This window comes from Patiria miniata, unplaced genomic scaffold (genome assembly GCF_015706575.1).
Source record: "Patiria miniata isolate m_02_andy unplaced genomic scaffold, ASM1570657v1 HiC_scaffold_5, whole genome shotgun sequence".
Taxonomy (NCBI): Eukaryota; Metazoa; Echinodermata; class Asteroidea; order Valvatida; family Asterinidae; genus Patiria; species Patiria miniata.
In genome coordinates this window covers 18532478-18604566 of record NW_024037072.1, presented here as the reverse complement: position 1 = coordinate 18604566, position 72089 = coordinate 18532478, and the positions used below count along the sequence as shown (strand labels likewise).

General features: G+C 39.9%; 3 protein-coding genes across 4 annotated transcripts in view; 1 reads left to right on the top strand and 2 right to left on the bottom strand.

Annotated features, from left to right (window-relative positions):
* The window catches only part of LOC119740958 (protein mono-ADP-ribosyltransferase PARP6-like), a 38115-nt gene extending 8895 nt beyond the window's left edge, over positions 1–29220 (top strand). The window contains exons 6-22 of one of the 2 annotated variants that reach the window (XM_038216478.1): positions 3262–3368; positions 4058–4118; positions 6658–6745; positions 7942–8011; positions 9212–9316; positions 14092–14229; positions 14856–15000; positions 15973–16122; positions 16829–17047; positions 17973–18109; positions 19916–19964; positions 21042–21154; positions 22554–22626; positions 24284–24430; positions 25811–25877; positions 26485–26569; positions 28221–29220. In XM_038216478.1, coding sequence (XP_038072406.1) covers positions 3262–3368; positions 4058–4118; positions 6658–6745; positions 7942–8011; positions 9212–9316; positions 14092–14229; positions 14856–15000; positions 15973–16122; positions 16829–17047; positions 17973–18109; positions 19916–19964; positions 21042–21154; positions 22554–22626; positions 24284–24430; positions 25811–25877; positions 26485–26569; positions 28221–28320 — 1854 coding nt within the window. In that variant the 3' untranslated portion in view covers positions 28321–29220. The remainder of the gene's footprint in view (positions 1–3261; positions 3369–4057; positions 4119–6657; positions 6746–7941; positions 8012–9211; positions 9317–14091; positions 14230–14855; positions 15001–15972; positions 16123–16828; positions 17048–17972; positions 18110–19915; positions 19965–21041; positions 21155–22553; positions 22627–24283; positions 24431–25810; positions 25878–26484; positions 26570–28220) is intronic. The other variant, XM_038216479.1, reaches the window with a different exon arrangement.
* Positions 29221–35914: 6694 nt separating this feature from the next.
* On the bottom strand, positions 35915–52197 carry LOC119741002 (U3 small nucleolar ribonucleoprotein protein MPP10-like). Its single transcript, XM_038216557.1, has 10 exons — positions 52033–52197; positions 48568–49267; positions 46687–46850; positions 44680–44833; positions 42654–42795; positions 42131–42336; positions 41287–41397; positions 40694–40801; positions 39184–39417; positions 35915–37966 (listed from the first exon to the last, which is right to left on the bottom strand). Exons 1-10 carry the CDS (start codon positions 52107–52109, stop codon positions 37823–37825), a joined length of 2040 nt encoding a protein of 679 aa, XP_038072485.1. The 5' UTR covers positions 52110–52197; the 3' UTR covers positions 35915–37822.
* Positions 52198–53241: 1044 nt separating this feature from the next.
* LOC119740362 (elongation factor 2-like) lies at positions 53242–70053 on the bottom strand. Its single transcript, XM_038215632.1, has 14 exons — positions 69757–70053; positions 66469–66683; positions 66107–66288; positions 65140–65348; positions 64255–64488; positions 62407–62659; positions 61295–61490; positions 60515–60653; positions 59221–59448; positions 58004–58147; positions 57149–57358; positions 56578–56760; positions 55624–55756; positions 53242–54509 (listed from the first exon to the last, which is right to left on the bottom strand). The coding sequence occupies exons 1-14, from the start codon at positions 69757–69759 to the stop codon at positions 54316–54318; spliced, it is 2523 nt and encodes an 840-aa protein (XP_038071560.1). The 5' UTR covers positions 69760–70053; the 3' UTR covers positions 53242–54315.
* Between the last annotated feature and the right edge of the window lie 2036 nt (positions 70054–72089).

The window sequence follows — 72089 nt, the reverse complement described above, 5'->3', positions numbered from 1 at the left end:
CACTATTAATTGGTGTGCGGCCGTGTCAGTCAGGATATACCCATACGTGTATGTGTAGAACAGATATGGGGCACTCTAATGATTAACTCTAGGTAAAAATAAAGAAAGTTAAAAAAAAACCGTGTGCACGTTATTACCTTTAGTTACTCATTAAATTGCTACAGATCTATTTTGGTGAAGCTTTATTAAAGATTCATTATATATTTGCTCCTTGTGCCTTTTATTTTTCATTGGAAGCAACAAATTTGCTCAAAATCTTAAGAAGGGTGGTGTATAAAGCCCGGTTCATACGCAGCGCGAAAGCGAACACGAATTTGTGACGTCATGGCAAGAATTCGCAAAAGTTGAATACAATTCGACTCGGGCGAGTTTCGCAGCGAATGTTTCATGACGTCAAATTCGCTTCGCATGAAGTATGAACTGGGCTTAACAACTAACCTGTTGAACTTTAAAGGTCGGTGGCTACTATAAATGAGAAAAGAGAAAAAATATATCTTGCACAGTTTTGGGAGCCTCTTAAGTTTGCCCGCCGGCACACTTTTTTTTAAATCAAAGTGATTATTTTGCATTTGGGCAATGCAATTTCGGCGGAATAATTGCACAGGGTACATGTATTTGGTACCTTCCCTATCTTCACTTTGGAAAAGGTTTTTTCCCTATTAAATCGGTAGGTGGGTTTCCGGGTCCTTCAATGTACATGTCTCTAAGCTTGTTTACATTTGAACAAGAAATTATAAACTACAATTGTTTTGGTTGGGTTGTGTTTGTTTGGTTGCTTTGGTTGTTTGCGATATATTTATGCGTTTTTTTGGTGTTTTTTATATTGTTGCTCATTACAAACTAATTTCGTCCTCCGGTAGTTGTGATACCAAATTTTGGAATGTCATCTTGTCAAACGTTACTTGATCATTTATAATTTATCTAATGTTCAAGAGTAAAACAACTGTTTGTCCTGTGCAACTAAGGATACATGTACTGTCAGTACTGTGTATACATGTCGTGTGTGTGTTTAGCCGTGCAATTACAACCATGACAAAATTTTCCAGTGGAGTGGGCTGTCAGTTTAATGACTATTATTTCCTTGGGGATATGCAGGAAAGTAAACCTAATTGCTTCGTAGAATTTGAACCTGTCACACGGTGTACGTGCATCCCTGGAGAATTTTGTGTTATAACCTTGCATAGTGCATGCAAAACACAATGGGACACAGTTTTCTAGTTCAATTCAACATACATTTATTTTGTACTCTTTAATAAACCAATAAATAGTGCGATAATAATTATAAAGTACCGGTACAATAAAGTAATATTAACCATCCTACTGTTTAAACAGTCACAGACAGTCAAAAAGTCCATCCACTTTCTCCACTATGCCTTTGACACAGGCTAGTCACCAACAGTCAGATCATATTCCAAGCGAGCACTCTGACTAGTCAAATTTGGTCAACAGACAAAAGCGGGAAACTGTTGGCACAGCTGGCTTATCAGTCACCTACAGTCAAAGCACAGCTGTAACAAGTTACATTTAAGTCACAGCCAGTCAATCCTGCTTTATGTAGGCTGGGAGCCCTTAACTGTTGAAAACAGTCACTTGATTGATTTTGACTGAAAGGACAACTTAGCACAGAATGTATGTTTGCATAGGAGGGTAGGAAAAGTGTACGTAATTAATACAAGTAACAAAATGTACTTTGAAGCAAATTTATGAAATAAAAGTTAATAAATAAGGAAAATTAAAAGAAAGAGTAATATTGGTGAGTTCACATACTGAGGCTTGCGAGTGGAACAGTCTGGACAATTAAACAGTGTACACACAACAACAAAAAGAAAATAGACAGACAGACAGACATAAGACAAACAAATCCAACTTAGAAAAAAGTCATATCATAAACCAAGCTGATGCAAGATGAAAAAAATGACGGGACAAAGATAACAATGAAGATAAAGGGAAAACAAAATATTGAATATTGAAGAAAAGAAAAAAAGGAGTAAAGGAGGAAAGGCAATTGAAAGCAACAACAATCCTTCCCATTTGGAAACCAAAAACTGTACATGAAGTTTATTTCCATCTGAAAGTCAGAAAGGAAGTGAGCGAAAAAGAAAGTTACATGTAAAACATAAACATCATTGATTACTTAACACTTGTTTTTTTGGTTGTTGAAGATGTGTATTCATAAGTATCATGTACTGTCGGGTCATGCAACCTGAGGTCAACCAAGCAGACATACAATGTACATAGTGAAAGCGATTGCTGGTTCAACCTTTGATGATTTATGAAGACAGTTTTGTTGGAGTTCTTTGAACTCATCTTCTATGTAATACAATACGTAGTTCAGCTACTGGATTTTTCCTCAGAATTATATATGGAGTGCAGAAAAATGGGAGAGGGTTTAAGTGGAATTGTAATGTGTGTTTTAGATGTCTTTTTTTAGATGTTTTTTTTTTATATTTCATTTGTAATCCTGTATGTATTGTACATTTTTTGTTCGTACTGTGCATGTCCCATTGTTTGAGTACCATACAGATGGAAAATAATACACAAACATACTACATGTTGTGTTTCCAACATCTTTCACTTTGGTTCAATTTTGACATGTACATGTACATGTACTCACATACTAAGCTCTTACAATTTCTATAACTTCATTATGATACTTGTAGTGTTTATAAAATCCTCATTGCACTGGCATACATGTACATGTACATGTACCGGTAGATGTATCTCAGGATCAACGTGTACGTGTACATATGTACATGTACATGTGTATCAGTTATTCGTGGTGATATGTACACTGTACAATGTACCGGTATACATATACACGTACCTGCAAATATGTGAAATGTTTCCATTTCCATGCAAGAATCAAGAATTAAAAAAAAAATTATTGCCTAGGGGGCATACAATAAGTAAGTTTTTCATATTTTTTCGAATTATATGCCACTTTTGAAGTTTATTCATAGGATTAACATTAATCGTCAGGCCTCAGGAACATTACATGTAAATCATTAAATTTACACATAGAGTACGTTTCATGTATTTAAAATTTTACACATTTAATGGTTCTCTGATGACCTTCAAATTTATTTCACTTACATATGTGAAGCTACAATGTTAACAACGTGTAGGTCATTTTATGTAATGTTTTGGGTTTTTGTGTGTTTTTTTAGGGGGAAGGGACTTCATTTTGTTTTAAATCTGTGTACCGGTACAGTGTAGGCCCCCTATGCCTGGTTATTAACATTAACAAACTGCTTTCTACAGTATTACTGTGATGAGGAAGATGGGCAAGACAGCAGTACTCATCCATTGTTGATGCACGACATGGAACAAGTCAGGAAACACTTTGGACCAAATGCAATCAATGGCAGGTAAGCAATCGGATTGGTGCACAGAAATGGACAAATGTGATTAGACTGTGACACCTTGTTGCATGTAGTCTGATTGGTCAGTGATTGGTGGATTACGTTTGAGCAATCTGATTGGTTGGTGTACCTAATATTTGTGAGCAATGTTGGGCATGTGATTGGTTGATGGAAACTTTGACATCTGATTGGTTGATGGAAACCTTGACATTTGATTGGTTGATGGAAACTTTGACATGTGATTGGTTGATGGAAACTATGACAGATCTGATTGGTTGATGGAGCTTTGCAGTCTGCATGGTCTGATTGGTTAATGGATACCTTGCCGTCCGATTGATTAATACTGTGCAGTCTGATTGGTTGATGAAAACCTTTCAGTCTGATTTGGCAATCGAAAATGTGATTATAATTGGTCAATAAAACCATTGCACTTGGTACAGTTAGATTGGCTAATCTTTGCATTCTGATTGGTTAATCAAAACGAGCCAGCAGTGCGATCAGATGATGGAGCCTGAAAATAAGTGGTGCCTATAGACTGCCTTATAAATATATGTGACCTAAATACGTGACTTGCTTTCTTTACATTATGATTAAAAATTGACTTTCATTCTTTTTCTTCATAACGGCAAGATATTTTGTTTAGATTGGCCTTTTTTTTTCTTTCTAACTTTTTCTGTCCACATTGCTGTCCGTAGGGTATTCACAGAGCTCAGAGATATAGATGTGGAGTTGAACATCGATGTGTCCTTCCTTGAGGTACCTATGTTCTAAAGCTGTTTATTTGTAAACTGTAGTCTTCGCCAGGATATTTAACAAAAAACATGTTGTATTCATAAAATGCTGAGACAGTTTACCTATTCCTATTGGACGAGATTGGGTGGTTTTAAACTGTTGTTTAAATACCACTCAGTGTTTAAACAGCTATGTTTAAAATGGGTCTCAAGCACCTGTGCCACATGTGTGCAGTACGTGCCGTACGCTGTGCTGGCTGCGTGCACCTTGGAAAAAGCTGACCATGGAGTAAAATGGTCCGCCAATAATGGCCCAAGCCGAAGCCTAACAGGTTTTTAACTCGCATTACAAATGTTCCTTCACACTATATATTATCCCCTTTAGTAAACAAGTGTACGTCCATGCATGCACCTACAGGTATCATGGAGTTTCATTACTGAAAAAAATATTAATATTAGGCCAAAAAAAAAAAAAATCGGGTCTCTGGTCAGACCCAAGTTCCAGAATTGATGCGGCGACGCGGTTGTTTTTTTTGGTGGCTTTTTTTTTTCAAGCTTGTATTGTACAGACGAGGTGGGTACTATTTTGCTTTTTTGGTGTCCTCATTATACATCGGTGTCCTCCATAATTTGCCTTGGTGCCCTTATATCATTTGCCTTGGTGCAATTTACCCATTCCTTGGTGCTCCTTGGTACAGTTGTAGCTGTTGTAGCTTCCGTGTTAATTTGTAAAAAAAAAAAGGTTGACGCGCATGATTAAAATCGACGCGCGCGCTGACCAGAGACCGAGTATTTATTTTTTTTGGCCTTAAAGTATACCACTACATGTATCTATGTATACAGCAATATTATACTTTTTCAATTACATGTACCGGTACAGTGTACATGTACATGTACATGTAATAACGATAGAGGATAATTGTGTTGATTTACTTGCACTTTACAAACACATGAAACTGATACATGTGCAATTTAGTTATTAAATTTAGCATTACATGTACTGGCACCTATACAATCTATTAAAAAGTGTGTTCAGCATTTCCTTGAAATTGTGGGATATCTATTTCCTGCTTTTCGACCAGTGAGCAGAATACTCACAATGTGTGGATTACTCATTGTGAATGCAATGCGTTGTACCAGACAGAAATACAGAGTATTTGTGTTTGCACAGTTGCATTGTTGACTAGACATGTATTGAATACACAGTTCTCAAGCCAAGGTGACAACATGGCCATGTCCAGTACAGTGACAATTTAAACCAAGGCCGTTTTAACATTGTGAATATGCACTGAAGGAAACACATTGAAATTCATCATCACAGAGTCATTAAATCAATTCTCTTTCATGAATAAGGCATGTTTTCCTTGAACTGGCCTCAATGCAAAGGATACCAGTGTTCATATTAAGTAGGTGATTTCAACAACTCTTCTGTGAAAGTTTGTTCCCATGGGCATAATATCTAAGCCTTCTCAGAAAGTATAAACTTGGCATGGAGATTTAAAGTATACAAATACATGTACATGTACATGTACATGTACATGTACATGTACATGCACACGTACATGTGATATGCAAGTGATCTCTTTTAATTATGGTACAGGATTGAATCTGTCTTTGCAAATGTTTGCTTACCGCTGTACTAATTGTCTTGCTCTATCCTGTTAATTTTAAATTTGTTGCATTGAATCCCCCCCCCCCCTCTTCAGATGGCAAAATACCAGTAAAATAACTTCTTTGTGTAAATTCAATCAATTTCTGTCATAAAACTAGAGCAAGTTTATGTGTGCAGTACATGTACATATGTTTATACAGCAGTCAATCTATTTTTGGATATTTCTCTTGCTATGATTTACCACTTTTTGAAAAGTATTTTACTTGCTTATACATGTACCTACAGGTAGCAAACCCTAACCCACTAGATTTTTTAAACTATTCTGGGAGCTTGAACAGTGATTGTTAGCCTAGCCGCTTACAAAATACTTTTAATAAATGAAGCTTGGTGCTCCCTGAAAGTTCAATGGGCCTTATTCACGAGTTGGCCATTTTTGTCGAGTTCCCTGAATGTATTTCATTAATTGTTAAACTGTTGAATGGGATGGCACCAGACTATTTATGCAGGCACTATGCAGCCTTATTTTACTGTCATTTTTTTTTAATCTGGCTTTCAACTTTATGAAATATTTAATTAGAAATTTTAGATTATTCATTGAAGCAGACTGGAATTAATTAGAAATTAACTTGCTTTCATTTCTCTTCGCAATTTCCAAAAGATTAAGATTTTACCTCATTTTCAATTCAATATGGCTGACTCATGAATAACGCCCATTTCAAAGAGTGTGCCACTGGGTTTTTTTTGCACAACAGGGGATTTAAGAGGTTTAAGGAAATCTCACAGACATGACAGAAAATGTAATCTGTCTGTGAACCTGTATCACTTAGCAGTACCCAGTAAAAGTGAAGACAATTTTTTTTTTCTTTCTTAATTTGACTTGTGAGGTTTTTCTAATTTTCATAGCTACATGCATCATAAAAATGAAGGCAATTTTTGACTATTTATTTGTTAGGATGAAATCAGCAAGGCGTGGTGCATCAGCCGGTGTGAGCCAATCGTTGTCCGACTTCACTGTTCACTCAACAAGTACTTAGATGCAAGTAAGTTTATCAACAGGGCATATACATGTACATGTATGACATTCTTTAAAGGCAATGTACATGTACAACATTTGCTTTTGCTGCAATTTTCAGAAATAAATGGATTTGGAGGATTAGTATGTTATAGCAAATATTGTTAAACTGACTTGTTTCACGTTTTAGGCTTGTTTATGCTGAAAAAACCAAGAAAACCAATCAATTTCTTGTAGTCTGGTTCCCCGACCCCACTTAAGATGAAACTAACGTAAAGACTTTGGGGAATTGTAAGGTCAAAGAATCACTCTAGCAGGTTTGTATTCCTTCACAGGTGTGTAATCTATTGCAAAGAAAATGCGGAATAACTAAATATGAAAAAATCATAGGAGCAGTTTTTGAGAAAAAGCCAGTTTTTTCCAACGCTGGTCGGCTGACCAGCGTTGGAAAAATACAGTTTTTCTTGAAAATGTCAGCACACCAGGAGCCACAATTTTACAGGATGCTTTAGACTGTCAATCCCTAACAAGTCAGTAAGGTATTTCGTGATAATTTGATCATTTCGTTTTTTGATGTTTGCAAATGTTGTATCTTCCCTTTAACTGCTGAAATAACCTCAGTAACGCCAGTCGCCATGCTCGTACAGAATCCTTTTCAGTTCTGTTTGGGGTCAATTCAGTTTCGTTTTCTATTTTCCGTTCAATTCCTATTGTGAATTGCATTCAGGCAATGAGGAAGTTGAATAAAAGAAATCTGCCATTAAAATTACTTTAAAAATTAACAGAAAGTAGGTAATGACATTGAATACTTGTATGTACATCTACAACAGTTGGATGCAGCACCAATTTGTTGAGCTTTTTTGGGGGGGGGGGGGGGTGGGGGTGGGGGAGGCAAGGTAAAGAGACAATGGCACAATGAGGATTTGTCAAAATTTAGAAGGGCTGACTGGCCAGCCCAAGTTTAAAAAAAAAAAAAATGGGGGTGGGGATCTCATTTGATGCTATGGGATGCTCTTTGCTCTTTTTTTATTGTTTTTCTTTTTATATTTCACGAGTACGTAAACGGAAAGGGTAAGAGTAGACTACAACATGAAATAAATTTCTGATTTATTTATTTAAATTTAGCACCGTTTTTTTAGGGGGGTATTGTCCCTTACACATGTAGCAGCCCCATGAGCTGCAAGTGTACATCTACATGTCAACTTTCCATTTTTGTCTTTTCAGACGTCCCTAAAGTTGAAGTATTTCAGCCCTCTAAGAGTGGCCACTCCGGTATATGTAGTCAACTCAGAAAGTGAGTAACATAAGGATGAATCAGTGCCTTTTAAAAAAAAAAGTCTAGGTGACCTACACAAAAAAAACCTTGTTAGGCATTTCTGGGTACAAAGTGTTGTCCTCGAAAAATTGAGCTATGTGCTCAGTGCGCAAACCAGAGATAGCGCTTATTTACTACATTTGAGAGCCTCGTGGATGGGACACACCATGTGCGCACACTGGTTCACGCGCGTATAGCGCTAAGTATGTATGTGCACAAAGCGTAGCGTCTCCACGTGAGCGTCAGGCGTCATCGACAGTGTGTTTTAATGTCAATCCATGTGGTCTCCCCCAATTCTGAGGGGTTACTTTTGCACGGAGCCCGTTAGAGTGCTAGTCTTTTTTAGTTCATGTATGTGACACTAGTCTGACAGTTACAGCTTTGGCTCATAATTGGAATGATTTATTTGTTTCTGCAAGAACGGACAGGCAAGGCAAGACAATGTTTTCTCTTGAATTGGAAGACGTGGATTTTCTTGTTACATGTACACAGAACTTTGAAATATGGATATTTAACAATTAATTTTGTCAATCTCTGGAGTCTGGACAACTTGTACAGGTCTGTAGGTGTGGGTGGGCCATCAAGGCGTTATGGGGAAGTTTTTTATTGTTAAGGAAATTAGGACCGAGGTATGGGGACTTTCTGCTGTCCCCATAGCATCTTCGGTCCCCATAATACCATGGGACAACACGTGTGTAGTCCCAACAGTTGTGTGTTTCAACTACAGTTTTACTGTGAATTCTTATCACTGAGGGTGTCGTATGTATACTCATACTCCATATGATTGAACACTACAACTATTGGTAGCACACAATCTGAATATTGCCATCACTAGCCTAGGCCAAGTTCGCTCAAGGACTATAGTTAACCACAGTTCGACTAACGCTTGCCCGAACTCTGTCTAGTCGACGGTGGTTGACTACGCTAGTCGACTATTTGGAACCAACCTACTGGAGCTGGTTGCATCGCTGGTAACCAATAGCCGCACGCATTCATAACGCTAGCAGGAAGCCAGGATCCAGAAGTTTTGCGATAACATTTTGACCAGCGTTCGACTAGAGACGTTCGCACGTTGCTATTACTGCGCAGGCGTAAGGTACGTCACAAATCAACCACTAGTCGACTAATGGTCCTTGTCCAAACTTGGCCATAATTGTCGGCATGTCTGTTCATGTACAGGATTGCGGAGACTGTGCTACTACAGCAATGGAAGAACCTAAGCAATGACTATGTGCAATCACAGCTCAAGAAAGCAACACCATCACCCAATAGATCGCCAGCTAGGTAGGTGTACAATCATCATCAATCTCGTGAAAGGGGCACTAGGTCCTGAAATCCCTGAAAATTTCATGTTTTGCATTGTTTACTTAGCCTATTTCAAACATGTGGTTGAAAGGAAACCAACCTAATGTCTTACTGTTCCCGAGAAAAGAAAAAAAACCACGGTTGTTTACATCGTACACGACGGAGTACGAATACGTTTTTCGTGTCATTCTCATGCAGTGTACGATATACACGTTGTGTGTCTCGGGAACAGCGGTGACCAATCACCAATGCAAAAAAATATGGTTTTCTTCAACGTCCGCTAAAGGCAAACACTTTACGAATGAAATCATAACTAGCATCAAAACAGCTCGAATATATGGGGTCGCAAAAGTGGACCCCGAAATTCGTTTTCGCACGCATAATGCAGGAATAACACAAAAACGCCCAGTTTTTAAAGGATAGTTGTGTGGATGTTTATTTCCTACTTTTAGATGTTCTTTCCGATTAACATCATCTCGTTCAAAGCGCGTTTTGTAGCCCAATTGGGTTGTTCCAGGACCCAGTGTCCCTTTAAATCTCCACGGACAGGGTGCATGCACGTTGCACTAACTACTGACTTAGTAGCCTTGGTCAAGGCGTTGGACATTAGTGTCTGATGATCAATAGTCGGCCGCTAACATAAACAGTAGCGGCGTGCTGTGCGCTCGCACCATGATGATCACATGAACTGTGCGAAACGCAAACGGCGACACAATGCGGCTAGGCTGCAATATGAAAACCCAGTTGGTGCTGATCGGTACAACCGTGCGCCTTGGCTTATGTTTTTCTTTATTTTCAATTGTGATGAATATCACTGCTAATATTTTGCTATGATGAATTCGCTGTGGTTCCTAATAATGTAAAGTTTGAAGCAGGTTTCTACCTTTTTGGACAGTTCCATGCATTTGTTAGACAGTATGTCGTAATCAGGCACTTCTGGAAAAGATGTCAAATTTTGAGTTATTGCAATACTAATAAAATAGAGCCCTTGACCTTTCAAACCCGCTTTGTTTTGAAATTGAATATTCCAAAGTTAAGTTATTAAATTTGAAATCAGACTGTCCGAAATGTCACGCTAATTTTACTTCATTTCAGAATAAAATCTTGAATAAAGTGTCATTTTGTGACATGTCATGCCTCTCTAAAAGTATTTTTAAAAATACTCTGTCGATGAAATTTCAGTTTGAAACTTTTACCGAACAGTTTAAACATTAGTAACATCACAAATTTAAAAAAAAAAAACTCAAAATTGCTGAAAATCACCCCCATGTCATTTTGCAGCTGTTTCTCCATTCGTTGCCCTGCCCAATCCTGGCTGGATTTGACAAACCACATCACATTTAGTGGCCCCTATCCTGAACACAAGATGGTCCCAATTTGATGCAGCGACTAAACAGAAAATACCCGGTATTGCGAAGGAAAGTTTGGTGCTAAGCATTCCAGACACTATACACGAACATCGCATGACATTTGACTGGTTACCTATTTTGCTAGACAGATATTTTCTGTGCTCCGCAAATTTCAGTGCTCAGCTCCACTGAGACTCTTTGGTTTGTGCAAAAGCATGAGATACGTTTTTCACAAACTGTTTTTTTTTTCCAGCTCTTTGTTTATAAAATGACTAACAATTTGAACTACTACTCTTATTAACTTCGTTTATTTTCTTGCCGGTAGATGTTTACTTTGACTTAAATTAAAAAGCTCTTCAAGTTAGCCAGATTTCAAGTCTTTGTTTCTATTAATTTTATGCAACTAACTTTTCATCCTGTACATGTATTTGCAGATCTTCAACCCATTCACTGGTTTCCCATTTTTTTCCTGGAGATATTAGTACAGATTCATCCTGTTTGTCCACAAGAAATGATTATGCTTATTTGATTATGCACATCAGTGTTTTAGTGACGACCTCGTACTCTTAAGTCTGAAACCATGTGTCTAAGAACCAATACCCAAGGTCTGATATCAGGGCCAACGACAAGAAACCTATGAAGAAGCCAATACCCAAACTGAGACCTCAGACATATTTAGCAGTCATCTCATTAAAGGCAGAGTGGACCCTTTGTAATTTGTACATTTTCTTCATTTGAAGAAAATCGTAAGAAGAAAATCTCAAGAAGGAAAGTTCTTCCAAAAGTTATCTCAGATATTCATCGAGATGACTCCTTACAAAGAAGCATCCAGGGTAACGAAAACAGAAATTTACACGCGCAATGGATCACATTTACACATGGGGCAGAAAACTACACAGTGTAAATGCTTATTTATTGCTTCAAACTATTAAAATGTTGCAGAACAACGTATTAAACAAGACTATCTTCCTTACTGAAAATGGTAATTTCAGCCTCAGGTTTGTTAGTAAATTTGCTATGATTGACTTTTTAACTTACCAGTAGTTCGGGAGTAACTTTGAAAAAAACTAAAAAGACAAACAGAGCACATTGTAAATTCTGCATGATTATTATTATTAAACAAACAGAAACTTAAGGTTAAGGTTGGGTTCTAGCACTTTTATTTTTTTTTAAATACCAGGCTGGCCAAAAGTTAACTGCAATAATTCTTTTCCGTGCCATTTTACCCCAGCTATTAGGAAAGCCAACACACCTATACGAATATATCACCATAAAAAATATATTGCATCTACATGTAGTTGTGTGAATGCCATCATAACAATGATCTATGATCGGTCAAGTCCAACTGAATCAGGCAATGACAGTGCATAAGACACAGGCCAGTGAACATGAAAAGTGTTTCAGAATTTGGCCTTGCTGTGTATGCGCAAACCATGACGATTAACCATTGAACCGGTAATAATAAAATCAAGTTTGCAAAATACCGTCTGTTGAAATACATGTACCATACTTGTGCTGTCTGATGCAAAATTTCAGGATCCTACACATGTACATGTACCACTCTTTATACATACCAGTACATGAAACAATCATCTGAATACCACGAATGTACAACATTTGTATACAATCATCACAGTAAATGGTAGAGGCTAATAATTGTTAACAGCATGCTATAATGTGGGTCATGACGTGTTTAACACCCGTGCTATGCGCCGGAGGGGGTTAAAAACAGCATACCCCACATCACAGCAGTCAACAATTGTTTTGTTATATCGTGCCAATAGGTCAAAACAATAAATGGTTGTAACTTACACAATTGAAAGTTCAGTTGGTGGAGCAAGATATAATAAACGTGTATATCTTTGATAAGCATACCAGCACAAATTTTATCAATTTAATCCATTAGCATCTGTACTACATTGTATTACATTGTGTTTAATCACTGAAGAATCAATGTTACCATAGTAATTGAGCATTCTGGGTGCTACAGGGAGTGAATGAAATAGGCAGGATATTTTGGGTGCCACAGTGACTGAAAGGTTATTATTATTATTATTAATCATTTCTGGTAATGAAACCAAGGATTCCTCAAAAGCGCCCTTGGCACTGTAGCTCGCAAGCCTGAAGAAACCTGTGGAGAGAAGACAATGAGAAGAAGTTACAGTTTTAGAGGCGGGAGGAAAAGCCCAGAAGAATATTCTGGGGAAAACCCACGGAATCAGGTAGGGACTGAAAACCCAATCCACATATTGGCCCGGGCGGGATTCGAACCCGGGTCACAGCGGTGGAAGGCGAGGAAAGTACCGCTACGCCAACCTGACTCCCCAATGCCAATTGAGGAAATCTAATTTAAAGTTGTTTAAAGACAATGTTTGCAATATCGGAGAAATCATATCCTGCTTGTACATGTATATACGACCTCCTCATTCAGTTGTTAATGCTCTTGACATGCTTGAACTTTGTTAGCATTTCTTAACAGTGACCTATTAACAATAGCGTGCAAACTACCGGTCCATGTACATGTGCATACATATGGCAATGTGAGTGTTATGCATATAGAATGTATACATGTAAGCCGGGGAGCAAAACAATATGCACACCTACATGTAATTCATTTGATTCAAAATGGCTATTCACTGGAAGTCATTTCATGCATCTGGTCTGCAAATTGTGCCCGATTGTCATTGGAATTATGTTGTAATCCTATACAATAGCACTGCCCAGCTTGCAAGTGATAGTCGGTCAGTCAGTCCTAGTTAGATGCAAAGAGGACACTAGTTGGCCCTCTGGGACCAGCAAAAAATATATTATGAGGTTTAACTATTTATATATGGTATTAAAGGACTGAATGCATGTCTTGTATACTGGGTGAGTAAAAAAAAAACGAAACCCAAATGTCGCAACTATTGTTTTATTGAAGTTCTGCATGTAGCACTTTCAAAATCTAGGATATAAAAGCCCAATTCATAAGCTTTCTTTTAGTACAAGAATCATTCAAATCACTCATGTACTCTTCAAGTTACGGAATTTTAAACACAACCACCGTTTTAAAGTTCTGTCCACGGATCACAAAAAAAAGGTGTATGTTCTTTCCACAAAACGAAAACAATTCACACACATCCCTGTGCGATTTGTTTTCGTTTAGCTGAAAGAACACGGAACTTTTTTTGTGATCCGTGGACAGTACTTTAAAATGGTGGTTGTGTTTAAAATTCCATAACTTGAAAAGTACATGAGTGATTTGAATGATTCTTGTACTAAAAGAAAGCTTATGAATTGGGCTTTCACGTCCTAGATTTTGAAAGTGCTACATGCAGAACTTCACTAAAACAATGGTCCCAATATTTGGGTTTCGTTTCTTTTTTACTCACCCTGTATATTCCCCCTTACTTATATGCATTATAGGCAATGCTCAGTAGAAGACCATTCCCTGGCTAAGCTTGTAGACTTAGGATTTGGGATTGAAGATGCACGCAGTGCACTAAAAATGTCCCAGGGACACTTGGAGGATGCTGCTAATCTGCTTGCCATCCAGCCAGAACTGTGAGTGCGATGAAAACCTACGTGTACCCGTACCCGTGTTTGTCCTGTGCAAGAATGTTGTCACTTTGTCCTTCCCTAAGTTCCCTTGAAATGTTTTTGTCCTTGGCCCATTTGACTACCCACCTTGTTAATAAGCGAGGCTTCTACTTCAAAATGCCACACTGTGGACTTAGTGCACAAACAGTAGATGATGCTTTCAAGAGCTTGAGCACATGGTCCAGGGTTCGAGTCCTACTTTAGCAAGCCTATGAAGTAACTTGTATCTCTCAAAAAAGTAGTTAGAAAAATAATTTTTGGTTTCATTGCATCCACCGTTAACTTTCCTCTGCTAAAAATGAATTGGAAAATAAAATTCAACATGCTAATGAGTTTAGAAAAAAATTGCCGGGCTTGGATGTTGTTGTTTTGTTTGTTTTATTTAATTTTAGTCCTATATTTGTTTATTAATTTTGTGGCTGAGCCTATTTCAGTTATCAACTATAATTTTTCAGTTGTGAGATTTAAGAATTGCTGTGCTAACAAATTTGTTGTTTAGATTAATCACAATCTTCTCAATCGTGAATATGGCTGTACTGTGGAATTATCAACATGATAATTTTATTAGTATTTTTTTGTAATTTTGTTAGCGGAAGCAGTGCATCTACGGATCAGGGCAGTCAGAAGAAACTGAGCAAACGGCTGTTCCCGTGGCAGAGGAGTTCATCAGTCAACGGCCAGGCAGTTACTCCCCCTGGAACGGAGGAGCTTCACCTGATTCCAGCGGCTACGCAAGTAAGTCTATGTTAAAGTCTTCAAAAAATGTAAAACTCTGTCAAAAAGTTCACTTGGCATTCGCTTACATTTTAGGTATGAACTGGCCGTGTGATTGCATCTGAATTTTTTGTGTCCCCAGCAGACATTGTTTTTAGACACCCAATTTGGACCCAGCCTACTACATGTAATAATAGTTCCTGGAAAAAAACCATGTAATCACTCAGGGGAAGGGAACATGGATGCACACCCTCTCCCTTGAGGCCAGTGCTCCAATGTGCCCCCTCTCAAATTTGGGGAAGGTAATAGCTTATCCCTTTTAAAAACGAGGTCCCTAAATACCACCTTGCAATACACACAGACCCCAGTTACGCCTCTGCATCTTGCCACATGAAGTTGTTACCAAGACTCAAGGCAGCATGAGGCCAGTCTATGTAATAGACCCTGGCCCTGACGAATCCGGCCGTGGTCTACTACACGTAAACAGATAGTGATTAATTATGCAACTAGACTGCGTTTGACCTCGAGAAACTGACCAATCAGCAGGTGCCTTCTATACGCGGGTTATTCGAGCTCCCCGCGTGCGTAAACATCACGCCCACGCTGAGTAGCATTTTTGTACAGGTTGCTGTATTACAAAAACACGGCATCGAAATTGACCAATCACAATCTTAGTCCAGATTTCGGAATGAAACGACGTCAGGCATGCTTAGATACATGTATATCAAACGTTAGACAGGAGACTGGGCTCCGTGGATAACGGGTGATTCTCAGACTAGCATTGAGCTACTGCAGTCAAGAATATTGATTGGATCTGTGATGTACCTTTCACTTTTTTATAATTGTACACAAGCTGTGCAAATCCTCATGATGCTACACAGTCCCAGCACCCAAGTTTATACACTTTTGCATTACGCTGTCTTGTCAGGCCACTGTGGTGCAATGAGTGGCTATTTTTAATAACAACTTATGTCCTAATGACTTGGTTTTCAGAATGGCAAGAATGCGAAGATGATACCGAGCCTAGATCACGGCTTCCTAGTCCAGCTCTATATCTACCTGAGGAATCGTATCCCAACACTCAGTGAATTCTGTGTCGTGTGTGATGAGCAGCACATCTTTCAGAATGGGGCTATGCTAAAGGTAGGACGTACATGTATAACAAATGCAAGGGGCTGACCAAAGGGAGAATAAACAGGCTACTGTCTTGTCTGAAAACCACAATTGTACGAGCCATTACTGAGCATTACTGAGCACCACACACTCACATGAGTTCTGCGTGGCAGGAGCATGGTGTTTTGAACAGGCCTATGAGAAACTGAACTAAATGTATGTAAATTGCCTCAATGAGCACTTGAACAAAGACATTGGCAAACTGTGGAACCACCAACATAGGGCTGGATAGCTCAGTTGGTAGAGCACTGGAACGGTATTTCAGGGATTGCAGATTCAAATCCTGCTCTAGTAAATTTCTTTGTCCAACTTTTTAAATATAAAATACAGTACCCCTAGTTACGTAGTTTCCCTTTTTCGTGTATTTTACAATTATTTATAAAAACAAGCCATATCCTCTCCGAGTGATCCCCGTTTATTTACTTTATGGCTTCTGACTAGAACTCATGAACAAAGATATTGACAAACTGGGGAACCGCCAACACAGGGCTGGATAGCTCAGTTGGTAGAGCACCTGAACGGCAATCTGGAGGTTGCAGGTTCAAACCCCACTCCAGTCAATATCTTTGTTCAACTTTATAATGAAGTGAAATAAAATGTCATTTTAAAAAAAAATCAGCGAATGAGTATTTGAGTTCCCAAGACTGACTTCATGTGGTTGCCATTATGTACTCAGCCTGCAGTGTGTGAGCGGGAACTCTGCGTCTTCTCCTTCCAAACGCTGGGCGTCATGCAAGACGCCGCCGAGAACATTGCCTCGGGAGCTGAGGTCGTTGACCTGATGGTTGCCATGGTGGCCTCCTCCATCAAGTCCACTCGCAGACACTTGATCTTTGACCCTTACCCTATGGTGGTGGACCCCAGGAATCCGAAAGAATTAGCGTTCACGCCTAAGGTAAGATGTGTGACATTAAGACAACTGAAATCGGTTTATGGTGACATACATGAGAAAATATTGTTCAGTAACAACATAGCTTAGTAATACCTATTGCAGGCTGGTGTTCCTGAGTCGCCCTAAACCAAACAGTTTTAGGAGCAACTCGGGTCGATCCAAACACATTTTTGTTTCAGATTAGTGAATTTTTAGGTACTAATATTCCACTGATTAGTCTCTAGAGTAAATCTGAAAGACTGTAACTATTGATCTTGTGATTTTGTCCACTCCTAAACTGTTTTCAAACTTTTCATGTACTTAATTCAAATCTTTGGAATAATGTGGTTCAGTGCAACTCTGGAACACCAGTCTGGATTGAGTGTAAGATATCAAACTGATGAGTAATGCTCCTCCTCCTATGCATGATCCCTGTCATATCTGGCGATGGATGACTCTCAAATGTCTCTAGTGACGGCGTCTCTCGGCCCGAAAGGCGAGCTGGCTTTCCGACTGAGCTTTGCCCTGTCAGAAAGTTTGTCACATACCACTTTATAGTCGACAGTGAGTCCTGGTTTGCTTTTTTAAACCATCTTCAGCTAAAACTTATGACCTTGTGTAGATTAGTTTTGAATCGAGACAGGTGAGCTCTTCATGTAACTACCACCTTTTTCATTGACTGGACTCTGGGTTCATTTCAATCGACTGTAACAGTTGCTCTTTTGCGGATAGTCCCTCCTGTTTCAAACATCAAAATGTAATTCAAATTTGACAAATAATTTAGTTTGGCAAGACTGTGGAATGCCAATCTGGAACATGAGTTAAAAGTCATGTTCTATAAAATACAGGTTATCGCAAATTGCCTCCCATGCGTTTATCACACTACTGACAAGAAAAATATTTTCAAATCATTGTTAAGTTTGGAATCCACACTTGCTCTTCTCTGCAGAAGAAGAATTACGAACGCATCCAACAATCGCTTGACAGCTTCATCTCCATCAGGGAGATGTTAGCCGCTGGTTGCTGCACGGACGTCAAGAAACGGATGGATGCACAAGATGCACTGGCTTATCCATTACTGCAATGGTGAGTACGAGTGGTACATTGTTGCGGTACCTGAAGGGATGGCCTATTTTCCTTTGACTGACTGAGTTCCTAATGTATAATGTCCTAAACTGAGACTTTCAGGTGCAACTTGACTAGAGAAGCCTAGTCTTGTTAAGAGGTAGGGTAGATCATTTGTCAGTTGGGCAATTCCACGGTTTGATGGACGTGGCTAAGAAAAAAAAAGTTTTATATTTGAACCGAGTTTCACATTTTTATTACAGATTATACATTCCAGTATGAGAAATTAACAAAGAAAACCCAATTTTATCAAACATTTTTGGAGAAATTGTGTCGTAAAGCGAAAAAATATTTTTGTACTACAAAGAACTCAAAATGTAAAGTGAGTATCCGATTTTGTGCATCATGTTTATCATACATAACAAATTTTTCTGGATGTCATCTTTGGTGCTTAGGTAGGTCTAGGTTTACTCTATCTATCGCATGGGGATAACAGTTGTTAAATGTTTTCAGTATGGTAATTACGGCCCAAGGAATCTCAAAAGTACATCAAAAACGTAACGTTAGTAACCGTGGAGTTGCCCAGTTGTGTACTTGTTTCATTTGAAGCAGCAAAAGTGCTCAGCATCTTAAGACAGGTGCAGAACATACAACTAACCTGATGAAGTTTTAGCTCTGTGAATGCTGTATATTCCAAGAAAACAATTTTCTAGGATCTCGATTGCAGCTACGCGTTGTTACGCACTGAATCTATGAATAACATCAACCAGGCACCTGTGCTTCGTGTCACCGCTTGCGTGCACCCATTCAAGGATTCGCCCAATTACAAACCAACTACTATTGGACATTTCCAAAAATGCGTCACTTGACTCATCAATTGACCTTCTTTTATTGTTTTCTTCAAAATGACAGCATGCCAGAAGGAATAATTTCACAGGGAGTTTAGTCCCATTACTATCTTTAAACCGAGTTAGCTTTTCAACAATAATTTTGTCGGTTACTTTTTGGATAGCTGCAAATGATCTACTCTACCTTTAAGATAGTTATGTTTAAACAAACTTGAGGTTTACAAAATAAACATGCTTTAACCTAAGGTTTGGTCTGTTTTATAGTAAATGACACTATACACTTGGAAAGAATTATCAGCATTTTCTAGCCATCTTGGCTCCTGCTCTTGTGCTGCATGGGTATAATTATGTGGAGAACCGTGGTCCAGTGGTTATGGTGTTCAACTTGTGCCGTGATATGGAGGTTCGAACCCTGACGGGAAACATGGTCCTTGTGCTCTTGGGCAAGACACTTCACTACAATTGCGTCTCTTCGCCCAGGAGTATAAATGGGTACCTGTGAAGGTAGAGACCAAATTGCGCTGATTTCGAGCTGCTGCAGACAAAATGGTCTCATGGCCTGATGAACAGGGGCATTGCGAAGCGCTTTGAGATCTTTGGTATAAAGCGCTACATAGGCACCGCATTATTTTATTATATTCCAACAGTCTGTTTCCACAGTTCTCAAAATCATTACCCTTTAGAACCACGGTTCCATGGTGTACCCACAAACTTACCACTTCAAAATGTGGCAACACTCTAACAACAATTTTGACATCAAGGTCGAGGTGGCCCAAGCAAAGACTGTGTCCAAACTACCTGGCTGTGGCTATTTCTTACACCTGTCTATGACAGGTGGCTAGAGCCACATCCATTGGAGCATGTGTTGTAAAGCCGTAGCCAAGTTAATTCAGATGCTGTCAAAGACGTGTGCAGGACAGCTATTTGATTACACAGCATTGGTCACTGCATAATAATTGTGTGTTCTCTCCCATCATAGGATCATCTCCAGTAATCGTTCACACATTGTCAAGCTCCCGGAAGGAAGGGTAAAAGCCTATTTTTTTGGTTCATTTCCTTTTCTTGTAAAGCAACAGGCTGTAGAAATCATGAAGATATTCTCATTGTTCTTGTCCTCACCAGAGTCTCTGTCAGTTGTCAGTCAACCTGTTGATAATGGACGAGTTTAGAACATTGCAGAGACATTTTTGCTCATTGTTGAAACAGAGTGTTCTTGACAAACTGTGTGTATGTGTAACTATATTTGGTCATTTGATAGGATCAACAAATGCTAGATTATTGATTGTTTAATTGAACAAAAAAAATATTTATAAAGCAATCTTTAAAATATTCACACACGCAATAAAGTAAATAAAAAACGTACATGTACATGTAATAAAAACTTATAAAAAATGACTCATTGCAGATCGAAATAAGAATTGGCTGCAAAAGTTGCTTTTGAGCCAACACACACACTTCACTAACCATAACATGGAAAACTCATGGAAAAATCCTGGAAAATCCTGGAATTTAAAGCTATCATGGAAAGTCATGGAAAACTCAAGAAATATTGTTATTTTGCAAGGAGTCACGAAAAGTTGATATTCAAACAAAAAGTGAAAGGTCATGGAATCCCGCACAACCCATACACAATGATGCGTAATATTTGGCTTTGGCAGCCTTCCAGTTTGCATTCCAAATTACCTATACTTCCTCTTTATGCATGTCTGTTCAATACTTGTTGAACGTTCATTGCACCATTGTGATGCTTTGTGGTGCTCGGTGGTCAAACTGGAAGGCTGAAAGGGAGTGGCGTCCCCTGCCTCAGTTTGATGACTTGCTAACGTTTTGAAAATATGCTCTTGAGATGCCAAGACAGCATAATTTTGTCCTGGAAAAGTCGAGGCATTTCATTTTTAAGATTTCTGTGGGAACCCTGATTTGATTTCGGTCTTGGAGCGAGGTTTGAACCTGTGACCTCCGCATTGCCGTTCTGGTGCTCTATCAACTGAGCTTTCCAGCCCTATGTTGGTGGTTCCCCAATTCGTCAATATCTTTATTCAAGGGGAGCTAGTTAAAAGCCAAGTCCCTTTGTGGTTCATTTGAATTTTTTTTTTTTTTGACAGCAAATCCGCTTCATGCACACACCCCACCAGTTTCTACTCCTGAGCAGTCCGCCAGCCAAAGAAGCTGCATTCAGGAAAGCCAAGATGCTCAGCGGTAGTACCTTTGCCTTTCAGTGAGTACTGTCGACCTTTGCTCTTTAATCCCCGTGTGCTATTTGTTTTCGAGAAAATTGGATTTTCATTTTGGCCGCTTTTTTTTTTTTTTTTTTTACAAACTTTGACTGGGTAAACCACAAGTGTTGATTAAATGTTGGTATTGTTTGAAATGGCAGATCTCAACGTATCATACTACCCATATTTGGGTCATTGTATAAAACTTGAGTCCACTTTTTTCCCTGCGATATGTTCTTGTCAATTCGCTCTTTTCACACTTCCGCCATGGGCATGCACAGCCTCGATCTGGCAACTTTACACAATAAATATAGCCGGTTCAGTGATTCCCGTGTCAAGGTTCAGATCACTGAACCGGCTATTTTTATTGTGTAAAGTTGTGTAAAGCAGGCATGCAATAGGCATGCCTGCAAAAGTATCATACAAATAATGAATGTTTATGAGTGCAGTGGTAAGAATAAGTTCATGAGGTGACAGACGGATGTTCCATTTTCACGGGGCAAAGCCAAATGGAATGGAACATTCCATCTGTCACCGAATGAAATTATTCTTACCATTGAACAAATGTGAAACATCATATCTTTTATACAACACCTGAATAAATCCCCGTCATCTGATTGGTCAGAGCCACCAATATTGTGACCATGCTATGGAAGTTCTATCCATGGAGTAGAACTTTTAGTTTTGCGGTGCAGCAGTACCATGGGTTGGGACAAATTGTCACCATTTTCACGAAGAGCCACATATGTCAAAAATTACCATTTTTTTCGATTTTGATTTTTTTCAATATCTTGCTTTAAAACAATATACTTAACCATTTTGACATGTTTCTATAAGCAAAACATCATTAATTTCCAAGTTACATTAATGTTGCAAGGGGCCAAAATCTCGATAAATGAATTTTGCGTTTTCACGAAGAGCCACATACATTTTGGCCCTTTGAACGCGTACAAAACCCATTGCACGGAAATACGTAAAATTAGGTCAAATGAGATTTGCGTTTTCACGAAGAGCCACATATCTTTGTTACATTTTCACCAATTAATTAACTAATTAATTTTCACCAATTAACTGCTGAATTAAGTCTTATTACCGGGGTCATGTAAAAATTCAGCTCACATAGAATAGTCTGATGTTTTCCTTGCTTCACAAAGTTGTTGCAAAGTGGTATTTTTAGCAGTTTTAAAATATGAGAAACTTCTTTTGTGATTATCTCGAAAACGCTTTTTCTTTAAAATTGACATATGTGGCTCTTAGTGAAAACGGTGACGAAATAATTCAGTGTCACGTGATCAACAACCCACCAATCAGATGACTGGGATTTATTCAGGCGTTGTATAGCATAACATATTCTCATAAACTATCCTAACTTTTCTTCTTCTCATTGTGTTTGCATTGCAGCGGTTCCCATATAGAGAACTGGCATTCCATCCTGAGACATGGTCTCATTAATGCTTCCGGTACTAAACATCAGGTAGGTGTAACATTGCAACATGAGCCAATACTACCAATCTTATGAAGTCATGGCGCATTTATGATTGGTGAAAACATGACAGAGGGACATTATCGTCCATATGAATGGCCGTTTATATATGTACTCAACTCTTAAATTAATGAAGATTTTAGTTAGGTTGCGCTCCCTGTGCTTTGTTCACATTTCATCCCCCCAAAATATATATTTTCAATAAAAAAAAATTGCTATATTTTAGCAATACAAAAATTAGTCCATTTTTAATGAGACATCAAACACAAAAAGCTGCCCACGTTTACTTAAGGTGTAATTAATGTACAAATTCCGAATCTTTCTCGCCCTGACAATAATTCAGGCTGGATTTCTTACACAGGTATGCAACTTTTCCTCGGATCTGCTGTTTTCCTCATTTTTTACTTCTTAGGAATTCCATGAAAAAAAGTAAGACTGCTGCAAACTGCTTACTGACTGGATGGACCTGAAATATATAAATCTAATAATTAATGTGGCCTGACGTTGCGAACTTAGCAAGTTCTTCTTCAGAGGCTAAAACAGAAATTCCATTAGGAATTCCATTACAAATTGAAAAATACTGTACAAAGTTTGTGTGGTTTGGAGTTTCCTCGTTTTCTCTAAATTCCAAGTTGCATGCCTGCATAGAAGGGGTAATGAAGAATTACACATCATGCAAATCTATGGGCTGTGTGTTTCTGTTGCTTGCGGTTTTAAGCTGAAGAGGTGACAAAACCTTGGGGGAGGGTGTAAAAACACCTGTTTTCTAATTGTGTGCCCCCCAACAGACAATCCAGTAAGACCTGCCCACTGTGCATGTTGGCAACAACACTTGGGTAGATTACTAGACAGTATTTTTGATCCAGTCACATGGCCACGATAAAATCAACAACAAAAAAGGGGGCGGCTGGACAACATCTTTCTATAGGGTGCGCTGTTCAAAGCGGACGATCATGGACACTGTCAGACAATAGGTGACGCTCTTCATCCTGGCACATTTGCTAACATACACACAATTTTGCCGACAGCAGGACTGTTTTGCCGACAAAAAGTAATAAGGGGAGGGGGGACACCCCCCCCCCCTTAATCATTTTTGTCAAAGCCCGTTCTCGCATGTCACACAAACATGTATGTGCATGTCGGACTCTCATGCACATGTGGGATATGAGCACCACTGTGATTGGTCAATAAATTGTGGGGCCGGGCCTTCATGGATAGGTCTATTTATATTTGTGTGGGATAATCTATATTATCAGTTCACAAGTACTGTTCACAAGTACCCCCTCACCGGCAAAGAAAGTACAGTTGGGGTGGCAGACCGACGCCATCTTGCCTGACTGCAATTTTGCCGAGAAGCGCAAAGTGCGGCCACTGTGTGTACATAGTACAAATCCCCTGGTGTACGTGCGTCACACACAAGGAACCGTGCGCGTCAACCAGCGAAATGTCCTGCCCATGGGACGTTGTCGCTAGGAAAAAGGGCGCCCTCTTTTTGGCGCACGGAGCCCATAGGACGACAAAGTTGGAAAGTGTGTTCTTTGAGGCAATTGCTAGCTGGCGTTCTGTATTGTGCATTGCTCTCATGAAGTGTGTGGATTTCCTTATCAAATCTTGCACTGTTTGTAATCTGCTCTGTGTTGACCTGTAGATGCATGGTGCTGTGTACGGGAAAGGTATCTACCTCAGTCCCCACTCTAGCGTGTCGTTTGGCTACTCTGGCATGGGACATGGCATCCACAAGCAAGCCAAGAAGCTGTCTGCAGAATCAGGACACAACGACTCGCAGGTCAACCGGGTAAGTAGCAGCCGCTGTGTGTTTTGCCCATAGAGCTAGTAGGCCATCAGCCTCGGTCCAAAATTTTGGCCACCGGTATCAAATGAGTGGGAATAATCATCATAGCGATTTTTGGCAAGGTATACACCTCCAGAGTTGGAAAATATGTGATAGCATTGCAGCGGTGGCAGCTTTTTGGGTGTTATCACCCTTTTTTTTCTCAAAATGTCCATCAAAATGCTTGTTACCACTCTAGGGGCGGTATACCTTGCGCATGCGTACTATAATCATTTATGCCCTGATTTGATACCAGCCAAACCCCCAGGCTGATGGCCTATAGAGCACATGGGCTTCGCCAGGATTTTTTTCTAGAAGCGGCAAAGCTCTCACCAGAAGCGATGCAAGAAATCACTGGCAATTAACAAAATTGAAGGGGGGGACTGGACATCATTTGACGCTTTGGTCAAAAATTACAAATGGGCAATTCCAAGAAATTATAAACCTCAATGCTAAAACTTCAAAAAATGAAGTCCAGGTGTTACTTTTACTTGAAAAGTACACCCCAAAAAATTATAGATTTTCTGAGTACGTCCGACACCATGGTGTTTCAAGCCAATTTCTACTACAGCGAAAAAGTTGGATGAGTAATTTCTTATATAATTATTGTAGTTAACTGTACATTTTATCAGAATTAAAATCCACTTGATGATTATAACATTTAATATTTACACTGTTAAACTGCTGCATTTTAGGCCCCCTTTTCAGCAATTTATTTGGTGTTAAATAGACATCCAATTAACAGTATAATATTGACTTTGCCCCTTTTTCATTTCCTTTTTGTTCCTCTTTTTGTTTTTTTTTCCTGGGGGGAGGGGTGGGGATTTTCTGTGTTCCCCCCCCCCCATTGCCAACCCCTCACCCCCCCCCTCTCTCTCGCAACACCCATGCTAGAGCGCTAACTCTTCATTCCATCTCGTGGGATGCCTTGCTGGCACAAGCATGTTGTATGATTGTGCTCGATTGTATAACTTTAGAATGACAGGATGGAATTTCCCCAGTCATCTCGGTTCTAAATGCATCAAGAGAGTGCAACAAATGCTGTTGCATACCTACGTGTATAGCTGCAGTTTCATGTGTATGACAAAAATTGGAAGTGCACACGCGCAATGTTTGCGCAGAAAGAAATGTAATTCTCATTTACTGGTTGTGCACTCCAATTTGGGGCGTGTTTTGCTTCACTTATGCATCAGTTTCAAATACAGACACAGACAAAAGAAAAACTATACAAAATTTCGAGCTTGGAATAGGTTTGAGCACAACCCTAAAAATTGACAAAAAAATAAATAAGTCACTTAAAAATGTCTTCTTTTTTTCTTTGGTGTGTGCGTTTGTTTGCAACAGAATGCCCCGATGTCTACCTGTAGGTTCTTACAAAGCAAGAACTTGACGTGTATTGCACTATGTGAAGGTAGGTAGACTGATGGCTTTACATGTACTATGTCAATCAAATTAGGTTCTGTCCTTCACCGACGTTTAAACACTGTATACTCAGTGTGTTACCTCCTGAGTGAAAGTTGGAAAAAATCACTCGGGTGGGACTCGAACCCATGACCTCCTGCTTTCTAGTGCAGATGTCTTACCACTTGACCACCGAGCTTACGGGATCGGTTGGCTGGTTCGAATCTGATGTGCATAGCAGCGGGTACCGAATAAATCTTATAATGTACCATGTCATTGAGGTATTGCATTTTGGTTTCATTAATCCTCTTATTGTTTGAACAGTCACAGACAGTCAAAAAATTCCATCCAATTCCCCTGCCATGCTTTTTACACAGGCTAGTCACCAACAGTCAGATTATATTTTTAAGCAAGCACTCTGACTATTCAAATTCAGTCAACAGAAAAAAAAGCAAGCAACTGGTTATAAAGGTCAAACACTTTCACTTGATTTCCACATTGTTTAAGTGAGGCTGGTTTCCATTCAAAACTCTGTTTTCTGAAAGATATAAAGTACATAAGAATATCACAAAATTTGGTCTTCAATGCTTCTGAACATTGTCCGTTCGCTTCTGCAGTGGTGAACTCCAAGGATCTCACCAAGCACGGCCACGTGTGGGTCTGCACCAACCCCGACCTCGTCTGCACAAGATTCTTCTTTGTGTAAGTCTAGACTTATCTAACAACTAAAATAGAAGAAAATGTATTGAGTTGTCTTTTTGTGTGCTTTGTGTAAGTATGGCCCACTTCTTACAAAATCATCCAATTGTTTTTATTATTGTGTATTCTGGTAACTTATTTCATAAATGGATTGCATATTTTCAGATGTCACAAATTTAAATGATGTTTATGTTAGTTAACATCAATTGTGACCCCCAAAAAAGTGGGAACAGAATTTTCTGACAGGAATTCCGGCGTATTACAGTTTTGATATGGTACATGAGGAAATCACGAGTTCATCACCGAGTCCAGTCACAAGTAAATCACAAGTCAAATCACAAGCTCGATCACTAGAGGGGACAAACAATAACAAAGGACTGCCTTCATCACGGATAATTGGAATAGCTTATGACTTGACTTGGGACTGGATGACTTGTGATGGACTTGTGATGGACTTGTGAGGACTTTTGATTGACTTGTGATGGACTTGTGATTGACTTGTGATGGACTTGTGATTGACTTGTGATGGACTTGTGATTGACTTGTGATGGACTTGTGATTGACTTGTGATGGACTTGTGATTGACTTGTGATGAACTTGTGATTGACTCGTGATGGACTTGTGATTGACTTGTGATGGACTTGTGATGGACTTGTGATTGACTTGTGATGGACTTGTGATTGACTTGTAATGGACTTGTGATGGACTTGTGATGGAGTTATGATGGACTTTTGATTGACTTGTGATGGATTTGTGATGGACTTTTCACTGATTTGTGATTGACTTGTGATGGACTTTTCACTGACTTGTGATGGACTTGTGATGGACTTGTGATGGAGTTATGATGGACTTTTGATTGACTTGTGATGGATTTGTGATTGACTTGTGATGGACTTTTCACTGATTTGTGATTGACTTGTGATGGACTTTTCACTGACTTGTGATTGACTTGTAATGGACTTGTGATGGACTTTTCACTGATTTGTGATTGACTTGTGATGGACTTGTGATTAACTTGTGATGGACTTTTCACTGACTTGTGATTGACTTGTGATTGACTTGTGATGGACTTGTGATGGATTTGTGATGGACTTTTCACTGATTTGTGATTGACTTGTGATGGACTTTTCACTGACTTGTGATGGACTTGTGATGGACTTGTGACGGAGTTATGATGGACTTTTGATTGACTTGTGATGGATTTGTGATGGACTTTTCACTGATTTGTGATTGACTTGTGATGGACTTTTCACTGACTTGTGATGGACTTGTGATGGACTTGTGATGGAGTTATGATGGACTTTTGATTGACTTGTGATGGATTTGTGATTGACTTGTGATGGACTTTTCACTGATTTGTGATTGACTTGTGATGGACTTTTCACTGACTTGTGATTGACTTGTAATGGACTTGTGATGGACTTTTCACTGATTTGTGATTGACTTGTGATGGACTTGTGATTAACTTGTGATGGACTTTTCACTGACTTGTGATTGACTTGTGATTGACTTGTGATGGACTTGTGATGGACTTTTCGCTGATTTGTGATTGACTTGTGATTGACTTTTCACTGACTTGTGAGGACTTGTCTACAACACTGCCATTTTGTATAAGAAAACCCCATCTGATGTTTTTTGGGGTCTTGTTTTATAGTTACGAAGACGGGAAAGTCGGTGACCAAGCCGTAGATACAACACAAGAGAAGTACACCAGGGAAATCATCGCAGCCATGGCCGACTGCTGTGCACCATGACCCTTGACCTCCATAGCATGACCTCTGACCCAGCTAGGCCCGTATGGAGTCAATGACGTACACCGCATCTCAAAACCATGGGAAATGAAGTTACAGAGAATTTTCTCAAAACTTACATCTTATGTATAAAATAGCCGAAACCGATGGCTGGTTTGAATCTGATGTAGCAGCAGTTCATTGGGCAGTTATTGCAATACGATGCCTTACGTACCAAAAAGCAGATTTCCACATGCTGTGGGATTTTTCAAAGTACAAAAACCAAATTCTCATTTGTCAAGTTAAGTCCGTCATAAGTGTTTCATTAAATGACTTCAGGGAGACTTCACACTGTCTAAGGCTCTCAAAGGCATTTCTCGCATAACAATAATACGTGGATTGTTGAAAGTATAGTGTAATACTACTACAATCAACTAATTCATGTACTTTCGAAAGTTGCAGTTTTTCATGTAATTATCTAAAGAAAGAATTTCAGGGAACACAAACATTTATATCCACAAAATCAAGTTAGAAGTATCATATAAAAAAAATGGTGTATTGACAATCCCAAAATGCTATTTTTGGCTATTTCGTAAGAAGGTGCACCTCTAATGAGGCCTATAACATTGAAGATTACCAACAAGGTACCAAGAGTGGTAATGTAACAGGATATCTGTGTCAGTACAAAGACTAGGAGTCAAACCAATAAGGTGTACAAAACCAAAGTCACTTGAAAGAAATTATAATGTATGAAACTTGCTTTCAATTTTAAACAAATTCAATTACTGTTGATTATTAATAAGATACAGTGTGTACAGTACATTGTTTTTCCTTTTTGGGTGTTTTTTTTTGTTTTGGAGTTGTGTACATAAAATTGGTGTTTAAGGCCGCATATTCAAATATAAAAATCAGTACAGTGTATAAGATAAAAGCAGTACGACTCGCTATTTGTATATTGGATCTTTTGGATCTTTTTAACGAAATATGTTTGTTTGCAGCATAGATTATTGATATAAGCTATTTAAGTAAAACTTATATTCATTTGAAGTTTAATGAGAAGAACAGACAGATTTTGACTTTCCCTCAGCCAAAAAAGAAAGAAAAAAAATTGCCTCGATTTCAGTTTTTCAGTTTTTGTTAAAGGTAGAGTATATCATTTGTTGTATATGTTCTACATAACCCCCAAGGACCGACACACAAAGGGAGAACAACAGATCCTTTCAGTCCTCGGGAGTTGGGTCTTTTGTTGGTAACGGTCCTCTGTAGTAAGTTTGTGTGCTTAGTCTATGGAAGAGTGCTATATTATAGGGGCAAAGGGAAACACAAAGCATTGTCCTTGAGAGTATAGTAAAACAAGAGTGCATGTTTGTGCACGTGTGTCGTGTCGACGATCGCGCGCACCCATTCACAGCTTCGCTGAATTGAAAACGAACTTCAAACGGAAATTTCCAAAAAATGCGTCGTTAGACGCATCTTTGAAATTGCCTTCTTTTATTGTTTTCTTCAAAATGACAGCATGCCAGAAAGAATAATTTTACAGGGAGTTACATGTACATGTTAGTGCCATTACTGTTTTTAAACCAAGTATGCTTTTCAACAATAATTTTGTCAGTACTTTTTGGATATCTGCAAATAATGCACTCTACCTTTAAAAGGAGCATTTTCTTGACTCCGCAAAGTATCCTTGTTTGTTTGAATGATATGATGCCAAACGTACTAATATACATTTATAGACGAATCTAGCTAGGTACACGATCACTGTACACCCAGTCACGAGGCCCTCTTCGATGGTGAATACATTGTGTACACTATTGTTCAAAGCTACAGTACTACCCTATGATGGATGATCTGAACAATAGCTAGCACAATTCTATCGCCACTGTGAAAGGGCTTCCGTGATCAAAGTGATAGCGACCCCGTATTGGTCTATACTACATTATTTGCAGCATTAGGAGGTTGCGGTTGTGACATGCAAAAGTGCAAATTGTTTTATTAGTGGTTGGAATCTGACGATTATGATCCACGTGTTCTTTTAAGTTTGAACCCTTCAAACTTGGATAAAAACTCATCATAAACAATTTTCTTATATTGTTGCTGGTTCCAGTGGGCCACCCAAGTGTCTCCTTTGTACTACCTATCTCACTGACTTATAACTGACACACTGTCACTTTGACTAAGCCCTGGGCCCACTATCACAGCACTGCTCAACAGTTAGCAGAAAAGTTGTGCTTGCCATAGCAGAAAATGCTGCTGCTTAAGCACTATTTCATGGCGTGGATGTGCTAACGGTTGTACTTTTTCCTCTGTGGTTAAGCATACTTTTGCTGAGCTTACTGCTTAAGGGTCTCTATGAACTGGACAGAAGTTCTGTTAGCAGCGCTATGAAATTGGAACCTGGTTGTTGGCTGAAGAGAGCCGGGCAGTGCTTTTCTATAGGATTACCCCATAATAGAGCATGCAGATTGACCTCAAAACCTGCGAGATTTTACGGCAATGCAGTACATTTGGGCGCCATGTATAGAACCTACAATGTGTAAACGATCCTATTTTTTTAAATATATTTATTTGCATTAACTTTGTGTCCTGACCAGGCTTATCCAGTCAGGGGCAATACGTACTAGGACTCTGTGAAAGGACAGAAAGCATTTACAACGTATTGAAAATATTGAGAATTGAGGACTATCGATCCCAACAAAAAGCAACAAAAGTGTTCAAAATCTAATGAAGGACACTGAACAACTAACCTGATGAAGTTTCAGCTCGGCTTCAGCTGTGTATTCCGAGAAAAACAGCATTCTAGGATCTCAATTTCAAATCAAAAGTTGCTGAATCATGTTTTGAATTGTTTTGAATTGTTTTGAATTGCAGCTATACGCAATGTCACGCACTGATCCAACGAATTATAGCAACCGCGCGCGCGCACCTGTGCGTCGTGCCAATGCTTGCGTGCGCTGCGCCGATTAACAAAACGAACTACTAATTTAAATTTTTCTACGGTGCGTCTTAAGACGCACCGTTGGAAAGGCCTTCTTTCGTTGATTACTTCAAAATGATGGCTTGCCAGAAAGAATCATTTAACAGGGAGTTTAGTCCCCTTACTATCTTTCAACCAAGTATGTTTTTCAACAATAATACGCCAGTTACTTTTTCGGATGGCTGCAAATGATGGACTATAGCTTTAAGTAGTTCTTATTAATCCTGAATCCTGTAATCATGTATTTTACTTATTGTCTTTTCTGGGCATAACTAAAGAAGAATAAAAATGCAGGCATTTAAACAGATCAGTGCGTTGGACGTGCTGTATTCACTGTTTGATTTATGAGACCACAGCGAAGCTATACAAAAATTAGATGTTGATAAACGCATGTAAATATGTTCATATTTTTGTATGAGCACTTATGCAGAGTACTTGCTTAATTGGGTTAATTGCTTCTAATTGATATTTTGTGTAATCTATAGTTGTAAACAATGGAAGACTGATTACAAAGGGATAGACTGGTTCCTAGTCCCTCCATTTTCCTTCGGATTTTGAATGTATAGGGACAGGTAGCTAGCAATGAATCCTGAATACATTAGGAGGTTCTCCTTTTCCTCCTAATGTATGCAAATTATATGCAGGACTAGCCCAGGTCTGATTCCCACCCCCGAACACAAAATCACAAGGATTATGTTAGCAAGGAGCCAGCCTATTGCATGAGGCAACAAGACCACCAGTAATGTGCAATTTGCGTGGTGATGAGCTTCGATTTTTGCTGAATTCGAAAGTGTCTCTGGCAACTATCGATAAAGAGAGTGGCACTGCCTTTCAGTATTTGAAACCTATGCAGTTCAAATGCTTAAAAATTGCCTTCGTGCAGACACTGTGGTGAATTTGCCCACTGGTTGTGTTAAAGGGAAAATACAACATTTGCAAACATCAAAAAACGAAATGGTCAAATTATCACGAAATACCTTACTAAATTGTTAGGGAATGACAGTCTAAAGCATCCTTTAAAATCGTGGCTCCTGGCGGGCTGACATTTTCAAGAAAAACTGTATTTTTCCAACGCTGGTCGGCCGACCAGCGTTGGAAAAAACTGGCTTTTTTCAAAAACTGTTCTTAATTTTTCATATTTAGTCATTCTGACTTTTCTTTGCAATTGATCACACACCTGTGAAGGGGTACAAGCCTGCTAGACTGATTCTCTGACCTTACAATTCCCCAAAGTGTATTAATTGCTTCGTTTCATCTTAAGTGGGGTCATGGAACCAGACTACAAGAACATGATAGGTTTTCTTGGTTTTTCCAGCATATTCAAGCCCAAAACATGAAACAAGTCAGTTAAACAATATTTTATGTACATGTAACATACTTATCCTCCAATCCATTTATTTCTGAAACGGGCAGCAAAAGCAAATGTTGTACATTCCCTTTAAGAGTCATTTGTTTTGATAGCCATGTGTTCAGGTGTCATCCATGCGCAAAGCTGTGTGAACATCGTTTTCAAAAATCAAAAATAATGCTGCGCATGCGCAGAGGTGATCCAGTCAATGGCTTTAAATGGGAACTAGCTACCGGTCCCCATATTATAGGGGGGCAGGGACCAGTCTAACAAAGGGCCATATTTTCAAGTGAAGTTTTCGTTTCAGAAAATGTTGTATGGAGTAAATGTGTTGTTGGTGAAGTGACTTTTAGAGTGTATTCTTGCCTGTTCTTACTTGCCATTGATTTATGCAGTTTCAAATCGTGGCTTTAACTCTTGTTTTATTTAAATTCCCTAAAAGAAACAAAGTGTACATTCGCAGAAAGGCCCTTTGCATACATACATGTATTAAATATGATATAATTGAAGGGTTATTGTGTATGCAACGAATCAGACTTCCAATGATAATTTAAATATGTTCGTTCTTTATTTCTGGTATGTGAGTGTTTGTGATGTGATCTGTGAAAATAATTTCCAAGATGAAAATATTACATGTAAGAAAATAGTCTTTCCCATATGCATTTCAGCCATGTTAAAGTTGTTATCATTAAATTTGAGGTGGATGTTTTTGAAATCTAGTTCCCGAAAGAGTTGAAGCCAAAAACCAAATTACTTGGCTATGACTTAGAGTTACACACGTGTCTATGACAAGAGGCTTATGGCTTGCTATACACACGTGTCTATGACAAGAGGCTTATGGCTTGCTATACACACGTGTCTATGACAAGAGGCTTATGGCTTGCTATACACACGTGTCTATGACAAGAGGCCTATGGCTTGCTATACACACGTGTCTATGACCAGAGGCTTATGGCTTGCTATACACACGTGTCTATGACAAGAGGCTTATGGCTTGCTATACACACGTGTCTGTGACAAGAGGCTTATGGCTTGCTATACACACGTGTCTATGACCAGAGGCTTATGGCTTGCTATACACACGTGTCTATGACAAGAGGCTTATGGCTTGCTATACACACGTGTCTATGACCAGAGGCCTATGGCTTGCTATACACACGTGTCTATGACAAGAGGCTTATGGCTTGCTATACACACGTGTCTATGACAAGAGGCTTATGGCTTGCTATACACACGTGTCTATGGCAAGAGGCTTATGGCTTGCTATACACATGTCTATGACCAGAGGCCTATGGCTTGCTATACACACGTGTCTATGACAAGAGGCTTATGGCTTGCTATACACACGTGTCTATGGCAAGAGGCTTATGGCTTGCTATACACACGTGTCTATGGCAAGAGGCCTATGGCTTGCTATACACACGTGTCTATGGCAAGAGGCCTATGGCTTGCTATACACACATGTCTTTGACCAAAGGCCTATGGCTTGCTATACACACGTGTCTATGACAAGAGGCTTATGGCTTGCTATACACACGTGTCTATGGCAAGAGGCTTATGGCTTGCTATACACACGTGTCTATGGCAAGAGGCCTATGGCTTGCTATACACACATGTCTTTGACCAAAGGCCTATGGCTTGCTATACACACGTGTCTATGACAAGAGGCTTATGGCTTGCTATACACACGTGTCTATGGCAAGAGGCTTATGGCTTGCTATACACACGTGTCTATGGCAAGAGGCTTATGGCTTGCTATACACACGTGTCTATGGCAAGAGGCTTATGGCTTGCAATTATAAAAAATAATGTGGAGGCAGTCCTATAGGCTTAGCTTTTGTGGAGAATCAAAGAAAAGATTGATTATGAATATTTTCGCCTTTTGAAATGTTTTCACAAATCACATATGCATTATTGTACCGGGTATTCGTGGAGAAAAGGCATTGAAGACATGTTCAGGTCTAGGAGTTAGAGACGGGGATCAACAACGAAACTGAATAACCAAATTCCCAGTGGGTAGGATTCAGTTGCGTATCCAGTAGCATTTTTACATTGTTTCCCCCGTTTTTTTGTTTTTGTTTTTTGTTTGTAAGGAAATGAAAGTGGCAGCACCTCCAACCACACATTTTCCTGCTTTTTACCATTTTCATGAACCCGAAAAAAAAGGGCCGCTTTAAAAAAAAAATACCCATTTTGTCCCCGATGAACCCAAAACCTCATTCATGTAAACAGTTCTCCTTTTACTCTTATTTTAGAATTTTCTGGAATTTTAATGGAAAATCTTACAATTTTCATTCGTGTAAAATGTCAGCACCTCAAAAGAAAAAAACACAAACACAAGTTAATGCAAGAACTAAGCTCTCAATAAGATGTTTACTAGGAGTTTAACAGATTGAAAATAAAAATACCCAGATGTATCAAATAACAAAGCCACTAGTAATATGTTAGGCCAAAAAAAAAAAGTCTCCGGTTTCTGGTATGGAGCTTGCCCAAAAAGTGGTGCGGCGACGCGGCTTTTTTTTTTACCTGTTTTTTTTTTTTGCTTCAAATGTCGGCTGATGACTGCAAATGGTGCCCGACTAAACTTAGTGCAAATTTATGGGATTGGGAGTCCAAAAAGGCCACATAAAGCGATCAAAACCCTATCTAAAAACACGTTAAAACTGTGCAGCAGCAGGATTCCAGTCAAACCAGTGAGTTTGGCGGTTTTGAGACATCTTTTATTGGAAAAAAAACTGTTTCATTTTGCCGACGCGCATGGCTACGGCGACGCGCGCGCATACCAGAAACCGGAGACTTTTTTTTTTTGGCCTTATGGTTCAATTCTTTGAAAGAAAGTTTGACTAACTATTCTGGTTATTTAAATGGCGCCTTTTGAGGTAACCATTGGAGATATTTGGCCATGTAATGGCTGAAGGGATATATTGTACTCGGCATAATAGGTGAAAGTTATATTTGATATTTCAAGTAGTATATATTTTAGCTTTGTATTTATGACTATGGGTATTATTATGCTTATGCAAATCATGGTACTTTTATCATACTTCATTGTGCTTGCTGCGTAGTACTTCAAATAATTTGTACTAAGACATGTCGCTTCTTTGCATATTTAAGGGGGGAATCTAATTTTGCTGGCATAATGAAGTCAACGTTAACTGATTGTTGTTTCTTCTTTGTTTTTTACTAATTTACAAAATCTTTACTGAGATATTCGAGTAAGCTGGAGAATTTGTATTTTGTTAAAGGCTAGGTACATTTATCTTGAAACAAGTTAAAAGATGACTCTGGAATCGCGGTATGTATCGCCAATTGCATTTTATTTCACCAGACTTCCAAATTGTGAGGATCAACATGTAGTGTAAGCTTCTTTTTTTTTTGAATGAGCACGATTCAAAAGGCTTATACAAATTATCATCAGATAAAATATACAAGACTCCCTTTTGTTTTTCCACTTTCATACCATACTTTGAATCAAAGAATTTAATGAGTATACATGCATTGAAATAACTGAAAATATACATGATGAACATGTAAATGTTGCAAGTTTACAAAATGGCTTTAAATTAAGTAATTGGTTTTTAAGAGAAAGAGCTTTTCTTTTCAGGGGACTTAACCCTAACCCCCTTGAGTGATTTACTAGGAATCTTCCTCACTCTTGCAAAATCCAACACCATATGGTAAACCCAACACCATATGGTAAACTCAACACCATATGGTAAACTTAACACCCAAACTGTTGAACTCTGATTATGGTGGTATGCCTGATCCCATGTAAAGCATAACCAGTTTATTAGGTAGTGCAAAACTCACTCCAACAGATTCCAACAAAACATGCAGTTGGATTTTGAAGGGTTGAGGGTTGGTTAGGGTCAATGGGCTTTTTTTTTTACTCAATTTTTTGTTGCTTCAAATGGCAGTTTTAATGAGAAAATTGAAAATTACACTCCATAAACGCCGTCATCAGAGTGTTGAATATTACCCATTAGGACGGATGAGAGTTTTGCACTACAGTATAGCACAAAAATGTGATCACAAACATGTGCACATTAAAACATTTTTTAGGCGTTCATTTTTATGGGGGAAAAGTGTTGCCAAATCCTGCAGTTTCACAAGAAACTTAATCAGGGCCTGTCATTGGCAACCGTCTACTTCCAGTGCAATTAGTAGTACTATTCATTCAATTTTTCTTTCTGTGTTTTTTCTGGTGCAGTTAAATATATCATGTTTGCATAGATTGCTACTTTTTCCGCTAAATATGCATGTACTGGTTTTTTTTCTTCTGCTGCTGCAGCATTGTAAAAAATCTGATTAAATTAAAGATGATTTCTCAAATCCTGATTTTTTGTCTTTTTCTTTTATTGAAGTTTTATCATTTCACAAATTGAGGAATACAAAACGATATAAGTGCTCACGATGAAAACAGTATCAGTTATGTGGCATGCAGTAAACTCTGAACTTAATCAAATAACTTGGTCAAAACCCTGCTACCAGTAATCATTGGTTTGATTCCCGGCTCAGACCATATGTAAGTGGAGTTGTGTGTTGATTCTCTCCTGTGCCATGAGGATTTTTCTCCGGGCTCTCCGGTTTTCCTCCCTCCGCAAAAATCAAACACATTTGATCTTTGGCTGTGGTCTGTGGTCATACATGGGTCGTATGGCTACCTGCCGACGGCGCCTTTACATACATTCGGCACGAACACGTTGTAGCCGCGTCCTTTGCAATTCAGCTTCGCAGCTGCGAATAAGGATGATTAGCCTCCCATATTATTATTTTTATTATTATACTGGTTTATTCTGAAAGTACCCTATAGAACGGCAGATAGGTGATGGGATTGTGCCTTTCATGAAACGAGCATGAAATTGGGCACACAGTCAGAGTGGCAGCCATTTTGAAAATGTTGAAAATTGCTTGTTTTTCTACCAATATTTTTTTCAAAGGACAAATCTGCGATGGCCCTATAGCCAGATTTCTTTCACGTGACATATTCTAGCTGACTGTGCCAAATGCCATGCTTGTATCATCAAAGGCACAATTCCCCCAAAATGTTTCCCTATCTGCCCCACTAATAGCATCTTTGCGTGAGCGTCAGGTTGCGACGATAATTCGTGCAAAAGGCTGTTCCAGTGGTGTCCCCAAACTCTCTAGCTATTTGTAATTGTTGAGGGGGTACATGTACACAGAGTCTATAGGAGCTAAGGGCCTCACAACTTGAGTTTCTTGCTGGACATTGGCTGCTTCTGGAGTTTCTTCTTTGTCTTCACACCACGCAGTTCTGACGTCACCTCGTCTTGTAAACGACCGAAGAACGACTTGGAGGATTTGAGCGCCTTCTCTCTCTTGTCATCCTGAGAAAAGGAGAAGGAACACAACATGACAGGAACAATTCTACACCATTGGGAACAGCTTTTGTTTTTGTTCAGATTTTTCCCCTTTTTTTTTTTTTTTTTCCCTTTTTCCACTTTTCGTCCATAGGTTTTGTACACGTTTCCATTCTACAAGCTACTTTGGGAACTGTTTTTCAATCCGATCAACTTTAAAGTTAACAAATGTGTAGATTTTGGATAAGTGTTCTACCAACTTTAATGCATAAGTTCGGTCCTGGAGTTATATGTACATGTACAGGCAGCCAAAACTGAGCAGAAGTTATGCAGAATGGGGCGAACCGATCACACCAATAACATGAGGCCAGTTGGTTGAAACTCCAGTGGGGAGTCAAAACAACTAAAATTTCCGTCAATGAACAATCAAACACGCCACGAAAATCACCTGAAATGAACTCGACAATGTTCTTGATGATGATTACTAACTATTATAAAATACTATTATTGATTCTAGCTTGTAACTTCATGTGAAAGCATGGAGAATGCACTATGAAAACTGTGTGTACAAAAGAAAACTCTAGAATGTGCCCAAAAAAAAAAATCAAGGGTTAACCTTTGAACTAACACATACACAAGACGTGTTAAAGGGATACTACATCCTGAAAAATGCCCAATGCACTCTTACCTTTGTATCAAAATAGTGCGCAACACTTCAAACTCTCAAAGGGCCCATGAAGTGAATATTTCACATATGAAGGAGATATCTTGTGCAACTTTCTAATCCTCTTAAGTGCATGACAACTATTTGGCATCCTTTTTGGTTAATTTTATTGAAGAGTACACTTCTTTAAACATTTCAAATTGTTCATGCTTTTCTGGACAACTGAGGGCGCTGTTGCTGTGATGTCATTTCACAAAGACACTGTTCATTTTAGGTGTTTTCTGTTCAAATTGCGAACCCAAATAGGTGTTCATTAAGACCTTTGTGGGAAATGTTTGCTCACTGGCTTACTGCCTTGCACTGACATATAAACGAATTACTAAAGAAAAGAAATTCATGAGAGTGAAATATCCTAAATTCTGGCAACTTTTGGTGCTGAAACTAGCTGTAACATTGATGTTTTTGCCTGAAATGACATCACACTTTTGCCCATGAAAATGTAAATTAGCATTAGCAAAATAACCAAATTAGCAAATTAATTGCTCTATTGCACTCCCACCAATACTGCTTACAACTATACCTTGATGATTGTGGTTTTGCTGGAAGGCAGTTTGCTGTCCTGTTCTAGTCTCTGGAGGGCGCCCTTCATACTGTACTTGTTGCCCATTCCTGGTTTCAGCTTCTCAACGGCTCTTTGTTTCATGAGCCTTTCCTTGGCCCGTACCCTTTGACGCTTGTTCTTCTCACGCAACGCTTGTTTTCTGTCCGTTGACGTCCTCTCGGTGTCACCCTTGAGCTCAGATTTTGATTTTTCCTGTATGAAAAAACAAATGAAATATAATTTCTGGGGAAAAAAAAGCTTTAAGGTAAACAAGGCATGCGATGACATAAAACAATACATTTTTAGTAACAGAAAATTGGCATTGCATTATTAAACACAAATTGTGCATGTATATATTTTAAAAAGATTGAAAATAATTGTTATAATACAACAAGCTCGATCGGATCTTGGAAGCTGCGGGCCAATGAATTTGTGTTCATGCACGAGTCATGTGATTGTGCCATGTAATTTCTGGAAGTAGTATTTTGGGTAAAACAAATATCAGGGTTTTGACCCCAGTGACCCCATGATGACCTTTGACCCCAGTTTGGTCATGTGACATGTTGAGGCTGGGCTGCTGATACTTTTGACAAAGTTTGGTTGAAATCGGTCCAAATATGTAGGAGCAATAGACAATGTCAACGTTGGCTACTAAACAGAGAGACATGATGATTTGTTGAGCTGCTATGACTGCCGGTTCAATACAGAATACCCGATCATTATCCTCACATTCAGAGCACTTGACAGCTCTGCACCCACCCTACGTACAAAACCTACTACAGCTTTGTACTGGCTTAAGGTCATCTGGCCTTCTTTCAACTCCCAGAGCTCGTCTTGCCAGTTATGGTGACAGAGCCTTTCAAAATGTTGCACCTCGACTTTGGAACTGCTCGCCACATGATCTCAGAGACACAGAAAACATCGCGCTTTTCACACAGACACTCGAAACACATCTCTTTATGCTGGCTTTTGCCAAAACTGAGGGTTTTTTTTTTTTACATTTAGACTTGCGTTTTTTGAATGGCTTCCAGAAAAAAAGGCATGTTAGGCCAAAAAAAAAAGTCTCCGGTTTCTGGTATGCGCGCGCGTCGCCGTAGCAATGCGCATCGGCAAATTGAAAAAGGTATTTTTTCAATAAAAGATGATGTCTCAAAACCGCCAAACTCACTGGTTTGACTGGAATCCTGCTGCTGCACAATTTTAACGTGTTTTTAGATGGGGTTATGATCGAGAATAAGCTTTATGTGGCTTCTCCGGACTCCCATATATTTGCACTAAGTTTAGTCGGGCACCATTTGCAGTCATCAGCCGACATTTGAAGCAAAAAAGACAGGTAAAAAAAAAAAAAAAGCAGCGTCGCCGCACCACTTTTTGGGCAAGCTCCATACCAGAAACCAGAGACTTTTTTTTTTGGCCTTATAAATTTTGAGCTATTTTTATTATTATTATGACAGTAAGTATGAGCCAGCCTTTACACAACAAGCAGTACCTGGATTTCCTCGGGAGCCATTAGCGAAGCGTCTGTCGCCGTTACTGGGGTGACTTCCTCCATGGAAATAGACGGCACGTTCCTCACAATCTTCACTTCCGGTAGCACCTGTGATAAAAAGTTAGAAATTATCATAGGTCAGGGATGGCATACCAGAGAAAAGCCGTGTCCAAATCACATGGCTACGGCTGGCAACAGCACACAAGTCTATGGGGAGTGGCTGCAGCCACTAGGCCAGTGGCTGCCACAGGTGCATGTTTCAAAACAGCAAACAGGAATCTACAGTATTGATTATAGGGAATGGGAAAATGATGTCATAGTACATCATGTGACTGTTTTTAACCAATGAGAAGCATGTGAATCAGTGGAATCCCTTATCAATGCACTGGTTTCTTCCGCACCAGTGTGATGCCACGAAATGAACGGCAGTGTTCGCCAGTTGGCTCATTTGCATAAATTATGTCTGTGAGCTCTGATAGTGATATTTCATCGTGCTGAGAGACTATGAACCCAGTAGTGTCCCTTGTGAGTGGTGAACTGATGTTCATGCAAGAAGTTCAAAGAAGTGACTGCTGCACAAAATATGACTTTACCGGTTTGGGCATGTAGTGGAAGTTGGAGAGAGCGTCTAATTTGACAAACAGTGCGTCCATTGTGGTCTTGATCTCAGCGTGAGCTGGGTTCTCTTCTTCTTCTTTCTCCTGCTGCAAAGAGTAAAAAAAAAAAAAAATCAACCATTTTCATTTGCGTCTTTAAGTTTTCACTCGTATCTTTGGGCTCAATATGTCCTGGATATACTTTGCGATTTTAAGTTTAATTTCATGTTCAAGCCAGTCGGAGTGGAGAGACACCGTTTCTTCTGGATATATGCTGTCAGGCTCTGGCTGGCTTTATTTACTCTCCATTGCTTTGGTCAATGTCCTTTAAGATAAAACGGATATAAACATGTATGAGATAAAATAAATAAAAACACATCTAAATAAATGTAACAAATCTTGTCATCAAGTATCGATGAGAATCATTCATAAATGAAAGTCAATGGTCAAATGGTTCTAAGCACAAATATGCACATGTTTTTCCACCAATATCAAAAATTCCCAAGCACTGCCAAAGTAAAAAAAGGTTTCCAATGCCAATTACCAATTTCACAGGTGTCAAAAATCAAGTAAAGGAGTCTTCAGACATTCCATTCCCTGTTTGGAATCAGTCTTTAAATTCTAATTTAAAACAAAGGCATATTTGTACAAGTTCATCATAAAAATCTGGGGAAATATTATCGCACAATGCACCCATCCAAAGTCAAAAAGTAAAGGAGAGGAAGTATTCCTTCCGACCCTTAACCACCCCTCCCCAACTCCCCCCCCCCCCCCCCCCGACACCCCTCCCACTGGATTAAGACCCAATGCGTGACAAAATTGCATATCTTATGCAACCTACCTCAGATTGTTTCAGATACTCTTGCTCATAAATCTCAGCCAAGCTTTGTTTACTCTTCTCCTGATCCAGCGTGATGCGTTTCTTGAACTCGTACGGTGCTTCAATCTGACGCTGTTTTCTCTCCACGTCGTCCCACGCGTGGTCCAAGACTCGCTGGTGGATGATATCCTCCAAGGCTTGCGTGGTTTCCTCGGTGATCACGGGGGCTGTGTGCATGGAAACAAATGATCCCACTTAAAATGTGATGCACATTTTGTATGTTGAAAATGTAGAGTGAAAAGGTCCACCAAAATGGTAGGACTTCATGCCCAAATGCCCTCTCAATCTTTACAAGGAAAAGGTTCGGGGAGGTCACTGGGGAGGGGAGGGGGGCACTTTCACACACTGGTGACGGCACACGGCACTTACACAAAGACACTACAGGTTCGTGTAGATTCAGATACTATAAGTTGTGCATACAGTATCTGCATCAATACTACAAACTCCTCAGTTCTGGGGTATCCATGATTCGGAATGCAAATACCTGGTTTGCTGGTGACTTCAAAGTCCACATTCTCCTCCAACAGGCTGTTCTCTGGCCTCTTGGTGGCTTTGGCTTCCCCAGACAGTTGCCATGGTTTCTGACTAATGTTGGCCTCTTCCAGTGCCTCTATTTTTCGCTTGAGCTTCAAATTTGAAAATCAAAATAAGAAATTTGGTTGATAAGAAAAATAGAGGCTGCAGGTTCAAATCTAGCTCCTGACACTTTTTTTCTGAGTAAACAAATAAAAATAAAAACGTATGCTTCAAAATGTAATTAGCACTTATATTTATGCATGTGAAATACTTGAAGTAAATACACTGCACATGTACATATATAGGAAAATAGTGGTTCACTTGCAGTTATTTTGGGGGGTTTTTTTTGGCCGTTTCAAGGGACAACAACACAATAAACCCGAAGCAGATTATTAAAAAACTAAAATGTTCAAATTCCAGCTCAATGGATATCGTACCTTAAAGAGAAAACATGTATTACTTACATGTGCAATCAAGAAGGACATATCATGATATTTTGTTAGTCTGATTTGTGAATGTTTGGAAATGGTGTCAACTACATTTAAAGGATTATGATGGTAAATCAAACAATGTAAAAGTTTGAAAGAAAAGATAGTTGAAACTTGCATTTATTGACAGTTATGCAAGAAGGACATGTCATGATATTTTGTTAGTCTGATTTGTGAATGTTTGGAAATGGTGTCAATTACATTTAAAGGATTATGATGGTAAATCAAACGATGTAAAATCTGAAAGAAAAGATAGTTGAAACTTGCATTTATTGACAGTTATGCAAGAAGGACATGTCATGATATTTTGTTAGTCTGATTTGTGAATGTCTCGAAATGGTGTCAATTACATTTAAAGGAAATTGATGGTAAATCAAACGATGTAAAAGTTTGAAAGAAAAGATAGTTGATACTTGCATTTATTGACAGTTATGCCGGAACAGATGAATTTTGAAATTACTATACGGTTCTGTGTGATATTACATTAACCCCACAATTGAAAGTGTACCTTAACCCAAACCCCCTAGGCATTTTTGCTAGGATGCAACCTTAACCCTAACCACCCCAACTCCATCAAAATCCATCCCCCATTTTGGTGTTTTTTGGGCGACTTGGTCCAGAAGGCCTGGCATGACTAAATATTGATGGAGTATGATGGACTTGGGCCTAATGGCCTGAAGCAGTGCTAGGGGTATCCGATTGATTTTGCCTAGCTTCCTGTACTGCTATTGTGATAAAAGCCATGTGTAGCAAGTCCATGAATATCAACCAGTGCGTCAGTGGTGGATTCCATTATGTCATGTAAAGTTTTATATTGGACGCACAGTGATTGATGGATTTTGATGGACTTGGTCCAGTTCCTAGTAAAAGACGCTAGGGAGTTAGGGTTAATCCTGCAAAATCCTGGAACTGCCACCGTGTAAAAATTGCACACAGCCTCAATTCTGCAAAATCCTCCAGCAATCACTTTCACTATGTTGAGGCAGAGCCAGTTTCATCCTGGAGCAGTGCAGAGGATTTCAAGAACATATATAATCTAGGCCTAAATTTATATGCACGGCTGAGCATAAACAACACAAGGTCCAGCCCAAGACATTGTCACAGTGCATCCTACAAAATCAGCAACACATTATTGCCATATAGCCTCAATCCTGCAAAATCCTCTGTTTTGACAAGAGGAATTTTGAGGATTTGGAAAGGTTAGGGTTAACCTTAACCACCCCCAACCCTTCAAATTCCAACTGCTTGTTTTGTTGGAATCTATTGGAGTGAGTACTGCACAAGTAAACTGATTATGCTTTACATTGGAGTCAGGTATACCACTACAATCAGAGTCCAACAGTTTGGGTGTTGAGTTCCCATGGTGTTGGATTTCGTAAGAGTGGGGAACGTTCCCAGTAAATCACTCAAAGGGGTTAGGGTGTATGTGCAATACAACTCAACAAAACTCCAGAATGTGCTTGAACATTTCCCTGCACTTATTTCTTAAAACAAGAAAACCAATACCTTTTCCTGTCTCTTCTCGAAGGATGATTGATTCTCGTTGGCTCTGCCTCCGAGAATGTCCGCCAGATCTTCGCCTTCAATTTCATCATCTTCTTCTTCTTCATCTTCATCATCTTCATCATCTTCTTCAACATCATCGCCATCATCATTACGACTGTCAGAAATAGATTGTAAAATCACTTTATACATAATACAACTCGTGAAAAACAAACTTCCCATTTTTGGCATCAAAAGCTGGCTTTTTATATCTGGAACATTTGTCTGGTTTTCCTTACCGAGGTATTATGTAATATTTTTTAGTGCTGACCTTTCGTGTCAACGCAGATGCGCCAACAACCGAAGCATTGGACTATTCAATTAAAATGCTTGGAGGTGTCAAAACGAAACAAAATCCTGCTTTGACAAAAATGACACTTTTATCAATTGTAATTAATTATTTGTCACTTCTTAAGGACTCAGCAAGTTAAAATAAAATGAAATCATGGCACAACAAAGCAACTGTTGTCTGTTGTGATATAGTCCACAGCTTTTTTCCCTTAGGAGCAAATGGCATCTGAGGCGAAATTGCACCCCTTGGGTGTTCTATAAATTTGAAGTCCACTTTTTTTCCTGTCCCTGTTACATCTGACATCGATGATTAAAAAAAAAAAATAAAAAATCCCTAGGCATTTTTGCCATGATACAACCTCAATCTTGCAAAATCCTCCAACTGCCTCTAAGAGAAAATTGCACACAGCCTCAATTCTGCAAAATCCTCCAGCAATCGCTGTCAATATTATGAGACAGAGCCAGTTTCATCCTGGAGCAGTGCTGAGGATTTAAAGTATAATCTAGGCACGGCTGAGCATAAACATCACAAGATCTGGCCCAGACCTTGACACAGTACACCCTCCAAAATCAGCCGCACATTTTTTCCACATACATGTTGCCTCAATCCTGCAAAATCCTTCATTTGCAAAAAGAATTTTGGAGGATTTGGGAAGGTTCATTGTTCATTGTTCATTGTTCATTGTTCATTTATTTTCCACAGTGCCACATTTTTAATGATCGTAATTAATACAAAAGATACTATATAAACAGATAGTGAGACTGTAGAGGAACCTACTAAGAAGCTAAGCTTGTAATCGTAGGCCCCTTGTATACAAATTTAAAGTTGCTTTTAATACATAAGACACAGGACAGACAATAGACAAGGACAATACACAAACTTTACATGCCAGTTAACAAGCAGGATAAGATTTGTTGCACGAGCAATCTCGAAGTTAATGGGTTACACGGGATCATAATAATTATACAACACGGTCGATTTATATTTCCGTTTGAAAGTAGACACATTTTTGGATGTTTTCAGGTTCTTGGTAAAGGAGTTCCACAGCCTGGGTCCCTCATATCTAATAGTTTTTTGGGCTAAAGTTGTGCGAGTCAATGGGAGATGAAAATTAGAGACTTGACGAGTATAATGGGAATGAACATCAAAATTCCGGGTAAAAATTGAAGAAATGGAAGATGGTGAGGTGCCAGAAGCAGATTGATACATTAGAGACCCAAGCTGGTGGAAATAAATATCTTTAACTTTCAAAAGTTTATGTTTGAAAAATAGGGGATCAGTATGGGCATTAAAATCAGTAAAATTAATTATTCGAAGAGCCCGTTTTTGTGAAAGGAAAAGCCTATTGAGATTACCGAGGGAACATGCTCCCCAGGCTAGAATACCATTATTAAGGTACGACAATATTAATGTATTATACAGGGAAACTAAAATTGTGGGAGGGATAAAATATTTGATCTTGTTGATGACACCTATGTTTCTCGCAATAATTTTACATAAATAATCTATATGATTAGTCCATGTTAAGGTGAGGGTTAATGAAAGATAAATCATGAAGTTCTACGGAAACAGGTACAGGACAAAAAGTCACCTTTGAATCCTAAGTTTATAGAATGACATAAACATATATTCTTGTAAGTTTGTACCCCAGTTGCCTTTCACTTTCCGACAACACCAACCTTTTTATCTTCCGTGAATCATCATCGTCATCATCGCCAGTTTCTTCATCCTCGTCTTCCTCATCAAACTCCTCAAATCTGACGCTCTTCTTTTTTGCGGACAGTTTCTTCCGATTATCACTCTCAAAGTAGTCGCTGTAATGCATGCTCCTTGCACTTTTCTCCTGTGAAATGCATGTACATATGTATTTCGTGTAAAAGAAACTTCAATATTTACATAAACTATTACTTTTTCAGTAGCACTCAGGAACACCTTTCTGTGCTGACTGCGCCAAGTGCAAAAAAAATATGTAATAACCTTCTATGCAAAGAATCCTTTGTTATGGAATGCATACATTTGTACATGTATAGGAAGAAGTGAAAATTGCTTGCAAACACATGTACCGGTACATGTATGTATTAAACTGTCAGTGTCACGACTTTTCTACAAATGTGATGCGATCAAGCTAAATGAGTCGTTTGTCGGGAATTTTTATTTGGAGATACAGGCCAAAATAGGGCCACTTCATCACATCACTTCATCACATCTCTTGGTGTTCCCACTTCCATAATTTTTGAACTACAGATGGTATCAGCATGCGGTTTTCATAGCAGTAATGCTGAGATTGTGCTCTTTTCAAATCTGTAATAAAAAAAATTTGACCAGGGTCGACAAACGACTCATGTAGCTTGATCGCATCACAAATGTTACCCAGGGTTTTTAGCACTTTCTCTTTTTTTTTATAAATAAATATTTGTCCTTAGTCGCAGCAGAAGCTGAATTGCGAAGGATGCAGCTACAACTTAGTACAGCCAATGGCATGTAAAGGCACCTTAGGCAGACGCCATACCACCCATGTATTACCACTGAGTACAGCCAGATTGAAAGTGTTGATTTTTGTGGAGGGAGGAAAACCGAAGAGCCCGGAGAAAAACCCTTGTGGCACAGGAGAGAATCAACATATCAACAAAGAACTCTACTCAATATGAGCCCCATAAATGTGTCTCAAATACTGGACTCTGGTGGTATTCAGAGCCACACAATGATGCATTTCCTGAACAGTTCTGTTTCCTGAATTCAAAATCTAGACTTTTTTTTTTTTACTCGATATTCGCTATGGAAGCTAATACCTGGTGAATAACCAGGGAAAATCAAAATGTCAAAGATGCACGACCCATGAAAATCCTGAAGTTATTCCAGACAAACGCTCTCAAAATCTCCCCTGAATATTACAGGATAAGTAGTTCCTGGTTACTTATCAAATCAGTTAAGTCACTAATAACTCATATTTGTGTATCAACCAAACACGGTACAATATTATCACCCCTGCTCACTAGGCCAATGAACACATTCCAAAGACCATCTCAGCTCCCTTAGGGAGTATGCGGTTTGTTAGTTAAAATGTCATACACTCGCGTGTACCACTGATTACTAGCGCCCATTGGATAAACGCTCGAGGTATGTTAACTTTCGGTTCCATTCGTGCTATGCTATACCGTGTGAAGTACACATGGTTGAATTAAGCTGACGTCACACTAACAAACCGGATAAAGCTCGATGCTGCCATATTGATGCAATCAGCTAAATCAATCACAATAACCATCACTGCCCTCACAGGTACCCATTTACTCCTGGGTGGGGAGAAGCAGTGAGTGACAAAGTGCCTTGCCCAAGGACACACGCACCACAACCCCAGGCTGGACTCGAACCCACTACCTGCAGATTTGCTCACAAGATCATGAGTTCAATGCACACGACCACGAGTATGAAGCGAGAACACAGTCTAGATTTCAAATTCAGGAAAAACAACTTTTCAGGAAATTTAGCATGCATCGCTGTGTGGCTCTTAATACCGAGGAAGTCCAGTATTTGAGACACGTGGGGCTAGCACAAAACCCTACCTGACTTTCTTCAACATCACTCTCTTCATCGGAAGGCAAGTCATCGAACAGATCAACCGACTCGGAATCCGTGTCTTCATCTGGATCTTCCCCCTCCGCATCACCACCCCTAGTTTCCTCCCTGTGTCTCCGCCTATCCTCTTTGGCATCTTCCATCTCCAGAAATCGCTCCATCTCGGACAGTTTGAAGAATCGGTCATCCACCACGGAGGGCCTGCCACGGGGTTGTACTGCTTTTTTCGATGATTTTGGGGCGGTTTTCTTTGACCGTGATTCCAAGTCCTCGAAGTCAAAGTTTGTTTCAGAGTCTGGATCTGACGAGTTCGAACTTGAGCCAGCGACATCTTCGGAATCGGCGAAGAGATCTTGACTACCATCATATCCCTGCTCAAATTGATCCTCGTCAGATTCAACATTCTCTTTTGTTTTACTCGTTTTTTCCTCCTTAGTTCTTGTTCTAATCAATGAGACACCAGTGCAACTTGTCAATAACTTTGCCACATCGCGCATTGTGTGCTTGAGGAGCGGTCTGTTTGTTAGTTCTAATTCCTCCCATATTTGTTCGCCGTCCAACCCTTCAATGATTAGCTCCGTTAGTCCATCTGCTGGGGATGGTGGTTTGATGGTGTGGCAGTCACTGCCAAGATCAAACAGCCTCTTGGTGCATTCAGTGAACGGCTTCTCAAGATGTGACTGAGCACTGCAGTATACGGGAAATTGGAAAATGATGAAGACACAGTCATCATGACCATACAAATACATGATGATGTCACGCCCCAACTATCGCATCGGTCCTAACTATAGTTGGGACTGTCCCAACTATAGTGAGGCAGTTGGGTCGGCCCAACTATAGTTAGGACTGGAGTTGCGCCGGATGCTTCATGCTTGATAGATCTTGTTGGATTAAATGTTCCACGACGAATACACGGTGCCAGCGCCGCGTATTCGTCGTGCATGCATGCCGCAAGGCTGGCCGGTCACGTGGTACTGCCTAGTTGGATGAGTTGTCCAGCTGCTGGGTTTTATTATCCAGCAACATTTTGCAAAATTCAAAGATTGCCAAAGATTGCCATGGCCGGCCAACTATAGATGGGCCCCACCCATAGCTAATGTCAAAGGTCCCAAGTCGGACATGTAAGCAGAGCTGTAGAGAATGTTTTATAGTCGTACATCAATGTAAACTATAGTTGGGACTGCCAAATAAAAATATTGCGGTGGCCCAACTACAGATGGTCCCCACCCATAGATCATTTCATTGGTCCCCAGTAAAGTCAGATGTGTATAAGAGTTGTAGGGAATGTTTTATAATCGTACAACAATGTACACTATAGTTGGGACCGCAAAATAAAAAGATTGGGGTGGCCCAACTATAGATTCGCCCCATCAATAGCTAATTTCAGTGGTCCCCAGTAAAGTCAGACGTGTATCAGAGCTGTAGGGAACGTTTTATGGTTGTACATCAATGTAAACTATAGTTGGGACACCGCAAAATAAAAAGATCGGAGTGGCCCAACTATAGATGGGCCAGCCCAACAATGGAACTTACAGTTGGGACCGTCACAACTATAGTTGGGCCAGCCCAACTGTGGAACTACAGTTGGGACAGGCCCAACTATAGTTGGGACAGTCCCAACTATAGTTGGGACCGATGCGATAGTTGGGGCGTGACAATGACAGTGTTTACAGTGATACATACATTAATGCATCGTGGAGTTTTTATAGGACACTTCCCTTTTTTACTTGTTCAGTTAAAAAATGACTTTTGCAAATGGCTGTCAAATTTTCCAAAATGAATTTTACAGATGTAGGAGCAACTATAGAATGCAGGGCCACGCCGAAGCAAGGTTTTTTATTTTGCCTGGAGGCGTGGATGGAATAGGAGTAATAGATATGCAAACCTGCAAAAAAGTGCTAAGTACAGCGAAGGAATGCACTGCACTTGTCTTCAAAGCTTCTCATGAAGGATCGGAAGGGAGGGCGTGCTTGTAAATGTGTTGGGGGCACTGTCTGGAGCGGCGGAGGCGCGGAGTCTTGGAGTCGCAGAATCGCGGAGACGCGGGGCACTGGAGTGGCGGAGGCGCGGAGTCGCAGAGACGCGTACCGATAGAGGGCGCAATTCTCGGCGGAATCTTTTTGAGAACGAAGCATCCATATCCATTTTAAATGGGCGGGCCAATTAGGAAGGGGGGGAGGGCGACGGGGCACTGTCTGGAGTCGCGGAGGCGCGGAGTCGGGGAGTCGCAGAGTCACTTTAATTGGGCAGGCCAATTAGGAAGGGGGGGGAGGGCGACGGGGCACTGTCTGGAGTCGCGGAGGCGCGGAGTCGGGGAGTCGCAGAGTCACTTTAATTGGGCGGGCCAATTAGGAAGGGGGGGGAGGGCGACGGGGCACTGTCTGGAGTCGCGGAGGCGCGGAGTCGGGGAGTCGCAGAGTCACTTTAATTGGGCGGGCCAATTAGGAAGGGGGGGAGGGCGACGGGGCACTGTCTGGAGTCGCGGAGGCGCGGAGTCGGGGAGTCGCAGAGTCGCTTTAATTGGGCGCGCAAATTAGGAAGGGGGGGGAGGGCGACGGGGCACTGTCTGGAGTCGCGGAGGCGCGGAGTCGGGGAGTCGCAGAGTCACTTTAATTGGGCGGGCCAATTAGGAAGGGGGGGGGGGAGGGCGACGGGGCACTGTCTGGAGTCGCGGAGGCGCGGAGTCGGGGAGTCGCAGAGTCACTTTAATTGGGCGGGCCAATTAGGAAGGGGGGGGAGGGCGACGGGGCACTGTCTGGAGTCGCGGATGCGCGGAGTCGGGGAGTCGCAGAGTCACTTTAATTGGGCGGGCCAATTAGGAAGGGGGGGGGAGGGCGACGGGGCACTGTCTGGAGTCGCGGAGGCGCGGAGTCGGGGAGTCGCAGAGTCGCTTTAATTGGGCGCGCAAATTAGGAAGGGGGGGGGAGGGCGACGGGGCACTGTCTCTCAGTGGTGGAGGCGCGGAGTCGCGGAGTCGCAGAGACGCGCACCGATAGAGGGCGCAATCGATTTTCAGAGGTAGGTCGACTGCGGTTCCACGCCTCCACGCAGCCGTACGGAGGCGCGGATGTAGAGTAAAGTGGCCCTGCATTCTATAGTTGTACCCAGATGTATATTTTTCGTGAAATTTCCAGATGCATTTTGACACGTTTGCGTATCAAAATTTCAACATGAAATTTCACAAAAATTAGACATCTGAAAAAGGCAGCACTTTCTGATTAGCCTATAAAGAGGGTGAGTATGCTTCTAAAGCAAAAAAAACCCCTACAAACTAAGCCTAAATGCGAAAATCAAAATTTGGCAAAGTGCGACACGTTTTTGTACATGTGGATGTGTGGCCTATCATGCCTATGTTTACGGAGGCAGTCCAGTAAATAGGCCACTACGCGTCAGGATGCAACATTCTTTCCCAGCACAGCAGTATGGCCATGGCATTGTTGGCAGTAACTTACCCGATGAAGTTCTCCGGAGAGTTACTATTTTGCGTAAAATCTCTTAAAACGTGTAAAATGGTTGAAGATTCCTCCATGGCTGTCTTCACAAAAGATACTGCTGGTATTACAGGCCAGGGGCGGTATCCACGTGTTCAGTTGATCAGAGCTGAGCTAGCTATGCATGCGCTAAGTAAAATGCAACGCATGTGGCCGTGGAAGTTACTAACAATGTGTGCATGATGAATGGCGCCCTCTACCGATTGCAAATGTACATCTAGACACGATGAAATCCGCCCAGGCCAAGGAATTTTTGGAAACAAAAATGCATATCTCATGATGGTTAAAATTTACTTGTAGACAATCAAAAGACATTTCTTCAAAGAGAAAGGGAAGATTGTTTAGTTGTCAACGGGTGCGGAAAAGAACATTTCTAGTATTATTGAGGGTCCAGCGGCATACCATGATTTCTTTTAACCTACATGTAGAAATTGTATCCTAGATGTTTCTCCTACATCCTCAACCCAAGGTTTGGCTCCCCCTAAAATATCTTATACACGTGTATCTCGTTATGATACATCCCAATGTGACTTAATTTTATTCCCCACATCAAAAATCTCCGATATTAGTGAGACCATCTGCATAGCAGCCATCTGCTAGTACAGCTGTAAACTGTTTGGGGGGGGGGGGGGGGGGGGGGGACAGTTTCGGGGTGCCTCAGTTTCTGGGACAACCCCTTTCTGACCTGGAGACACAAGGGTGGAGGAACGTGACACAGGTTTTGAGGTGCAGCCCCCCCCCCCCCTCCCTAAGTATGATGATTGCTTATTTGGCAATGAAGCAAAAATTAATGTCCCGATCCCGTCGATCCCAAAACAATCTCCCCTGCAGTCCTTTGTTTAATTTCTGGGGTTTGGAACCCCTACCCGACTCCGGCTTTCCTTGTACCTGTCATCTCTCACAATTCCAATGTGAACAGATACATGTACGCCTTCTACTGCTATTTTTGGCCCCAATATTGAGATATTTAGGGGAATGTTAGGACAATGGGGGTACCGCTGTCTCAAATTGTGCTGGGTGCCGGTGTACTTGTGTCTGGGCGAAATCCATTTAAAAACGAAATGAAAACCACGCCCCCCCCAAAAAAAAAAACCTTCCTCTTACACCCCCACCCCCATACAAGTTCAACTTGGACAGACATTCAAGCAAAACACACACAAATACATGTCATAGATTTGTAGAGAAGCTTCACAGATTTTAATATATTAAGCCAACCGCTATGCACGCCTTCAACAAGTTTACGCTTAACCATCACCAGTAAGGCATTCTCCATTACAGACCAGGACAACAACATTCTCGGGTCGCTTTGCCTTCCGTATGAATGCGATTCCAAACCAGTCTAGTGCCTAGTACATGTTTCATCCTTCACGTGATATTTCCTTCCAAGTAGCTTCCAATTTATTACGCTGTTTAATCCTTTCACAACAGGGAAATGCAGTCTCTCAACTACAAGGGCCGGTGTTTTCAGAGGGCAAACCAGTTATAATTTATCTCTCGCTAAATAACTGAAGCATTATACTTGTACAATGTATATTGTTGCTACATAATTTGAACATCTGCATCCTTTTTAAAGAATAGTTTTAGTATGAAACCAAAAAAACAAAACAAGTGAAGACTTGCCATATTTTAGGCATACCTGTACAGTTTGTTATCGGCGACATGCGACAGATTCAACAACTTAAAACGGTTCTCACATAACTTATGTCAATATCTTCGGATGCAGACACAAAAACCCCAAAACCAAACAAAACCCCAATCCAATATGACTCCATCTCATGAAAACTTTGAACTTAAAGACGCTTTCTTACATCATGCCTTAAGATTGTGAACTGATGGTTTATGAATTATTTTTCTTGAAAATCAGTTTAAAAGATTAAATCAGACTTGAATTAGATTTGATTCCAATTCTTTAAATGCGTAAAACTCCCTATAGATAATGCCAGTTATGATTACTCCTTCACACGTTATGAACATTGAATATCATTAATATTACAAGAAATTATACAAGTTATCTAGATTGACAAAAAAAAAATTCCTTCAAAATTTTAGATTAAAGGGTCACGAATGAATGAAGTGGCATACATTTGTGTATCGTTACATGATACTTTACAGTTGAACAGGTTTTTTTTTTTTAAAGTGATCAAGTATACGCCATTAAATACAATCAGCCAGGAATCTATTTATCCTGGTACCCCTCAAATGTCTGGTTTTAGCCCCTCTGTTTTCCTGTGTCACTACCAAGCTCTACATCTTGTCCAAGTATTTATCCAGAGGAGGAGGTACCTCTGATAGGCCCTTGCGTTTGCGCGTAACGGTGACAACAACCCCGGGCTTGGAAGCAACGTCATAGGGATCCCCAGGCATGATCTGCCAATGGTCAAACACACACTGGGGGAAGGCTTGTCCGCCAGTGTTGGAGCGCAGATCAGCAGTGAAGCCTACAAGAAAAAGAAAATGCAATTTGACCACTCCCACTAATTGTGTCATTACTAGCTGAAATCTTCAGTTTTAGATCGTTAAAAACTGCTGTTAAAAACACAGTTCCCAGTGTCAACACGCGATTGCCGATTTAGCTGGTTCCCGGTCCTGATACCGTTCCAATTGATCATCTTTATTTGGCAGGAATCAGTCTATGTGCTAAGCCAAACATTTGCTGATGACATCGCGTCAAAAGCAGAAAAAAAATTGGTTTGACAATGCTTCCTGCACTCTCAATCACCCTCGAAAAACAGAAATACAAAAGGAGTAATTTTCTGATAGTTTTTGACCTCAAGATGTTGTTGACACGCCTTTTTGGTCATCAGACAAAATGGACAATAAGGACGTGTTTTTCACGTATGCAATTCAACTCTCCGAAACATTGGCACTTCAAGCACGTCAAAACAACAATATTTTGTTCATTCGCAGTGTCAAACACAGGTAGTGTGGCGTGGCCAGGTTTATTCTGGCACGGGACTGGGTCCCACAAAGGGCTCCTAAAAGATGTTTGTAATGCACAAAGACGATAAACAGCTTTACTCCCACAGCAACTCTTTCATGCCACTCTAATTTGTTGCCGAACATGAACCGAACCAATAAACATTGCTGAGCCAAACCCGAACCAAAGGCTCACTTTCAGCACTCGTAACAAAAATGTTAGTTGCATTCCCCGTGCTCTTCAACGAATTTGTCTGCAAACCTCTGGAAAAAAAAGCTTTTTTGTTTTGGGCACCAACAGATCTGCTTTGCGAGCAGACCGACTCCCGCTCCACACATTATAGGTACTGACCAGCGTACCCTGCAAGAATAGAACTCTTGAGTGGCAGCCACTAATTTGAAAGTGTAAAGTAATCATTCAGTAAATAACTATGTACCAATTTTTTTTTAAGTTGATGTCTCACTTTTTAAGTGAAAAACTTTTGTATTGCTAGAAAGATAACAATTAAGAAAAGGAGTCTATTTTTTGGGATGAAAACTCTAGAACAGCATGAGGAATGCAACTTTAAAGAAAATTTCTTCATGAAGCAAACTGCGATATTGAAAATGTGCTTCAGGTAATAAATATATACGTACCGAATGACTCGTTGACAGGCAAATATGCCTTGACCATGAACATGGGTGTTCCGGCGACCTTGCCCTCTTCAAATACATGGCCACGTCTGCGAGTCAGGACACCGTAGATGCCACCAACTGCTTGTTCTGGGCACTAGGTACAGGTGAAAACAAGCCAAGCATTGTTGTCATCTTTAATCACGCGCATTTAAACAAGGCAGTCCTGATCAGATCAACACCACCATTAAGAGAACTACCATGTTTGTGCTGGTGTGGTTTGGAGCGGTATAAGGAGTAACAGGCAGGGCTTTTTGGGGTGGTACCAGAGACTAACGGCTTAAAACACCTCACCCACAGATTCTCTCTCATGATTGGCCAAAAGCACATCACATGATATCCCGTTTTTACTATTTTTCTGTGCACAGTGAAAGAGAAACAAAAGCAGCCCCGCTCTGAACATGTACTACACGAATTAAAATACCAACCAGAGGTCCGTGTATATGCACATACAGAGTTGTGTCCAAAACAATTCATGATGGGCTAGCTTGGAGAAATGCAAGTGAATAGCGACTCATTTCATACTGGATATTGGTTTAATTAATCCAGTATCTCTCGCACTCATTAGCTGAATCGGTGGATGTGGACTGCTTGACCATTCAAAGCAGTTATTTTTATATACTGTAAATCAGTGTTGAAGAACTCTTACTCGTACTCAAGAACATTTGTCCTACTCATACTCGTACTCATGAGAATGTACTCATACTCCAACTCATGGAACTGTTCTCCCGCTGGAATTTGAAACTTTTTAAGAGGTACAGGCAGAAGAACCAATTCTCTACTGTTTTGGAGGCTATTGCATTTGGCTTATGTCCGTTTTCACAACAAAAACCCTTGAGTAATGCATTAATGTGCTTATAGTCATGGAAAGCACTTGTACAACTCTGCTGTAAATCACCACCAGATACTTGGACCTACCTGGATTTCCACCAGATAGACAGGTTCCATGATGCGAGGATTTGCTGTCATCATGCAGGCATAGAGAACACGTCTGGTAGTCGGAATAATCTGGCCACCACCGCGATGGATGGCGTCAGCATGCAGGGTCACGTCGTGGATATTGAAGCGTACTGCCCGCACATTTTCGTCACACAAAACTCCCTGTCAATTGCAAACATTTAATTCAAATTTGGTAAACCCCCTCATTGCCACATTGTTTATTGACTTGGCTCTCCCAAGGACCAAATTGTTTGCCCAGTCATGCGAAAATCACGAGAGAGTTTCATTCATCAAAGGGGTTTCATTCAAATTTATTGAAATACAAAAAAAGGGGGACAACATTGTACCCAAGCAAAATCAAGGTACAGTAGAATGTAACATTAACACCGTATTACAATTGCAATTGCACCGTATTACAATTGTCTATACTTTTTTTGTACCATTACACCAAGCATTGACTCTAAACAGGAACTTCTACACTAAATTTTCTTTTCTGCGTGCAGCCCATTGTACTTTTTTTTAGTGCAAGTCCTACTGTTGTTGTGCATACCTCTTTGGTTGCCCATTGGAAGCCAGCCACCATGCTATCTTTGATCTCATTCAGATACTGCACTCCCTTGGTGGTATCAATCAGTAGATTTGGCCCCGTGCCCTCCGGCCCAAAGCACCAGATCTTCCTGGCCTCGTTCACTTCATATTCGTACTTGTCAGCCAGAAAGCGACCACGCACTTTAGCGTCAGTCCTGGGTGTGATCTCATCCTGATGGAGTTTGAACAGACAAAAAAATGAGACTTCGGAATTTAAATGGAGGGCCGCTTTAGGCTTAACCCTTGTTCAACCAGAGCACCTGAAGGGCTTGGTATAACAACCATAGCGACTCGAGGCGCCCAGTGTTTTCAACTGTTTCTACTAAAACGACACATGAAAGTTGATAGTTCAGGTCAAGATCTTTCAAAGCACATACCACTTACATATAATCTTTGTTGGTTTGACGACACATAAGAAAATAAAAATGAAAGTTACAAAATCTGCCCCAATTGGGAAAGGCTTTGGACACATAGCCTTTCCCAAAAATATGCCGAGGAAAGTGTGGCCTCTAACGGGTTAAAAGCAAACAAGTACCACTTTTTTTCAGTTAAGTTGTGTTAGATAATAAGTAGAATTCACTCTATTTTACTGACAGGATGAGGCTATTAGAGAAGCCAAGTATGAACAAGATGATTGGAACGGCCCAGTTTGAACAATTTCAAAATATCACAAACCTTGTGATAAGTTCTTGAAAGGGGCTTAGTTTGGGCTTTTAAAAAAAGGCATTATCCCAGATCACATCTATGTGTATTTGAGGAAAATCAAAGAGGATTTATATAAGCCAGGACACTCTTACACTGAATTTTATAAACATACCTTTTCAATGTCTTCTGCAAGGCCATCGGGAAAGTTGACAGCTGTCAAGAACAGGCGGTTGTGCTTGTTGGGAGACTTGGAAAGACACATTCTATCAGACGCCGTCTCTACAGTTTCTCTGTAGGAAACCACTGGCAGAGATTTCTGTAAAGAAAAAAAAATAATTAAATCAAATTGCAAGTACAAATAAAAGAATTTAAATATGCCATCCTGCCAAAATTAAGTGCAGAGTTCTCTCATAAATCTTTAAATTAAATTCCATGACTCTTCCACGACAACATTAAGGCTTTCCAAGACACATTCCTACACTTTTATGCATCTTAGAAGCAAAGTGTCAATACACTGGTCAGTCATCTCACTGAAAATATAGGTCTGTGCAGTGTGCATTACCATCAACAACATGGCCCTCACAGCCATCCAATCCTCCCACTTTTTCATCTTAAACTCACATGACACTACACTCTTCAAATGCATCCTGTCACCCATCTTCCTATCATTTCACGGTACTATAAAAGCTCTTCGTTTCATTAATTTGAATTCATTTCTAAAATGAATTTAAAAAAAGGAACATCATCAATGTGCCAGTCTACCTGCAAGGTGGATCTATTTGTGCTAAAAAAGAAACCCAAAATGCAAGCCTATTTTTCAGAGGGTTACAGATGAAAACACAAAAAAGCCTTCTTTTTTTTTTTTTTAAATAAGAGACTCTTGGGTCAAAATTCATCCGGAGAAAACGTCAAACTTGTTCAAGAGCATAAACAGTACATATTTAATCCTAAGCTCCCGATCTCCATCCAGAATATAGCGGTATTCGGTATTATAGGGTACTTTTTCTGGGAGGACAATTATGTTATCAAAATTCGAATTAGACATATTGTGTTAGGGAAACAGGCACCATGGACAGAACCTTACCGGAAGACCAGTAAGCACAATTTTCACCTTATCAAGATACCGTGATAACAGTTTTCCATATCATATACATGTATACATACATACATATACCATAGTGCAGATATTGCCAAGTCATTTCCGTCACCTTTTTTTAAATGGCTTTTGCACACCCCTGGCCACATTTAAGAGGGTTGTCAGAATTTCATAATTTTTGGTATTTTGACAACATCATCCGGTAATGTTCAGTACCAAAATTCTTTTGTCACTATACGGTATTATTGAAATATAGTCCAAGACTAGTCGGGGCGCTGAATCCTTGATCGTACCTTAAGTGGGATACAGGCATGGTCCTCTTCCAGATCCTTGAGGCAGATCTCCAAGTGGAGTTCTCCGGCTCCGGCCACGATGTGCTCCCCAGACTCCTCAATGATGCACTGCACCATGGGATCCGACTTGGACAGACGCTTCAATCCTTCCACCAGTTTAGGCAGCTGAGATGGGTCTTTGGCCTCTACTGCAACACGTACCACGGGACTTACGGAAAACTTCATGACCTGGTCACCAATTAGATAAGGATCAAATAATTGTTCAAATGTTTGTGGCCTGCCACCACAGAATGAGCTTTAAGTCAGGTTTTTTTTTTTTTTAATGGAGATATATTTATTTCTCAATTCTGCAGAACAAGAGCTTTAAATTTATACAACATTTAGGAATATGGGGGATACTGATTTAAGTAATGAAAATACAGACTGCTATTAAAACTTCATTAATCTTTATCCTCCTCACTAGCACTAGCCACTCAAGCCACCCACAGTATGTGACTTAAGGCTTATTTCTTGATGTATATGTACATAAAATTGCCAGGCGTGAATTTTAAGTAACAGGCTAGGCAGACAATGCAACTTAATAGCCAAAAAAAATACATGCAATCAAAATAAAGCACCAATGTGGACCTTACTGTTTTCGTTAACCCTAACCCCGAAAAAAACCCATTCATTTGGGGTATAAAGTACCACATACTACAAAGTACTACAAAAAATATGTTTGCAGGTACCAAACACCAGAAAATACTTTTGAGTTCTGCGCCCACTTATATGCTGAAGTACTGCATACTACAGTTTACTACTAGTAGTATTTTGTAGCTTAACCCTAACCCTCCAGGGTATGTTTGCTAGAACCCTGCCAAGCACAGCAATATGCAACACTTGACTAAGTGACAAGCCTGCCCAGTGTAGCAAGATCCATCTGGGTCTTGCTACATGGATCTTGAAAAGTCTCAAGGCCACACTGCCTCAGAGTCTGTGGTCACTGCACGCAGCAGGATACAACTGTGGCATTGTTCAGTGGGACTTAGCTCTCATTGTTTCAGAGCTGGCCATTCTTGCACTGGTGTTGGCAGCTGAATGCATCAAAGTGCACCAGTTCTTTTCCACCTGATGCACTGTGTTGCGTCTGGCAGGGTTAGGGTTAAGGTGAGGTAAGGGCTAAAGAAAAATTCTTCTGTACTCTAATGTCAACATTTTAAATAGGATGGCGCCCACAAGAAAGCCACGACACCTTTGGCTTTGCCTTGGCTGGCATTTTCCTGACTTAAATCCTCAAAATGCAAATTGCACTTGCCTTCATGTTGTGAGCTTGATCGTATGTGGAGATGGTTCCAGTCTTCACCAGATACTGGTCAACACCGACAAGGCCGACAATGTTACCACAGGGTACATCCTCAATGGGCTCGATGTAACGTCCCATCATCAGAATAGTCCTGAGTATGACATACAAATGTCAGGTTTGTTTTTTTAAAAATGTGCGGATACACCTTTTATAGATATGAAAAGCAGTTGTGCATTACCTGTTGTGCTAATGCAACACAATAATGTGATTGTGTACATTGATACTTTATTCCAACTTGGCATGAAACCTTTGTGATACGCCATGTATATGTCTCTTCAAAAATAAACATATATATATTCAAGCAAGAAATGTTTTGTATGTCCAGAACAATAGCAATTTCAAATCTATTTTTCAGGGTGAAACTCGAACAGCACAGCTAGTACATCTGTTACAATGTTGCATTTAGCAAGGTTCTTATAAATATGAGCTGTGTCGGATTTCGTTGCATTTACCAGGGTGCCAGAAAGGGGGGGGGGGGGGTTGAATACCTGATATGGGGGGGGGGGGAGTACCTGATATGGGGGGTGTAGGGTTAAACAAGACCCATATCTCACCCCTGAATGCAACACAATCCACTGTTGCATTTAGCAGGGTTCTTATATGAGCTGTGTTGGATTTCGTTGCATTTACCAGGGTGCCAGAAAAGGGGGGGGGGGGGAGAGTTGATACCTGATATGGGGGGGGGGAGTACCTGATATGGGGGTGTAGGGTTAAACAAGACCCATATCTCACCTCTGGATGCTTTTTTGGTACAGGTCTTCCTTCTTGCCAGGTACGTAGTGAGGTCCCATGATGCGTACCTTCTGGCCCGTGCAGGCTCTACCTGAAAAGACCCGGCCAAATGCGTAGAAGCGGCCCTTATCCGTAGTCGGTACCATTTTCGAGATGTACATCATCAGAGGCGCAGTGGGATCACAGGTCTTGATACCTACACACACACACACACAAATCCATAAGCTTACCAACTTCATTACTTAAGTTTTGCAAACAAAATGCTACGAGTTCTGAATCTTAATAAATGTGCCATTATCCCAAGTGAAGGCCAGTATTACAATGGAGCAGAGTGCATCTATTATGTCCCCTGTGTTAGTGCTGGGAATCAGGGATTACAATGGATTTAGGGGACACTTTGACAAATCGATCCAAATTTCACTAACACCAGGATCAAATATTCCAAAATGGGTTGTTCTTTAAATAATAGGTCCAAAGTGTGACAGTTTTCCTGTCCCTGTTACTTTTGAACTTTGTAATTTGCCATTCAAGTATCGTTAAGGAGGTGGTTTTGCGGATCATAATCACTTGTGGCGGAAGCATTTAATGAAGGAGTGCATCCACTTTTACAACATCCTGGACATCAGATTTAAATCTGCAAAAGTGCACCCCATCTTTATGAGGTACAGAATGGCACAAAAACACTTCAACCACCTAAAAACCCAAAACCGTCCTGGGTGCAGAATATGATGGAATATAATAATAATAATAATAATAATTTGGGAGGCTAATCATCCTTACTCGCAGCTGGTATGCTGAACTGCAAAGGACGCGGCTACAATGTGGTCGGGCCGCTGGCACGTAAAGGCGCCTATGGCTGCCGGCCACATCGACCCATATATGATCACGGAGCACAGCCTGAGATCGAAAGTGTTAGATTTCTCCGGAGGGAGGAAAACCGGAGGGCCCGGAGAAAAAACCCTCATGGCACAGGAGAGAACCAACGCACAACTCTACTCACATGTGATCTGCGGCCAGGATTCGAAACCCTGGTCGTGATGAATATGTGGGGTTACTGGTGGCAAGAGGGATTACCAAAAAATTCAATCAATAATTTTCAGCTGAGCACTTACCCAAGGCACAAGGGTCATCATGCGGGCCTTCGTACAGCAACTCCATGCGGTACCTTTGCGAGGTGACTGGCGATGGTAGATGAATGGTGATCATCTGCAGCAGGGCCTCACCGGCCGGCAGCCACTTGCGCATCACTTCCTTCATCAAGGGCTTGCCCTCTTTTTCTTTGGCTTCAGTCGAGAGTTTGATGTTAAGTTTGTCTAGAAGTTTTTGAGTCGCATCTTTATTGAATTTCATGATGGCGTCGAAGACCTGCCAGAAGACAAGGGGTCGGGTTATGTATTGATCAGGTTTCCTAAGCCCCTAAAATAACAACTGGACTTAATTTCAAACTTAACTAATTCGGCAGGCTTCTCATTTTATTCGTTTTGGGAATTTTTTTTTTTTTTACCCCTTAGCCCTTGCACTGCCAAAAATCACCCTGCCTGTATCTCCTCATACCGTTTGAATCCAATCCCAGCATTCTACAGTTTTATTGATTCCTGAAGGAGTACATATAATGTAATACAATTTAATACAACTGCTAAAGGGTTAAAGAAAATCAGCCAGGAGAAACCAGTTTCTACTTAAACTAAACCAGACAACATTGTCCAAGTGAGCTTGTTTAACCCTAACCACCCCAACTCCATCAACATCCATCCCCCATTTTGGTGGATTTTGGGGGACTTGGTCCAGAAGGCCTGCCGTGACTAAATATTGATGGAGTATGATGGACTTGGGCCTAATGGCCTGAAGCAGTGCTAGGGGTATCCGATTGATTTTTGCCTAGCTTCCTGTACTGCTATTGTGATAAAAGCCATGTGTAGCAAGTCCATGAATGTCAACCAGTGCGTCAGTGATGGATTCCATTATGTCATGTACAGTTTTGTATCAGACACACAGTGATTGATGGATTTTGATGGAATTCATCCATTTCCTAGTAAAAGAAGCTAGTGAGTTAGGGTTAGAGGGCATCTTCATAAATACGTGTCACTCTAATCTACAAAGTGGAATCGAGGTGAAACAAAATAAAAGCTCGTAAACAACAGCACGCATACAATCCATGACACTACATTTAAGTTCAATAATGACTTACTAAATGCAATGCCACTGACATAAATGCATGTTATTTTTTCCCTTCAATTTTGGTTTTCAGCTCACTGATGTATGGTAAACAAAGCAGGGCCTTTGAGTTTGGCATAATGGTGGGTATGGGCCAAACTACTACGAAAGCTGTACAAGAGTGTCCCAGAAATCAGCATCAGCCATATCTAAACAAATATTCATATGAGACTAAATTTTGTTTGTGTTTTTTTCATGCTGTTGATGATGTTTATTGCCTGTGGAAAAATAGACTGAACTGATTGAAAACGTTTAAAGCCATGACTGGAAACTGTGTAAATTTGTTACGAAATAAGGACAGTCTCTTCTTGTTTGCATGTGAAATGTGTTCGTGTGTGATACAGGTTCATGGTCTTCCCCTCTTCACCAGCACAAGCTAATGCCGTTTAAAAGTGTAAAGTTTGCTTTTTATGGAGCTCTAACGTTTCTAGTCATGGCTTTAAAAGTATTCAAACAGTTTATTTATTCCACAGGCAATGAACAACATCAACAGCATGGAAAAAAACACAAACTAAATTTAGTCTCACATGAATATTTCTTTAGACATGGCCGCTGATTTGTCCGGGCCTGCATTTTCTGGGACACACTGTACTCAGAAGATTGCAACAAAGAAGAAATATTGGACGCGGCGTTGAGTCTTCTTTATTTTAAAAAAAAAAAAAAAGAGGCAGGGATTTCTTCAGTGGTGCTCTTTGAGTAGAAAGCTTGGTAGTTGGTCCGGAGGCAATAACAGTCATCATGCCTACCTTGTAGATGGGATCCAGCACAAACTGATTGAAGCCTCGGACGTAACCCTCCCCGCCGATTTTGTTCCACTTCTTCTCTTTAGGGTTGAAGAACTGATCGCCCCAAAGACGCTTCATCAACTTGGCCGGTTCGATCTTGAACTTGGCGGCATAGATCTCAGCAAACTGTTTGAGAGTGAAGGCCCAGCCATGCAGGCCAGAGCCGAAGCCTACTGTGCCCTTGTATGGATAAACCTGATTAACGGGAAGGTGACAATCAAATCAAAATAACATTCAACCAGAAGTGCAAAACAGTGTTTCAGGCAAAACTAGATGAATTACTGAGAAAATTCTTTTAAAAAAAAAATCGCTTTTATAGAACTCCAATAAGTATTTGATTATTAGGCCACAACAGAGACAACACAGACATTTTCACAAACAGGATTCTGGTAGACGTAGTATCGTCCTATCATTTCACTGAAGCTAGAAAAAAACCGTTTGCTTCACTCAAGAATGTACAACTTCTTCAAATATTTTGTTTACGGACAAATAAAATAGTCCATATAGTTGATGTCCAAACAACATAAAGTCCTTTAAAACTTTTTTTAAAATCCATCAATTTAACTTATTTCTGATCATTCCAAAATAGGAACTTTGGGAGTTTATAGGTGAGTCATTCTATAAATCTGGGATCCCTTTTTTTCCTGTCTGTTACATTTTGCAACTTATAGATGTACTCCTTAATGCATTCTTTCTCCCACAGTGACTACGCAATTGATCTACCCAACCCCAAAAAAGTTTTGAAGAATTTTTAAACAATTTCAGAGGTAACAGGGCCAGGATAAACATTGCACTTTGGACCCAAAATGTGAAGGTTGATCCATAAAGTCATTCAAGATTTGTAACCTGGATATCTCCCATGGGTCCCTCCTCATCTGCGTAAGTGGCTACAATCACGTTGATGCTCTCTACAATACGCTGGAAAGTCTGGTACAGGTCTTCCATTTCCAACTGCAATTCCAGCAGGGCCCGGTCCATTTTGTTCATGAACACCACGGGCTTGATCCGCTCGGCGATGGCCTGACGCAAAACAGTCTCGGTCTGAACACACACACCTGCAAGCGTTTCAGGGTTCAGAGGTAAACTTTTAAATAAACCATCAATTTTTTGTGTGTTAAATTCTTTGTCTTTGAGAAAGAGAATAACTGATAGACAAGTCACACAGCAAAGTGAGCCATAAACAGCCAGACCAATCATATGAACTGATAACACACAGGCTAAATACACCCATATAGACGAAATCCTGAAACTTTTTCTTTTTGAAAATGCTTTGTAAGTTTATCAGTTTTGGAATTTGAAAATATTTAAATCGAAGAGTTCCAGGGGATTTTGTAGGGCACAATCAAGTCAAGAAATAAAAGATGATTAAGTCAAAGTTGGAAAAAAAACAAAATACTAAATTATTCAAATATGCAAAGCCCTATAGACCATGTGCCCATAACGACATACCGCCCAGCAACCCAAACATTTAAGCATCTTGTGTATGTTATTTGGTCCACATTAATTATTAATTGACCTATCGCGGTAGGCCAATGATATGATTTACAAATGGACGCGGAACGCGCAACATCTGAGACAAACAAAACTCAGCGTACCAAAATTACACAGGGTTGTCTAAGGGGCGTGGCCAACTCGCAAACGGCGATAGGTCAATTAAACAGTTTATGTCAACACTTTTAAACCATTCATATTTCAAGAGATATACATGCAGTGCCATAAGAGAACCATTTGCTGAAAGTTGGCATAATGTGACCACAACATCCAATTTTTAACAAATGGCACATGCTCCATTCCCAAGTGTAATTCGACGTACCACTGACGCAATCTACAACAACCAGTGCACCGTCAGTCACACGCAGAGCAGCAGTCACTTCGGAGGAGAAGTCCACGTGGCCAGGAGAGTCAATCAGATTGATCAGAAAGCCATTGCCATCCTTTTCCTGGGTGATGTACTGCATATCGGCTTCCGCCAATTCGTAGTACAAGGAGATGGCACTGAACGACAGAAAACAAAACGATAAGAGTGTAAATACTTATCATAATAATGAGGCCAAAAAAAAATAGTAAAAAGATACTAGAAAGTTTTGACAGAACTCAATAATTTACTGAAGCCCACGGCGCATGTGTACTTGTAAAAAATAAATAAAAGAAACACCCTCAGTTGACTATACTCACGTGGATTTGATGGTGATGCATCTTTCCTGCTCGTCTTTACGTGTATCAGTAAAACGAGCTTCACCTGCCCTGGCACCGGCGATAATGCCGGCTTTGCTGACTAAGGAATCAGTAAGGGTCGACTTGCCGTGGTCCACATGGGCAATGACGGACATGTTCCTGATGTTGGCCTTTTTGTCCATAATGGCCCGAATCTGGTCTATTGTGAAGTTCACCTGAAAAAATTACACGCACTACTTAAAAAGCCGGAACATTTTCCTCAGTTTGTATGGAGATTGTTTATATTTGCTTAACATTAATTTAAAATTGTTCCACTTTCATCCAGTCACCTTTACACAACCACAAATGTAGGTACATGTAGTTGACCGAAAAAGATTTTGTAAAGACAGGCCAACTTTTATGTAGTGATTCTCCATTGTAAAAGTGCAGACACTTGAGTCATTCCAAATGACTAATAGATGATTTGTTGACATGGTCGCTCCGAAATATTTCAAACCTGGCACTTTTTATGTACTTTATTCAATTTTTGTTTGAGAGTTTTGTCTTTGGAGTCTCTGGAAACTCAAACCGCCATAAATACGTTATTTTTGATCTTATTTCAAGAACAAAACTACGACAGTGAGGGGAAATGTCTTAACTATTTGGCTGTCCACTTTATTTTTCTCATTTGTTCTATGTTAATGAGAATTTGATTAAGACTGTGTGAAATGATACAAAATATTGCTTAAATTAAATGTTTCTATACAACTGATGTTTATACCAAGTTGCACGGTCATAGCATGTTGCATAAATTTATGAGATATTTAATTAGGTCATTTTGCATTAACATTGCATCTTAATTAGCATAATTGACATGACGGTAAGTGAACAACTTGAAAATGTGTTTGAAATAAAGGTCTACAATCCAAAATGATTTGTGGGGACTTTGATGGATTCAGGATCTCAACAGTTAACTCCTTGGCTATATGTTTGGTGTGTACGAGGTATGTACTACACTGGTGGATTCTGATGGACTCATTGGTAGATTCTGATGGGACTCAGGACACAAAAGAAGTTGGTGGATTTTGGCGGATTCAGGATACTTCTAGTAAAAGTGCTCAAGGGGTTAGGGTAATAGGATTGCATAAACTTCACCATGATGCAAGTCTGGCCCTTTACATGCAAGTCTGGCCCGCACTGAAATGGAGATAATCTCCCCTGCTTAGAAAATGGTCGGACCAAAGTTAGGTATCTAAGATGATGCATCGCAACTTGATGCATCGCAACTTGAATTTGAATCACAACCAACATCAAGATGGCAACTGCAAACACGACGAGTGGTTAACTGTAAATATACATACACATATGTACATGTACAATGTACCTACCACCATCTGATTTTCGATCTCTAATGGATATTTGGCACTCTGGGGTTTTTGCTTTGGGGGGGGGGGATAAACTCTGATAGGACCACCGTAGGATTGGTGATTTTTTTATTATTTATCTTTTTCTTTAATAATAAAAATCTGATAATTTTAAAATTTATATCAGATTTGCTTAATTTAAATCACTTATTTTTATTGATCATGTTTTAAAATATTGATTTGTTTCAAAGTTTGTCTACATCTTCCCATCCACCTTTACACAAATCAACAAGTATTTCTTCAGGCTCCAATAATACCTTCCACAAAACTAAATTCGGTATTCAGACATTTTCTGACGAAAATTCCCAATTATCATTGATTATTATCATCATCATTGGTTAGGAATCAGTGAGACTATCAATATGAGATTTTAATACACCTTTTTAGATGGTCTAAGTAAACCTACACCAGCGAAAATGATTCATATTATTACTTTTAACAGATCACGGAGTGTTTAAAGCAAAAGTGGATGTGCTGACTACACAATTATTTGAAGAAAAACATTAAGACTCAAATCTTGCCTTTATTCAAAACAATGAATTTGGGTAATTATGCAAAACCTACATGTAAATTGAGTCGATGCTGATGAAGGTGTGTTTGAATGTATTAAAAACATCTAATACACTTGTAATCAAGTGAAATCAGTTGATTGAAATGATTAAAATTATCACTTTAGTTTTGCCAAAAATAAGATTTTTACAAAATAACTGGGGGAAAAAATGTAGTATCCAGCACCACTTCTTTCAATGTGTAACAAAGTCTATGGAGGGTTGAGAGTATTTTCAAAGTTGGACATGTTTCTCAGTCTCAGATTCATGTCATTTTGCAATGACTTTAAGTACCTTCACTGAGATAATTGATAAAAAACGTGGCGTCAGGATGCATCATTCTTTCGAACAGCTGATTTAAATCAGTGATTTTTTTTTAATCACTTGATTTCAATCGCAATTTAAATCTGATTTCAATCAACGTGATTTAAATCAGCCAACACTGTTTTTGTCGGCGACGATGAGTGTGCGATGATTTGTTATTGCAGCTCAGGACTCATTTGCCCTCAGATTCTACTAAAAACTATCGGCCAGACCACGACCAAATTGGCAAATGTTGAGAAAGGCGAAGAGTGCTTGTTTTAGGCCTACTCAGACATGTCAGACAATGTCAGACTAGATAAATTGCCTGACAATGCCCGATTCAAACCCAAGCATTCATGCTGCAAATTCCAAAACATGGTCGCCCACACCAACTTGACCATGTTGACCAAATCTAGGCTCAAGTGAAACTAGGCCTAGTTTTTCTATGAAAAGACATGAAACCTTGTCTTGAAAGCTAGTAAGATACACAATGTTGACAGAAATGACATCGACAATAGTAATTAAATTATTCTGGACGATTTTTAAAACATGAAATTCAGAAAAACCATGCACTAGCACTAGCACTGTGTGAACAGCTGGTCCCCCAGACTTCTTGGCCATGTTGGCTGCATCGGGAAAACTCGTGGACAACATTTATTTAACATGTTTAACAATCACCGCCGTCACACATCACTGACTACGTAAAAACTGGTTTTATCTACTTCAAATCACACTAATATTTAGATATTTAAACGATAATTTCACACAATTTGTCATTAATGGTCAAATATGATAACAATATGGACATATTGTGATCACGTTGTCGCGATCTATAACTGCCAAACTGGGATGACTAACGTTCAACGGAACGGACCGGCCGGATGCCACGTACTTTTTGGTAACACCTATTCTCGTACAAAATCCACATTTTTCATATCTTTCCGACCAAAATCCTTTTCAAATTGGGATCAATAATCTCCTTTGATAGATGTTGAAAATAGATCATGAAAGATTGAAGGATGATGCTGTCTTACCATCTTGGCGGTTGGATTTTCAAGTCCTTCTGCCAAAAACAAATGTCGTCTGACAGACGGTATTCGTTTAGAAAAGGCAGATAGAGATGGCTTTACGTACACGTACGCGTATCATGCGTCACGTCGCATACAGGCGCATGTGTTTCCATGAATTGTGCAACATATCACGGCCACAGACTGCGTACGTCACCAAGGTCGGCGCTGATCATCATGCGCAGGCTGCAAGTCGCAGACTCCAGTCGATGCCGTTGAAAATCCAGCAGGTATAATGTGCGCTGGTTCACTAGTCTTGTTTTTCCCCCGGCCCCAACAACGGGCCTGTGAAAACATAAGCGTCAGTTCAGTGATTATAGGTTCAACATAAAAAAATACATGAGTGATTTGAATGATTCTTGTACTAAAAGAAAGCTCATTGATCGGGCTTTCATATCCCAGATTTTGAAAGTGCTACTGGCAAAACTTCTTTCAAAAATTGGTCCTGCCATTTGGGTATCGTTTTTTTTTATTACTCACCCTGTATTTTGCATACAACGGTGACATGGAATATAACAGTGAAACCTTTTCCACTTCCCAAATTATACGTTGTGAGGCTCAATCATGGGTACTTGATCGTATACTCCTCAATAAATCGCAGGCAGGCTACATTTTGGTATGATACTCTCTTTCAAGTTAGAAGTATTAAAATTGATTCCCCGCGTGCTCTTCAACAAATTGGAATTTATTTTGGTATTAATAAAAAAATAAAATAGACTTCAACGAGTCAATTTGTATGTTTTGTTCCAACAAAAAACTACATTTTGCAAGTGCTGCCAGTTTTGGGCACAAAAAAGATCCATTTTGCGAGCAGACTGGTTGACGTACTATAGTCGTGTTCCCTAACGTGGCGCACTTCGAAGCATACCCAAATTTCCTCGTGTAGTGTTGCCAAACCTCTTTGTTGACAAACCTCAAATTCATGCAGTGAAATACTGGTACTTTTACCTTATTAATGCTTGCTGTTTAACCTCTGTGAACAATTTCTGTTTCATAAAATTTAAGCCGAAATTAAAAAACGGTGGCGTCCGGAAATTGGGCACAATTTGGCGGAGTGTTCCCTAACGTGGCGCACTTAAATAAATCTCGGAAAATTCCAAATTAACATTTAAGAATTTCTGAAAACTTGATAAATTCTGATAAATCATTATTATCTCTACTTACATACCCAGCCAGATGTTTGTCACACAATTATTTTCTTATTTTTCGGGGCATTTTCAAAGGGTTCACTTTGCACTTGAAAATAAAAACGGAAAATCACGCCAAAATAAGTTTTTCTTTTAACTTTGTAGCGGGTAAATAAATTCGCGATTTATGAACGGGAGTGTTTATAACTTGATGAAATTTCACTTTCTGTGAAATTTCAGTTAAAACTTTTGCTCTAGCTAGGCGCTACAGGCGAAAAATCAAAGTGCGCCACGTTAGGGGCCGCGCCACGTTAGGGTACATCAACAATACTTGAGCCTGAAAGTTGACCCCTGGTGGCGCGCTTGCGGACCCTCGAATATGAAAATTAGCGTGTAAAAGTCGAAGTTCAGTTTCAAACATTTATCTATTCATTTCTTCTTTATACTGGTTGGCCCATTCAGTCCTTTTATCAGAACTGATCTCCCATGGGTCTTAGTAGGAGCAATAATACAATAAAACATTATTTTAACATTAAAATTGAAATAGATAAAATCATATACATGTAAGCCTAAAATTGCTTTTGGAACATTGATTTCTTAAGAAACTCATCCTCGGAAAAGGCCTTCGTAAAATTGTTAAAAGCATCTCAATTTATGGAAACTGATAAATCGCTGATGACGTGAAAGAGAAATATCGTGCCACAAATCTCAATTCCGAAAATCTAAGACTAACTCGGAGCACTCGTACAAAGATGAAAATTTAGGAAATAATGTTGTGGCGATCATTAGGTACAAATTTAAACTTAAAGAGGAGACTATAAGATGTATTTTGGGACACTTTTTTTTTTTGAAATAAACTTGAAAGACTAATACTCATTTACAAACAAATTTAAAATGACTGTTGATAAAAACTTTATTCAAGCAAGCCCGACTAAATCTAGAACCCATCGGATGTGGTACGTAATGTTCACGCCGTTATCATTTTTGTTCTCGCGCAAGTGCGCGACGTGAAAACAAACGTGATCGAACAAGGAGACCATACGGGTATACGAAAATCCGGATGTGAACGGTCGTGGTTAAGTAACATTCGTTCTTATTACCCATCTCCAACTGATTTCTCACCATTTTGTTCTTGTGGAATGCCAAGATAAATTCCAACTTGAATGTTTCTAT

Coding starts and splice junctions, on each gene's coding strand:
- LOC119740362 (XM_038215632.1), bottom strand. Junction 64,489..65,139: donor GACCCATGGGAGATATCCAG/GTTACAAATCTT, acceptor CCCGTTAATCAG/GTTTATCCATACAAGGGCAC. Junction 60,654..61,294: donor TACCAAAAAAGCATCCAGAG/GTGAGATATGGG, acceptor TGTCATACTCAG/GACTATTCTGATGATGGGAC.
- LOC119741002 (XM_038216557.1), bottom strand. CDS start 52,109: ATGGAGGAATCTTCAACCATTTTACACGTTTTAAGAGATTTTACGCAA. Junction 40,802..41,286: donor TCCACTACATGCCCAAACCG/GTAAAGTCATAT, acceptor TTTTTATCACAG/GTGCTACCGGAAGTGAAGAT. Junction 39,418..40,693: donor TGGCTCCCGAGGAAATCCAG/GTACTGCTTGTT, acceptor TTTTTCATACAG/GAAAAATCAAAATCTGAGCT.